We start from the raw sequence: 72,089 nt of genomic DNA on the forward strand, positions 1-72,089 counted from the left end.
TTTTCCAGGGATGGTAAACTAGCCCTTACTTTAAGTAATTCTGCTGAGGGGCTTTACCACAGAGATTCACTAAACATCTATCTGGTGCGTATACATGGACATTGTAGAGCAATGGCAAGTGGGGGACTTTCTATACATGGGTTATGCTGCATACCCCTTCAAGTAAAGAACAAACAGTGTCTATTCCTTATGTAAGACAATTTGCATTAAGTTCCTGTGAGTTATGTTGACACCATTACCAGAGAAATAATGGCAAATAAGGCCATCACAGTATTCCTTCTTGGTAAGATAATGGTCAAGCTAAATCCTAGATCATCAGGAAGCCTTTGGATTTTGAATAAGACTAGTTATTGGTCGTGGTCAAAGTTATGAAGATCCTTCCATATGCCAGAACTATTGCATGATATGTCCTTCAGTGGGTTCCTTATTCGCTGTGATGAATGGGATGCCTGTAGGACACATATCTGACAGCCTGTCTCAAAAAGCTGTACCCTTTATGAGAAAGAGCCTAGAGATTGCCAAGCCTCGTGTCATGGTAGGACGTTTCGAATAAGGTGGATTCTGTCCTCTCAGGGAGGTGTTTGTGACTTATGTATAGTAAGAAAAGGAACCCTAAAAGAAAAAGAATTTAGTTCCTTCTAAACCCTTTAGAAGCAGAGTCAATAGACATGGGGCCCACCATTTGTGAGGAAGTAGCTGAGAAAAAAGATGAGAAATTTTCCCGTAGGTGATAGACACTTGAGTTAAATGTGGCTCTTGTTCACTGTGGCTTTGAAGTGTGTCAAAGTCTGAGCTAGAACTGTTTCAACTCTTACTCACCCAGATTAGCAGAGAAAAAGCCTCTACATAAAGGTCCCTCCTGTGTTGCTTATCACCAACTTTTTACTGCTGAGAATGGCATTGATTACATGGATATAAAATATGACCTGTCTCCCAACCAGTTCCAACCTGTATTCACTGATTAAAGCAGGGAACCTGAGGGCAGAAATTTACTTTGCAAGGATGCAGAGTGACCACCACTGTTAACAGGTCCAGGTGGGGAGTTTTTGAGAATGTTATAGGTACAAACCATAGGAGAAATTGGCTACCCGGGAATATGGACACTGCTCAGCTCACTCGCATTTTATGAAGATACTTCAATATGAAGAAGACATTCTTAGACGTGTTTCCCTGAACCTAGATCTCTGGTGACTTGCTCATCCCAGAGCCTTCCATTCCAAGAGTATGTATACATTTACAAATCTTATTAAACAGCACTTCAGCCTGTGGTGTAAAATCTTTGCCGAGTCCATCCAGCACTTCCAGAACTCCAAGGGCAGCTATCTTTGGAGTTAGCAGATACTTGACAGGCTCACACTCTTCCTGCTCTGAAAGAGACAGCGTTAAGTTTCTTTTATCCACATCATTTGACTTCAACTGTGCCAGACATTCCTGAAGCATGGAGGAGTAAGACTTGGCTTTACTGTGTTCATATAAACCTGTCTTTAGAGAGTAGCTCTCTTTTCAACCACCTGAGAGTTTTCAATGTGATTCCAATATTTTCTCCTTTGAGGAGATGGCCTTACTTGCTACAGTTGATGGCTGGGTACCAGGTGTGGTATAGTTTTTCAACCTAACTATTGCTTAGTCAAAAGACAGTAATTAAAGGGATGGAAAAATTTTACATTGGGGTGATTAGCCCCATACTTCTTCCAGCTGTTTCTCCCCCTCTCTGTTTTTATTAAAGCCTTTTCTTACCCACACTTTTTATGTGCTTGCACATCTTTTTCAGAATGCCAGTTGGTGACTTGTCAAAGTTATTTTAAAGCACTGAGGGCTTTTCTAAGACTGTGGCCATTATATTTTCTAAGGAGGAGTAGAATGGAGTTATTCTCCACCAGGTGCAGAACTGGACAAGAAATTCTAAAAAAGCCACATTTCTCTTCACCCTCATGACATCTAGTCCTGTGGCAGTCTCAGCTTCAAGAAGAGGTTGCTGCCAGTCCATCTTGATTCATATCCAGTTGACTTTTTTCCCAAAGCTAAGCAACTGCCAACCTGCAGAAGAAAGCCCTGCTCTGAAACTAAAAGTCTTGGGGACAGAATCATTAACTCCACTGCCACATAACCCATTCTTTGTTGCATCCTGGGTAGAGTCTGAAAAGAAATCTGACAGGCCTGGTTTCATTTACCTCACCAAAGGCTGCAGTCTGCCATTGATCCTGGGTTGTTTCATAAAGAACTGTGCACTTTGTCTTTAGGTTTGTAGAAGGTCAGTTTTTCACTCAAGAGAAGATATTTTGGACTAAGTGCATGGCAGTCAGATTCCTGTGATGTATATATCTGCAGATGCACTTTCATTTTCACCACTTTCACAAACAGAGTCCATCAAATAATCTGCAGTAATTGTGCTTATTTTGTGGCAGGAAACAATCGATCATCATTTACGGCAATAGTCAAGCTTCCCACAAAATTAATGAGAGAATATTTGCAAAGCAATTCTTCAGACAAAGGTTACCAACTATTGTAACATCACACGATATTTTCAAGTAATGTTTAGCATTACACATCCCCTTTTTTATAAAGTAACTTTTACCATGGCTCCTGGGTGCTGTGAGAATGATAGGAAAAGGATACTTCCATTTTCCATCAGTGGAGGGGATAGATTTAACCCTTTTGGTGATACTGCTCTTGTCAAACCATTTTCTTAGTCTGCTTAAGGGCTTGTATTTCTCAGTTTAGTTACCCTCAGACTTGGGTTTCTCACAAAAAGCGTCAGTTACCTCTTTCTTTTTAGGATTCTTCTCCTGAGGAGCAAGCTGTACTCCAAAACAAACTCCTTTGAACTGCCCAAATCAAGGGATTTTCCTGAGTAGCAGAGTGTAAAGCAATCCCTATGGCACTTGTATAGGCCTTTCCTCAACAACTTGTGCCCATGCTTTTTCCATCTTGCCAACAAAAACTCTAAAGAATTGGTCTGTCAGGAGCTGATCTGTGAGTTCTCCTGAATTATCACTCAGGAAAGGTTTTGTTTTCTTTGACACTTCAGATATCATCAAATCTGTGTCAGGATTGAGATAAGAATTTTGCAACTGGTTTGACAAGTTCCATCATTCTAAATTAGCATAAGCAGCAATAAGCCAGGCTATGAAATACATTTTTATAAGTAATGTATGCAGCAGTGTATGTCTTTGGCATGTTGCTGGCATGTTTCGGAAAGACACCCCCTTCACCCCCTTTCAGTGTTATATAGCCACATGAAGAAACTATGTATTCTGGGGAAAACTAACATCAGAAGAATTCACTAGCATCTTTCACCATGCTGAATTTGGGGAGGATTTTATTGGCAAATTTACTGACAGAAAAATTTTAAGCAGTTTGGCTGTTTGTTGTTCAGTGGACTTCAGCAGTTTCCTGTGCTTACATTAAAGTACTCCTTCTCTCTGGTTGAACTTACTAACATACTCCCTTTCTTTTCCAAGGATTGTATACTGTGTGGGAAATCTTGAGGTCTCTTGTTTCTGCCTGAGATGGGTTTTTTTCATAATGAGAAAGAGGAAGTTACATTTCTCTTCAAAATGACAAATCTTGTAGATTTTTAGCTATCCTGAAACCTTTGCTCTGATTCCCCAGGAGGGCCATTTCCTCACTGTTTTCTGATGCCTTCTTTTGTATATGTGCTAGAGAGGGAATGTAAGTTTGTTACCTATTCTGACAAATGACATGAGGGAGAAAAGCCTTCTCAGAAGACATGTTTTAACTTTGGCAGCTCCAGATTAATTTGAGAGAGTGTCAGAATTATGATGATTGATTCGAAGATATCCAGGAAGGAGGGTATAGGTTGATAAAATCATAATAATGGATTTCTTTGTTGGGTTTGGGCTTGTAATAAAAGCACATGCATTGATTATTTTCCCGAAAAAGAATATCCTTAGAAGCCAGAGGCCACAGTAGTTGAGCTTTCTTTAAAAAAGCCACAGGCTCCCTGTCAAATTCTAGCATTCACAAACGGTCCACATAGTGTGCTTTAGAGATGCAGAGATACATAGAAATAATCTGTGCCTTGTTCTGGTAAGAATAAAATTGTATCTTGGTCTCATTAACAAGTATCACTCTGTTTTGCAGTAGCAGGTGACAAAATGTGGGGGGAAAAATCTGTTAAATTCAAACGCCATGAGTTTTCCAATAGCAACTGCGTCACCACCTAAAAGCAAAGGCCCTCCTTTAACTCTGTCCTTCAATGCATGACAATTCTCAGTGTCCTCTTTGTGTGAGATATACAACAGCCGCTGTATTGATAGGGTTGAATATGTTTGTTCATCTGTGGTAGCTGCCTGGGGGAAAGTGCAGTGTTTCAGGTCTTTAAAAATATCAATCTCTACCTAGCCATGCAGAGACATACCAAGGCTATGTACTGGTAAGGTTCTGAATACTGTTTCCCTGTCCTGAACTTTTTCTTCTCCCTTGTAACAAAGGATTTCTTCGTCACTGATGTGATGTTTTTCCTATTGAGGAGTCAGGCCCACCTGAAAATACAAACATACTGGTGGCAGCAATTAAGAACTGTGTTCTGCAGATCACAAGTTTTAACCCTGTTGTTCTCACACCATTCTAGAAATTCTGCTTCTTCCCAGGCATTGTGCTGTCAATGCCATAGTGTTCCTCCCTTGGTAAAGGACCAACATAATGACGTTTTTTTCTTAATGGCAAAAAAACTGTGGCAATGTGCTTTAGAGCCTTCAAATCCCATGTCCTAGGGGGGTTTGCCATTTTTCACAGGCAAAGAATTTGATCTATGAACCAAAGGCCCAGAGGCTTTACTTCTATGTATACCAGATCACCCTCCCTAGTGTAGACCGCTCAAGTCTACATTGTCTTTTCCCTCATGAAACTGAAATAACACCGGTAACCCCGGTAACTGTTAGAATGGGTCACTATGAAAATATAGCCCACAAACTTTGTGCCCATAAATCTTTTAGCAAAAGCTGGTAGACATTGTTCATCCTCAAATTAGTAATATTCTTCCCACTCTGGAATTATTGCAAAAAAAAGAATAGAATATGTACCTTCCTGTCTCCTCATGTACTCAGAATTTTAAATAATAAAATCTTGTGACTTTTCCAGGTCTTTTATGTAGAGCGTAAACCAGAAGTGATTGTTTATATGTCATCCAGAACAGACTGATTCTAGTAATGTATGTGTGCATATATGTGTACATACAATAATAATTATATACTGTATATATATAGTATTTATCTATATATAATATCAGATACTGCTTATAACGATTTCATTATCATCTGTAACTCTAGTACACGAGTGACATCTATACTGAAGTTTTCAACCATCATTCAACCCAATTCTCAGAAGCCAAAACCACATATGCGTCGAAGCAGCTTTTAGAACAACAATGCTGTCTACAACTAGGACATCTGAAAGGCCACTCTGTGCTGTCTGCATCCTTCTCACCCAGACAGAGACCAGGAGATACCAGCGATCATGGCTATGGTTGCATAGTATCTGGTGTTATTCACTAGCTCTGCTCTGAGTAACATACTAAAGATCCACATATACCAGGTTGAAAACACCCTTGAACGACATGGAAGTGCCACACATTGAAAAACAGTCAAACAGAACCTTTATTTCTTTGGGAGAAACTATCTCAATATTGACCTGCACAGGGTTTTGAAATTATTTGATGTTACTGTGCATTGACTTTTTTACCAGATTATCCCAACTCCTCATTTTTGATTATTCTTATAATTGTGTACCATCACACCTCCAGTCGGCATAAGAGGAAGAAGATGGTTGCAAGACACAGATTATTGACTGTGTTACCCTAAGTCCACTAGACACCTTCTCTTTTTAAGGATGAGAATATTACAGGGCATAGAGTTGGTAATGCCTCACCCCCAGTTCCCACTGCTCAGATTGTTTCCACAGGGATAGTTGGTCCTGAATGGGAGCATCTGCCCTGCCCTTCTTCCAGGAGGGCACCCCTGACCTGAGAGACTCCCTGCTTTCACTGACTGCGTCCATGGAGGTGGCCCACAGGTGGAAAGCCCATGCTGCAGGATGCAGGGAAATAGCTAAAGCAAAGTAACCCACCCACCCAAAGTAACCCATCTGTTAGCTATGATGGGGACCTTGCCATGACAGCAGTGTCTCCACTGCTACAATGATCAGACATATCTCAGGAGGCAGGGAACAAAGTTATCTTGTTCAGCTTTCAGCTCAGCTTGGCACTAGGATTAGGGGTGTCCATGGAGCATGGCAGTTCTAGGTGGACCTTGTTCGTCTGCTAGCTGTGGTGCGTTAGCCAGATTCAGGAGCTTAATTCCTGCTTTGCCTCCTGTTTGCTCCAGTTTTAGATGTCCACAGGCGTCCCTGAAGTCCATAATCATGCAGCCTGAATTCTTGCTAAGGAATTTCTTCCGATCAGCAGTGGTACTCTGAGTTGCCAGTATCAGAGGGGAAAGTACTGAGTTGTGAAACTGGAGAGAGGAATTTGCTGTGGGCTATTTGGGATCTTTTGAGTTCCCAAGGGAAGCTCACAGGCTCTTTGCTGATTGTGACAAGGAAGGGACTTCTGAGTTCTGCACAGTACCCATATTGTCTGCGCCTGAAGTAAGTGGACTCCAGTTGCCCTTGATACACCGATCACAGTTTGTACTTTGTGGTAAACAGGTTTTGCCACCCAGTTGTTTGTAGTCAAAAGGTGAAGGTTAAGGTCAAAGCTGGATGTCGGTGCCCTATCAGCTCACGTGTAATGAGGGCACACTCAGTGTGGCTTTGCAGTACACGCAGAGGCAGCAGCTGAGGTGACACCTCCATGGCTGCTGCCTCCCAGCCAAGTAGGCATTGCCCATTTACAGCTGGGTGAGCTCAGAGCAGGTGGAGTTCAGAAGGTGTGTAGAGATGGGGAGGGCTTTTACGATTTTATTCTATTTATACTGTGTGTATGAGAAGGCCTGAAAGGAGTGGTCAGAGCCTTACTGTACCTACACGGCATAAAGCTTACTCACTCAACTGAGGAACCTCCAAATTAAAGGCAGAAGACCAATATGAAGGAGCAGGAGGGGAAGAATGAAACAGAACAGTAGAGAGATCAAAATCATTTGTGAGAAATATCATTTAGCTTCTTCAGTTGTTCTTTAGGAAAAAAAGTGAGGATATATAAGTATTTATTTGGCAACATGACAGGCTTATAAAAAGTGTGCATCAATTCTATGCTCCTCAGAAACACTTCTGCATGTTTGATAGACTAAGTTATTTGATCATCAAAGTCTCAATGTGCTTAGATAAAATACAACTTTCAAAAAGAGATTTAGTGTGTCGGGTTTCAGTTCCTGGAAGCTGTGTGGTTAATCATTCATTTCAATATTACTGATTTTATCTTGGTAATATTGAAATTAATATTCTTAAAATACAGCCAGTCTTGATAAAAGATTCTGACCTTGTTGCTTCCCTGAAGATGAATGTTGTTCAAGTTGGTGATTTTGATCCCAGGCTGTCATGAGAGGCTGTCTGGGTTTGTTCAGAAGGCAGACTGTTAGTAGCAGCGTACGCTTGCTTTGCATACAGGCAGGGAGAGGGTACCATCTTCTAGCAGATCTGCTTACTCTGTGCATTTAGGGTTGTATATGTGTAGTTTCATTATGAGACTATTATTTCATTTATTTCTTGTTGCTGGTAGCCGTGCAGAGCAGTGGCACACTGAGGAATGCTTTTTTGGCCAGCCTCACCAGCTGAACTTCCAAACAAGGGCTTGATTCTCCACATGTGGACTCACATTGCTGTTATTTTTATTTACTGTTATTTATGAGCATCATATCTGTGACATGTATTGCAGCGCTGCGTAAAGATCCCAAGCATTGCTCTGTATATGTTCAGTGGACTCTCCTAGAGTTATCAACGGGTGCAGGTGCTGTAGGCCAAGATCCATATGTACAGAATCAGAGACCAGCTGCTTTTCATGCTTTTTGCATTGTTTTTCAACCCTTTTTGATGTAGCAGAGGAAAAGATGTGTTAGAAGCCTGCACTGGGAAAGGGGCTGGCATCAAAGACTGTTTTCTGCCACTTTCAAACCTCTGGGAATTCTTCAAAGTTCACAACAGTCAGTTTAGTCTCAGGCTATTTACTGTGCTGAAGTCTCTTGCTGGTAGCCTGAGAAATCTGTGGCCCTGACAAAACTTGAAGAGCCAGAGAAGGTTTGTGAAGAAAGCTAGTCCTGATTGTCTAGCCCTTACAGAGGACCCCAGAGAGCTGCCTCTCTGGGGACAGTAGGAGAGAGACTTCAGTGAAAGCTTTACTGTAGCAGTGCTGGAACTGGCCTGCAGAGTTGCTAGCAGTGACCACCTAGGAACCAGAAAAAAACAGCTTGACTCTGTTTTACTTGAGTTAATTTTACATAAATTGCTTCTGCAAATAAAGGGATTGAATTTGGCTCAAATCTTTAAGCAAACTTAGTGAAAACCACAGAGCTTCATCAAATGTTTGACTACAATGCAAGCACATCATGAAAAGACTGTGAAATTTGCATAATTTTGATGTCAAATCAAAAGCAGCCAGATGTGGCAAAAGTATTCACAGATTAACTGTATTTAAGCAAATGTGACCTGAATCTCAACCCTCGTTAAGAAAGTCCAGATCATTTGACTTTTGCATAGTTTGCAGTTTCATTAAAGTTTGTCCATACAGTTTACACTGTGAAATAAAGTGGCTTTGCAAAGCATTACTTGAATACAAGTTCTCCAAAGGAACAAGTTTGACCCTTCTTCATCCATTTACCCTCTTATCATTTCCTTTTCCCTTCCTCTCTCCAAGGGACCCAGTTCAGTTGACAGGCATTGAGCGAATCTTCCCTAAAGTGCAGACAAAGGACAGCCCTCATCTGGCTTGCAGAGCAGGTCTCATCTCTTCCACTCTGCTTCCTGTATGGGCAGAGCTACACGCAGAGCCCTTTTTCCTCTTCCTTCTCTCCAGAACTGCAGAAGGCACACCATGAGCAGAGGCTCCTGCAGGGGGGGAAATTAGGCAGCTGGATCACAGAGTCCTAGGTGGGAATTCTGTAACCCAAAGGAGTGAGGTAGAAGGGGGAGAAAGGGGAGAGAGTAAGACTCCCCTTCTTCCTCCTACACATGCATGAAACCTCAAAGCTCCTTCTGCTAGCCAGACCCCCCTAACTCCAGTGTCTCTTTCCTGTTTCCCTCATTGCACTAAAACTTCACTGCCAGCTTGAATTTTGCCTGTATGTTTGAGGGGCAGTAACTGAGGGTAGCTCTAAACACGCTTGATAGTTTCCTTAACAGCAGTATTAGTCTGTGGCACAGGAAACACTGGCGATGTGTGAGATACCAGACAGTGATGTATAAACTGATTGCAAAAAAGCCTCCCAAAATTCTGAACTCTCATAGGTATTCCCTTGCCCTGGGCAGATTTGGATCACCATCTGTCTGCAGGCAGCATCCAGCTGCAAAATGCCTAATTACAGTGATTTGTAATTGTGTCAGCGGCATGTGGCTTACCCAATGCAGAGTATTTTACTGAGCATCCTCCTGGCTATCAAACAGCCCCTCCCAGGTGGGGTGGTCTAAACATCCTGTAACAGGCTGAAGATTCACTGAGGGAGAGGGAGAGTGTGGGACAGAGAAATCTCTGTAGTCCACTAGTCACTGGCAGTCACCTGAGGAGGGACACGCCATAGTTCTGATTCAAAATCTATTTTGGTATTTTATCCCTGAATTTTTCACATGAAGTTCATTAGCAGTCCTTGGGATGGTACTGTGAGGGTGCAACCATTAGGCTGCAGGGACATGCTCCATCCCTTCTCCAGCTCTGTGACCTGCTGCAGTGAATCCTCTGGTGAAGTGCTGCCCCCAGGCCCTTGGGATATGACACCACAGTACTTCACTCAGCTGTGGCATCCACTGCCCAAGCCAAACAGCTATACATTGGGTTGGAGAAAGCTGAGTGTTTCAGTTCCTCAGTTCTTTGGTAGATCTCAGATCACTCAGGACACCAATATCTTACTGGAGAATGAGCCATGTTCCAGGTACATGTCCTAACCACTTAAAAAAAAATCCCTTTCTGACCTTACATCCATTCATCCCATGACAACACTTGTGAATTCAGCCGCTAGAGTGTGGCTTCAGGGAGCTACTGTATGCAGGCAAAGGAATTGCACTTTTCTGCTAACAGGCTCTTCAGGCAAGATGTCTGGACACCTCAAGGTGCCGCAGACCCAGGCAGGTCCTTTGTGGATTGCTTAGTACCACTTAAATGCCTAAAAATTATCCTTGTTGCTCTTGCTTTAGACTCACATTCTTTGTATTTGCCAGCACCACAGAAAGCAGAGAAAGTGTAGCTTAAAAATGACTCAGAAGTGATTCAATGGTCATGTGGTGTGATGCTCCGTTAGCCATCAAAGTGATCTGACTGAATGTCTACATTTGAAAAAATCCACTGCATGCATTTTATTCCACTAGCTTAGATGTAGCAATGTTTCTCTGCCTATTTTTCTTCACAGCTGTTGATTTTATTGGTGTCTACTAACCAAACACTGTTTTTTCATGCAAAGGGAAATGGGTCACCATTACTGGAACGCAGTTCAGGTCTCTGAAAGATGCTTCAGCTAGTGGTAATTACAGAAGGAGAGATGTGGTCTGTGTGCTGAAGGCGTTTGGGGTCACTTGGAGACAGACTTGTGTTTGAATTAACAACTGTGTTTAGTGACAGGAGTTTTTAAAAAACATATAGAGGCCTCTTCTCACCAAATAAAATGTGTGTTTTCACCATCTTGAGTGAAGAGGATATTTCTTTTACTCAAATTTTCAGTGGAAATTATGAATCATGAGAGACTATTCAACATGGGTGGCTATTTTCTTTAGTATGTCTATGTTTTCCAGTAAAGAGCACACTTTTTTTCTGTAATCTTTAAACAGAAAGATTACCAACACACTTAACAGGAAAGACAGGGCTGGTTTCATCTGGGTTGGATTCCTGATGGAGATGAAGTTTCCTTTAGCTTTTGAAGCTGATGAGACAGATGTGGTAGGAAATGCTTCATAACTCTGCATTGGCTGCGTGAAAAAGAAACAAGGAAATGCAGAAAAGGTGACTCTTCAGAAGAAGCGCTCACCCGCAGCTCTCGCACTCCCTCGATATGGCTCCTTGGCCAGGCCAAGCTGCTGCAGACTGCAGAGGGTGCCCCTGTCAGGGGCCGGTCAGCTCCCTCACAGAAGGAAAAGCCATGGATAACGGCTAGTGTTCGGGAGGGCAGTGTCTCCATCAGACCTTTTTAGGGGGATGAAGCCCCAGGCCAGAGAATGTTCTGTTGAATAAATATATTCTGCTTGAAAGAGATCCTTATTCACTGGCTGCATGTTTTAGTCAGTCTCTTGAGTAAAAAACATGGATTTTTGGATGCAAAGACACTTTTTGGTCTGGCAGTATGCCTTAAGAGTTGCTTATTTTAGTCTGTTGTAGTCCATAGAAGTTACTGCCTGGCTAAGGTTTTGTCAAACAACTTGGTAGATGCCAGGTATTTTTCTGGAAGCTACCTGTCCTCACAGGCCATGTTTGCAATCTTTTACTTTTATTGAAAATGGGGACTGTGTCATGGTCGTGAGGTATTGCAACTCCCCAAATCCTAAATCCTTTCATTTAGTTTATCTTCCTTATACTCCTGGAACCCACACATCCCTTTGACATGACCATAGCAACCTCTTTAATTTCTGTTTCATGACCACTGTATAACCAAGCAGGGGCTTCTGCCATGCATCTCTCCTGAACTTCCCCTTTCTGTGTAGATGAACTACTGTAAAGTCCTACTACCAACAGCCTGATGCCCCAGAGCGCTTCCCACGCTGCAGGAGAGACAGTCCTGGGGGGGCCTCTGAAGCACAAGCCTTAAGAGGAGCCAGGGCATGGGGTGAGGTAGATTTCCATGGATCTGTGGTTGTGCCTGAACAGCAGGGACATAGCCAGGAAAAGGGATGGAAATAGAAGCATTGGTCTGGCTTTCAAGGATTTAACAGCTAGTAACAGCTACTTGGCTATATCTCAGTTTGATGAGAGCAGCAGCACGTATCTCTGATTCCAGCTCTGACCCTCATGTTCCTTTGTCTCATGGTCACAGTCCTGCCCAGCTGTGTGGTTGCCCCATGCCATCCTGATCAACAGGAGGATCCACAGATAAGGAGGATCAACATAGACACTTCTGCTGACACTCAGCCAGGTGCTTACTACAATGTCCTGTTTCACTCAGGACCAAGAGAGCCTTAATGAGCAAATCCTGTCATTTTTTTGTCTTAGAAAGGGAAAATTATTTGATTGAATAGACAAACACAAGTACCTTAGATTTTGTGGAGGAAAGTAGCCAGCAAAAAGTCTGAGAATCCCAGTTTTGAGCTTCCTTCTCCAAAATTTGGCCTCAGTAGCCTGAAAAGCCTATGCAGAGTTCTCATACTCCATAGATAATATTCAGTTAATCTGCCACCTTTGGAAGGCAATATGCTCCCTCCTGCCCTCATCAGCTGGTGCTAACATAATTTCCACTTTTCTCAGTGTTTTAGACATTTTTTCAGAAGAAACCTAGGGCAGGAAATGAGCCTCCCTTCTCGGCAGGGGGAAAGGGAATATCCCCTTGCAAGTCTTTGCACAATCCAGACATTTAATCCTGGCCTCAGTTCTGAGAGATGGCAACAAACTGTATAAGCTGCAGTGAAACTTGCTCCTGCGATGCATTGGGACAGAGGATGAAATATTGGTGATGGATTTGCCAACAGTGTACTAAAAACTGGGAGGACTGATGCAGGATTTAATATGTGGAAAATGTTCAGTATTTCAAAGTTGTTAATGTTTGCAGTTTTTAAAAATGATTATGCTTGATGTGTGCAGCAGCTAAATCTTTCTTGTTGATAATCAGAGCTGATTTATCTGTTTTTAAAAATTGATCTCAAGCCATACAAGACCTTATGACTCCCAGGAGGAATTAAATAGCCCAGGCAAACCCATTTAGATGAAGTTCACCCCCTGACCTCTTCTTCATATCGCCAGTTCATACCTGTCCCGTTCATTTTGCCAGAAAAGCTGTTTAATCCTTCCTATTCCTCCCTCTTCTCCAACCAACCCCCCACACTGAATTGAACTCATAATCATAAAACGTGAATACAAACCTCAAAATTTCAGCTCTCAAGGAATGGGAAATTTTTATGACGATGGGTAGACTGCTATAGCAATGATGGACTGGACAGCTCAAGGGATTTGGGTATATGGAGTGTGTCATTGCAGATAAAGTCAAACCAAAGGCAAAGACTTAGATCTAGCTCCCCAGTAAAACTTGTGTGGGCAGAAGTCCCCACTAAACGATTGGATTTATTTTTAACTAAATAATTTCAATGACCTGTATTTTTTCTATTTTTGTTATTGCTGTGTTCTTCTGCATGGCAACTTATAGATTCACGTGCATAAGGGACTCTCCACATTGTAGAACACTTTATGAATGACTGTGTATGATATCTTCAGTACACATCCTCATTTTGTTTTGTTTGCTTTACTCTAGTTCAAGAGCCTCTTTTCCCCAGCCTTATATAAACTATGTAAAAGTCTGTAAGAAGTGATAGAATTTAAAACTACTTGAACTTTGAAGTTAACAAAATACCCGTACTAAGAGAAAATGGCCCACGACGTTTCGTACTGTCATTTCATTCCCAGTGCTATATATTAGGTATGAAATTGCAATCTTGAATCTAATTGTTAAACTCCAAGAGCATTCAGATTTGGGTTCATAATTCAGGCTGGGAAGACAAGCTTGCAAAATACATATCAAGGTTTGGATTTCAAACCATGTCAAGATATGCAGGTGTTCAAATTATTATATTCTTGTTATTTCTCCTTCCTTAAATTTTGGAGTAGCTGTGGTTGTCATCCTTAACATCTTTCACCTGTTCACATTAGATCATACTATCTGTTTAGCAAGATTAAGTTTGCTCAAGTTGTAAATTTTTATTTCAGGTCTTAACCTTTAAGGAGATTGTGAGTAGTTCTTTGCCATACATACTTATTTTGTTTACTGACTTCATACTGGCATGGACTGGGAAGATCTAAAGGGCATTACTGAGTGTGGGATGACTTACAGCAGTGATAAATCAGAAAGGAAGAAAGCATCTTACTGATACTCAAACTTATGTTACGTGTTGTATGACAGAAACTGGTTTTACACAAACAGTGTTGTTAGGGATTCAGCTCCTGGAAAAGCCCTAGCCAAAAGACTTTTTCAGTCATATTCCCCATAAAGCAATAGAAGATGAAGATGGAGAGGGACAGGTTGTAGAACCCTCCTCATGGTCTGTCGTATAATTGTAAAACTTCTGTTACAATCCTAAACCATTAGATAGCAAACAGAGAAAACATAAATTGAGATTGTGTCTTATTTTACCCTTAAACCTCTGATTTCCTGGACATTATTTGGATGTTACTCATGCTTCTGCTTGTCTTGAAAGTGGATTTTGTAGAAGAGTTGGCTGAAATATTCTTATTTAATTTTTTTTCCTGTTAAAATGGTCTTTTCCCAAAACTGGGACTTTCCAAAGGGAGTTTTTACTTTTTGAAATGACCTGTTAGAGTATCAGGCTTATTGTTTATTCTTATTCACTCCTTTTTTGTTTTCTTTTGTTTTAAACCTTTCTTGTCAGACAGTCCATAGACTCAGCTCATGTTACTTTTTTCATAGTCTTTTTTTTTCTCGTTCTGCCATCCTTTATCTTCTTCCAGCTCCTTCTGATTTGGAGGCATTGAAGAATGGCAGAAAGAAACTGAAAAATGTCCCAAAATAGTCCTGAATGTTATCTGTATACTGCAAAAGGGATTAAAAGAAAGGAAGAAGAGATGTGACAATACGAACAAGGACTTTCTCATGACAATAAAAGGAAATAAACAGATCCAGTGTCATTACCTCACTGCACAGAAACAGATCCAAATTTTTGGTTTTCACTTTTTAAATAACTTTTTTTCCTTAGTCCTTTTCCTGTTTCCCACTAAGATGCTACAGAGGGATAAATTGCCCCCTGCTCTCTCCCCATGGCAGTGTGGATTTTATAGAGCTTATTTCTTTCACACAACGTGCATGCATGAACTTTCTTATGGACACATGTGGCATAATAAGAAAATTTTTTATTAAGAATAAAAATCTCTTCCCAAAGAGAAAGCCGTGATGGAACCTGAGACTTCCAAAAGCTTTGTTACAATGAGGATAAATAATTTCTCTCTCTAGAGTGGAATATATTTATTTTGAACTACCTTGTTCAGACTTCCATCATTTGTCCTTTATCCAGCAGCATCTCAAGGCAAACCTCAAGTTTTTCCTTCTTTCAGAAACTCTTTATTCCTTGAATTTCCTTCTCAGTCTGGTGAAAGGTTCCAAGGGGTTGGAACTTTACACTGTTACATAGGATCTTGCATCCAGCATTTCTCATAGGCAGTAGAGGTTAGCTATTTTCACCAATAATTTTCAGAGGCAATAATTTCATCAATATTTTTTTAAATGGTGAAATCAGTGTATTTGTGGGTGTACAGAGGAGTTTTGCGTGCTGGGGAGGTCAAGTAATTTGGCAAAGGTTATGTGGCAGAACGACAGGAGAGAATGTAATGTTACCCAACATGCCAGGGTGCCCCCCTACATCTCTGCCTAGGAGCTGGTTATCTGAGCATGGCACCCGCTGTGAAATTGGCAGTCCCCACTTCATTTGATGCTTTACTCATTTTCCCTTTGCTTAACGTCACAGGTAACAATTTGCACCTTCTCTCTGCAGTGCTTCTATGTATTTAGGTGTTTGAGGAAAACCCTGTTCTCGACATACCAGCTTAGGTCCTCTTCATGCCTGACAGTCCCTGTTTGCCCTATCAAATTTGAAACCAGCCTTCTGTTTGCCAGACAAGCAGGCTATTTATCTTTCACAATAGTGTCCTCTGACCGATATTTGTTTTTTCTATGAATTAGAGAGAGACTCAGAACCAATGCACTGCTCTGCTTCCAGCAGCCAAACGGTGTCTGGCAACATATCCAGGCTGGATTCCCAGTTGGTCATTTATGGTCAGAGTTTTGATGGATTTCACAAGGAGCATGAAGGACTGATCATTTCATTCACACTGAAGGCTCTGAGCAATTTGAGGCAGGTCAAGTAACCCCTGAACCCACTGGGGAAGTGGTAAAGGTTTCATGTCAAACCACAAGAGGAGGATAATTGCAATGCAGAGTCCATAAATACACTGGCCTTATGGACTGTGTTGTATTTGTGCTGCAAGACACATGAATAGGAGAGATCGTGCCTCCTAGTTTAGGGACTGATCTTGCAGGTTTGAACTGATTTAAAGAGCAATTGCAGTCTTGAAAGTAATACATTCCTCTGTTAGTAAAAGAATTCAGAATTTAATTAAATAAGAGGAGCCCCAAGGTGTGAATGGCAAAAGTGTATTTATAGCACAAATACGAAAAATGCAGATGTGCATAGCTGAGGTACTGTATCACAGTGAAGTCTCTGCTGTGCTCTCTCAGGTTTTGTTCCCCTGCTGTCCCACAGCTTGGTGCAGGAGAGCATGTCTGCGTACCACACTCTCCTAGTGTGGTGCTAAGAAGTTTGACAGTGGATCTGAGGACAAATTGGTAACATCAGGCTAAACTAGCCCTAACAAAAGGGCATGTGCAATACATCGACAGTGCTTCATGGCTATGCCACAAGAATTGGCATTGGAGGTAGTCTTTTTTTTTTGTCCTCAGTGGAAAATTTATCTTAAAGGAGACTGTAGAAAATAAAAGCTCCCTCTGTAGCAGCACTACAGGAATCTACTCTCAAGCAAACTCACTACATTGTCTTCAACTAAAAGCCGATATCTTTAACATGTTGTTAGCACTTCACGTACAAGTCAGTGGATCAGGCAGTGTGCTGGTTAACACACAAGGCTAGAGCAAAACACAGCTCAGAACAGTACTAGGGTGAGTGTCTCATGACTGAGCACAGGACCATCATGAGAGCTGAAGGAGGGTGGGAAAGGTGAGGAAATGCTGATTTCCCATTTTTCAGGTTCAGGAAGCCTCTGCTGCCAGAACTGCCATGCCACAAGCAACTTATACCTGGAATAGGAGTGGAGAATTAGTTACAGGCAACCCCCATACATCTGAATCAGTCCAAATTCTGCTTCTGTTCTGTATCCAAAAATGCTTCTGGCTACTATGCAAGGGCTTAAGTAGTTAGGAAGTTCCTCATTCTCTACAGATGATTTGCCCTAAGCCAGTAACACTGAGTAAATCTAGCAAATCACTTCCCCAGACAGATTTTGAGTACCACGCATCATCTGAAGAATCTGAATGGAAGAGTTTCACATCTCTTCCTCACACATAAGACCATTACTTTGCACTGATGTGAAGCAGTTGCCTTTCTAGGAACCAGCCCACCATTCCGATTCAAAAGGTTTCCAGAGATTTTGCTTTTCATTTCCTTTTCGTGCTACATGGCAGCATGAACTCCATTAATAAGCTATTGTAACAATCCCACCCACCCACCTAGAATCAATGGGAGACACAGCAAGCAGCCCTTTCCCTCCCAGAGAAAGCCTTGCAACAGATGCAAGCAGAGGTACAAGTACAACTAGGCTTAATACAACCTCAGATTCTTGGTTTTTTAGCTGCATTCACTGCTGCCATGGGCATGTATTCACTGTTGTACTCATGGGAGTTGGATTCACACTGCTGATTCTGCAGAGAGAAAATGCCATTAATTTAATTTGTGGTCGCTAACCTCCGCCACTCCTGCCTTTGTTATTTAAGTAGTGCAGTTACTCCGACTGTTTTCAGTGGGAATATTAAAGACAGAATAGACAGGCACTCACGTAGAAAACTTGGAATAAAACAAACTGAAAATGAAAACCACACATTGTCCAAAAGAATAACTAATGAGCATGGTCTCCTTTCTTTCCTGAGCCAACTGGTTCTTTAAGTGGTTTTGCTCCAGAACAGAGCTGGAATTTCTCCACTGATGATTTGTTTCCTCTTCTTGAAGAAAACAATCAGGTGAATTGCTTACCAAAGTAATTTTGCTGACCTGTGCAGCACTTTTCCTCTTTCCTTTGATTCCCAGCCTTTAAATCAATAAACAATTCTGTCTTAGAAAAATTAAATCTGAGCTGCTGTCATCAATGACTGAGTTCCAGTGGTAAATTAACAACTCAGTCTCTTTGTCAAAAAACACATCACGTGCTGAGTAAGTATGTGCCTATCCTGCCCTTTGAATCTCATTAAATCAAGTTCCCCATCCATGACCCTTGGAAGAAGGGTTCTGCAGAATCTCATAGACTTGCTTACCTTGTTCCTTAAGCAACAGGCTACAACACAGCAGACACAGGAAATCATGGCAAACATGATCAGGCCAACAATTATCCATGACATGAGTCCCAGTGAAATGCAATCTTCCTTATCTGGAGATGGGGAGATAAAAAAGAGTCATTACTGATAATTTGCACTTTTCCCCCTCTAGAGATGACTTTTCAAATTCTTTCCCCTCTTCATATTAATGAAATAGCAAAAGTGAGCTCTGGAGAAGGATCTTCCTGAGGTGAAAAGTCACCTTGGAAAAGTGTATTCAGGAGGAAGCAGAACATTGCAGTTTTCTAGAAGGAGAGGTGAAACCATTGGTACAGAGGGCTGAAAGCGGAGACTGAAAAGAAACCAACCCAGACTTGAGAGTGTGATGGTATTTCAGATCTAGCAAGGCTTATATTCAGTCAGTACCACAGGTGATTTAAAGGGCAGCCTGGTCAAAAGAAGCGTGGACTCTGGCAGTCATGTTTGGATAGGAAGGCAAGCTCAGGAACACAAGATTACCCTTGCCCAGATCTGGGAGAAAATATGATAGGGCATGAAACATCTGGCAATAGCTATGAGCATCTGGCTACCCATACAAATGGAAATTAACAGCTTTGGGAAACACTACAGACAAAAAAGCTTGATTCTGGGAAGCTGTTTTAAGTTCAGAGAGGCCTGAGAGATAATTTGACACAACCACATAATTGTAGCCTTAGCACTTCAGCTTCTATCATCTTTGTTTAGTCCTGCTGTTGAGATACAGGAAAAGACAGCAAGGGAAGGACAACAGGCAGTACCATGTTGCAACTGAACTATATGGAGAACCAAGAGGGGGTGTGAGCAAAACCACTATTAACTCTTTCAGCTTGATACACCAAAGAGCCACTGAGGGAAATGCAATTCAAATTAAAGCCTGTGCAGCGAGTCTTCTGAAGTTAGTCCAAGCCGTTCTCAATAAAAGGCCAAAAATTCTCAGCTGTTGTGGATCTCTTCTGCTCTAAGAAGTCTCTAAAGCTGAAGGTCTGCTTCAGAGAGGTGAACACCATCTTCTTCACATCAGTGTGGCATCAGATAGTTCCATGTACCACTACTAGCACAGATATTTGACAGCTGATTTTTTTTTTGTCCCAGGCACGTTAAGATAGCTCTCAGGATGGATTTTTTCCCCCAGCTAGAAATAATCAAGTATTTACATTCAGCAGCTTGGAAAATGGACAATGGGAAATTTCTGCTGCAGGCAAAGGTGGGACTGCAGTGCTCCAGAAGATGTAGTCTTACTAGCTTGGGTGCCACGAACAATATGCAGAGCTCAGCATGGCCTGCAAAACCTGCCCCCGAAGATGAATAAATATGGAGAGGCCCTGCTGAGCAGTCTGCCAACACAGCTCCACTGTCACCAGCCCCCTGCTAAGTAGTTTTAAGCTGTCTTGGAAATATCTGTGCAAATTCTAGTAACATTTTTCACTGCAGCATAGCTATGCCCAATGTTTACTTAACAGTAAACTGAAGTGAGGGAAGAGAAGTAAACTTACCTTGGATGTACAAATAGGTTTCTTTCAGCCGGCAATCTCTGTAAGGAGGGGGTAAGAACATCTCCAGGCAGTAGGTGTAAATGTCAATATGCTTTCTTTCCAGATTTTTAAGAATGAAAGTGGTGCTGCTATTTGAATGCTCTGTCTGACAGTACGTGACATTACTCTTGGGAATAACTTTCTCCTCGCTCAGATGGAGTGCACAGATCTCCTTCTTTTCCTGCCCTTTGAAGAGGGTCATGCTGAACTCACTCACATTTTTGGGGTTGGGAAATGTGAACTTGAAGTTTCCATTTTCAAATTCCACCATCATCTGGGGGTCAGAAACATGAGGCTGATCTGAAGACATGAAAACAATAAGTACAGTCACTCACATAGCAAAGGAAGGAATCCCTAAAATGTTAAGAAACTCATTTAAACAAAGCAAGTGAACCAGGTGATTGAAACTTAAGGCATGTAGGTACTCAGAATATTCTGGCTGTGGAAAGCAGCCTGTACAATGCGATACCAGTGCATCATTCTGGTCATGTCAGACATCATTACTGAGAAAATAAATGAGATAAGACCTGGCCTGTTATCTGCTATAAGGCTGGAGAGGTCACTGTTAGCATTGGATCAGTGAGTAACTTGATAATATTTAAAGGCCCCCTTGGACCAAACTATATGCACATATAATCCGTGTCTCAGACTGACTGTCCTATTCATAGATAAAACAAGGTGGGACAAAGATGATAATAATTATCTCTGTTTTATGGTTCATAATCTGCACCCTAATGATGTAGCTGAAAACTTAAAATGGGATGTGAATCCAAAACTCCTGCATAAGTGCCTTAACCACAAGACCTGTCTTTCCTTTCTAGAGTAGGTAGTGGTTTGAGGCATGACATAAAGTTTAAACCTAATTACTTAGATGGCTATAGCACCTTTATCACTAACATAATGGGAGGAGTAGAGGACAAATGTCACTGTGTGCATGCACCCACATGCAATCCAAAAATCACATTTGACCTTCCCCAAAACTGTCTGAAAAACTCTCAGATGTTGTGCAGCTCTCATTTTGCAAATTTCTTGGAGAAGAAAAAGAAAGTAAACTGACCAAGGACCTTCTGCTACCTCACAGTTTGACTTCACAAGGTCAGCAACCAATAGCATGGGAAACGCCCTCAGACAAAAACATGTTAGAGTGTGCTGTAAAAAAATTACAATTTGTTTCTTCAAGGGCAGTATTTTCTGGTCTAGAAGGGCACTTAAAACCATAATCCAAATTATGCAAAAGTGTCTTACCTATATTTTTGCATGGTCTTGACGAGCAGCTATCAACTCCTGAAAAATACAAAATTGTCTGCTGTTTAAAATTCAAGAAGAGATATGCAGGAACAGGGGCTGAGCCATGCAATGTTAAGATGCTGCAGTTATTTTCTGATTTGTGTCATTAGCCTATATGATCCTGCTGTGCTACACTATAAAATCATATGATATGATAAAAGCACAAAAATCAAAATAGAAAGAAAATGCACTGAGCAAGAATTAATATTGATCATACATATAGCATTTACAAATTCTTAGAACATCTCTGCAAAGTAATAGATGTGCTTCATAAATAGAAGCTGAGATGAAAGTAAAATTTACCCCAAAATACTGAGGAAATCTGCGCACAAATAAAAGAGCATATTTTTGATTTCTCACTAATCCAGAGTCTGCAATGAGCCAGCATTATACTTTATTTCCAGACCAAAATGCTCATTTTGGTCTATGTTCATTCTGTTTCCCCCACTGCTCAACGCTGCATCAAAACATCTTCTTATGGCACATCCAGAATGACTATCTGGAAGATGCTCCAATACATACAGCAAGAAAATATCCAAGCAATGCATGTGGTTTTGTTCCTTTTTCAACAGCAACTTTTTCTCTTCATGATTATTGAACTGTATTCAGTCCATTGTGCATAGGCAGCCTCCATTACAGGAGACAGGCACATTTTTAATAATTGTTCTGGATTTGTTTTTGAAGCCGCTGCCTCCACCACCACCCACTATGGCAATACTGAGAGTGGAATTTCCTGGCTGGGTTGGTGGCGTGTACTGCTTTGAAATGGTTTGTATGTCAGTACTGGCAGCATAGCACAGCCTGATAGCGTTTCATTTGGAATTTTTCTTTTTGCAGTGCCATAAAATTAAAGGTAGAGACAGGTACGCAGACAAGTAGAAAAAACTGTATCTGCTTTTTCTGTTTTCTGGTAGCCTGAGTAAGTTCTTCAGAGGCTGCTTAGACTGAAATATACTCTACAACACATTTTTATGATGCTAAGGAAATATGGGGCAAATATTTAAAGACTTTGATGCACCATCCTATTCTTGTTGTTACTGCTACATGGTAGTCTAGATCCACACAGAGTAGGTCCCCAGCTGTGCCAGCTGTTGCACTGATTACACAGTATAAATAATCTTTTTCCCAAGGCACCTGTTATCTTTGACATCCAGCCTACATATGCACAGGAACAGAAGGTTATTCTCATTTGAGTACCTTTGTATGCTCTCAACTCTTTCTGAACGGACGCAATCTTTTAGTGTCCATGCTTTTTCCTTCTTTGAATTCTTGCTCCCCAATAACTACCATTGGCAAGGGCATTGCAATGAATGATACTCGTTTAAAGTATTTTTAGTGTGACACATAAGCTAATGGACTTCTGGAAGACACTTTGTGATGCTCAGTTGGAAGGCAATAGAAACTGTTATCCCTTTTTGATTGATTTACCCTCTTCCTAGTTATCACACTCTACCTGGTTTACTGTGCACAGTCAGAACCCTTATCTAATTCAGCGACAGTTCTAATATCTGGACTTCTCTCAGGCCTATTACTTAAGTGTGTAATAACAGACAAGGTATTTGGCATCTTGTACCACTGGTGTGATGATAAGACAGACAAAATACAGCTCGCCAACCCACAGTGAAATAGAGCTCTAGATATGGTGAAGGCACAGATGCAGAAAGTGCAACCGCTCATAATGGTATATAGTCTGAAAAGCTGAAAGCAAAGGTCAAACAAAGAAACAGTTCTTGATGACTTGCATGTTGCATGGTGAAAGAAAACAGCTGCTATGAGAACAGCATTTGAAATAAATGTCTTTTAAAATGCTCTGTAGTTTGATAGCCTATAGTTTGGTAACATATACTTTTAAAATTAGGCCCAACAGCAGCCAAATTATTTAGGGAAGGGAACAAAAACCCGAGTGTATTGCTATAGCAGAAGCTAGGGAGCATGATGAATATGTAAACTCACCTGATTCTTTTGAGAAGCATCCACCTGTAGCTGAGACCTCTACATTTGTCACTGGTCGTCTGAGAGGATAGGCAAATGCTGACTCTGTCGGGGCAGCTACAGAGCCTAGCGGTGCCATGTTCTCCCAACGCCCCTGAGGAGCACGTGGCTGCCCTACTCCTGAGTGCTAAAGCAACAGCTTTGAATTTCATTTTTGTTTGTCTCTGAGAATACTTCAATTTTGCTGTTAGCTAATGAAATCACCCTTCCATACCGGGTGGTTTAAAATGTTTGTCAGAGATCATGGTTTTAATCCTTGTTTTTAATGGAGAAGAGCAGAGAGGGGTCATTAAGCATGTAGTTCATGTGACCTTGTGGCAAGCTGAAAGATCATTTTGTACCCTCTCAGGCCCAGAAGCCTTAACTGCCTATTGCCAAGAAAGACTCAGTAATGTATTTCTCTGAATGAGCATTTTGGTAAATGTGATGCAATTAGTATTCCTCTGAAACAAGTGACCATATAGAAGAGTGTGCTTAGCATAGTATAAAGGGAGCACATTTTAAAATGAGATTAACAGTGCCTGAGATTAAAACACAGAATTGTCTACATGGATGACCACAATGGGTGAGATCTGATATGAATTTCCAACTCATTAGCTATTCTGCATCAGCTCCTAATGTGAATGCTCTCACTGCATACTAAAAGGTGGCTTATTCCCCCCTCCCTGTGCCTGATTGCTGTTCTCCTGTGCCCATTTGTACTGGTTCATTTCTAAGGTAATCCTATGGACCTGTAACACTCTGTGGTTAATGGCCAGACATATTTGAGGTGTCATTCGCCAAGTTACAGTCAGAATAAATGTATATTTAGTGGGATGGGAGATGATAGGAAACTGGGCTTTAAACATCCAGTAGTATTGAGAGATTCACTCACTCAACCTCCCTGATACTACCACAAAAAAACATGTGAATAAAAGACTACATCACAGTATTGTTGAAAATGAACAGAAGAATCTCAGTGGTTCAGTAGTAAAAATGCTTAGATTTGGCCATAAGGTTCTTTTTTGGTGTTATTCATGAAAGAGCTAATTCAATTACATATGAAGGTTTTGAGACAAGAGGAAACAAATCTTTCATTTGTTTCATAGCAGTGTCACACTGTGGAGTTGGGTAGAGTTGTTCCTGGCTCACCTCATGTGAAGCAGAGTGTCAAGACAAATATTGTGGTTCAGATGTGAATCCAAGAGATGAACATGTGTATGAAAGCAACATCTTGCTATGTTAAACTACGAAAGAGTGTGTGTGTGTACATTCTATGTGTATGTGTATTTACAGTCATGGACATTTCCATCTCGATTTCCTCTTTACTGCAGTGGGAAAGCACTTTGGCAGAGTTTTGGGAATATCTGTGGTAGTGTGCTTGGACACTGAGGCCAATGGAAGGTGGGTTATTTTTGTTTTAATGGGATCGCAATTTTGAGCTCTCTGGTTGCTATTTGGCAGACCCAATGCTATTTGCAAACATCACCTCCATTACGCATTTTGGTCCTAACTGAAGTTTAAAATCCACTTTTGATTAATTTTGAGACTTGGGGTTTAGGTTAGGAGAATAGAATACCCTTGCCTGGTTTTCTTGCTCTTTGTTTTATCTGCCCAGCTCTCAGAAAGCTAATTAGCTGATAAAAAGAACAAGCATAATTTCACTTGGGTGTTTTTGCCTCTGAAGATGAGCAAGGAGAGTGAAGACCCTGCCTTTAAAACAAACACATTTGTTTTGTTAATACTAAATGCGTAATGAAACCACACACAGTTTTTTAAGTTGCTATAGCTTTGACCTTTCAGGGCACCCTGAAAGATGACACTGACAATTCAGTGTGATTAGTCTTATGCCTACAACTAACATGTTCCTATCTTTCAAAAATCAAGGTTTAAGAGAGGAAAGCAGTGCTTCTGAGCAAAGCAAGTAATGGCCAGAATTGCTCTAGGAAGCCATCTATAATCTGAATTATTTCTATGGTATAACATATGTTGTGAAATATGGAAACTCTCATAAAATATCCCACTAACACAGCAGCCATTGCTGATAGTATTTCAGACACCCTTCTAAGAACTGACCATGATTTCCTCCTGTATTGACAACAGGAGATCTATGGGTGATCAGTGATAATGCTTTGCAAATGTTTGCATGCAAAAGCTCATGTGCAATGTTTTGTAGCAAGGGCCTGAAGTGCTATGGAATCCTACAGCTCTGTACCTCAATATCCCATTGCCTGTCTTCCTCTACAGGCACCAGAGAGGCTCCGTGCTCTTACAAACAATTTCTGTATCACAATGCGGTTGTCAAATCATAATACACATATACACACATCTATCACCTTCTGTGACCTATTTACATTGAAAAAAGCTATCCATAGTTCACACGTAGGGCTTGCTAACCGCTATGTCAAAAAAAAACCCAAAATCTCAGAAGTTACTCCGCTTTTACTCCCGAAAATTTGCCACAGTGCTTGGCAGCACTCTCTGGAGTGCCAGCTTGTTCTCTAAATGAGAGTATCACATTAATGTGTCTTACATCAAGATGATCTTATTCTCTTTTTAGCAAGAATGATAATAATTAGTACTTTTTATGCTGAAAGCACTGTAAGGTAAAAAACCTGAGAGATATTATTTCTTGCTACAGGCAGTCTCTTTCTCCTGCCATCTCCTCTCCCCAGCCCCCTGCCCAAATCCTATCCTCCATCTTTGAAGGAAGGGAGAAAGAAGGGAGAAATGCTGGTATCAGAACAATTATTTGCACCCTTAAAATTGCAGCCTATTTCTTCCCACAAGGAATGGCCTTTTAGATAGCTCTGGCCACATGTAAAAGCATGCTGGTCAAGTATACCTGCTAAATTGACTAGCTGACAAATATTTAACAAAATTGATAGGATTTTTTGTTAGCAGATTTAAGAACAACTTTTCAAGGTGAAAAAGAGCAGCTCATGTCCCTTTAGAGATATTGATCACGATCCTCCTTCCCTGTGATTTCACCCATCTTTTCAATCTATCTGAAAACTCAGTATACTATCGCTGTATTAGTTAACCTTCAGAAGGGTATCTGCATTGCCTAAAGAGCTGGAAACTCATTTTTATTTAAATGAAAGCTTAAATTCTGTATGAAACCTCAGGAGTACTTAAATTCTACAGAGGGACTTGAAACCTATCCTGTATCAGTAGAATTTCAGAAGCAAATGTATTCAATAGCCCTTGGCATGACCTTCAAAGGAACATGTTTAGATGGTGCTTAGTAACTGTATGCACTATATCTCAGGTCTTGCTATATGACACATCATACCATATCCTTGGACAGTACACATATGCAAAAAAAAAGACTCTTCTTAATCAGATATTATCTGTATTTCCATCCTGGCCCAGTAGTATGTGGGTTTCAGAGAGGCTACAGATAAATGTGAGCTCTGGTATTTTACTTTGCATAGCTGTGATAAAACACTGAATCTTGTAAAACGCTACATACATGTTTATGGCTAGACTGAGATCAGTGCTGTCACCGTGTGCCTTCTCAAACACAGCATTAGGAATGCTACGCTTCCTTTTAAGTCAGTCTGTGTTTCAAGCCTGCACCAAAATGATCTCATCCACTCTTCCATGCCATAAATATTTTTCACAGTATAAAATTCCCCTGCCCAAACAAGAGCAGGTTTAATATCAATAGCTTAGCTTCTCTTTATTAAGCCATTCACCGTCATGCTGCTGTAAGACCTTATGCCGAGCAAGGGAAGCTGGCTGGAGCACTACACTCTGAACAGCTAGAGGGTAACACTGAGCAGATGAGCTAAAGGATATAAACAATATAAACTTGTACTTTTTAGCTTCAGAGCAAATGCCCTGTGCTGGCAGGAATTCTCTTCCCACCAGCTCTAGTGATATTAAAGTCGAGAGCTGTCTTTTTGCAGCTGTTTCCCTTAATTACCTCTGTTTCTCCAACCCCTTGCTATCATGCCTCATTTACTGTCTCCTGGCATTGGGTGAGCTATATTCCATAGAGACATCTACTTCAAGGAGAATAATCCAAAATGCTACTCACCGTACAGGGCTTCAAACTGAAAACAGAGGACACAGAAAGTTACAGCAACCAACTTCATGCTTGCCTGACACAGAGGCACCAGCCTTCTGTCTACTGTGAAGATGGGGAGGAATTCATGGGTAGAAAAGGAAGTGGTTTGTGGGCAATGGGGGAAATTATATGACAATCAGAAGGACTTTTTAATTTAACCCCTGGCTACGTTATAGCTATGTCAGCATTAGCTGTCGCCCACACCTGTGGAGTTTGCTGCTTTTTTTTTTTCCCTACCTCACGGCTTGCTGTCACAGACAGGAAGATGAAAGGTTTTCTGACATTACACTTGATGTTCACTTCTGCAAAGACTGTTTCTGGTTAAATCTATCGTGACAGAGGCTACAGGCATCTGCAGTACACTTCCCGCACATGGCCTGTCACAGTTTAAAGCTGGGCCAGCTATTAAACTGGTGGCAGATGCTCTCTATTAACTCCTTCCCCCCTCTCAGAAGGGGAAGGAAAAGAGAAAAGGGAGAGAGATTTACAGGTTGGAAAGTTAAAACTGTTTTAATAAACTATAACAATTAAAAAGTATAATAATAATAATAATGGAAATAATTAAATATATACAAACCCAAGATCGAGCTCCCCCGATGATGGTCACATCACCACTGGCACTGCAGAGCAGGCTTCGGGAAGGCCCAGGCTGGGCTCAGCAACAGACGGGAACTGGATTAAAGGAACACATGGATCCGTATTGAGGGCAGGAGAAAAATGGACAGTGTCCTCTTCGAATGCCAGCCATAGAAGAAGAGAGCAAGACCTTCGTGATCCCCCCACTTTATACTGAGAATGACGTGTATGAGATGGAATACTTTGCTGGTCAGTTTTGGGTCACCTGTCCTGTCCATTCCTCCCTGGAGAAGCGACCCTTCTGCGGCTCTTCACTTGTAATCAGTGAGGAGTTTAGCAGTGACCTTGGTTTCTCTAGGAATAAGTACAGCAAGAGCCTTTCTGCATAACATCCCTACCGGTGCCTCAGTGATAACTACAAACTTCGAGCGTTATCAGTCCTGGAAGCAGACACTGTCTGCAAAACATGCAGTTACTTTCAGAAAGTGCAGTTACTTAGAAGAGACTTAGCTGAAAGTAAAAATCACTGAAAGGAAAATTGGATCTGTTTTAGGTCAAACCAGGACATGGCCCATGGTCAGCAACTTGTTCCTTAAATCAACTTACAATACATGCATATTTGCAACTGGCAACCTGTTTTTTCCCCACCAGTTTCAGCTGGTCTTATGTAACTAATGATCTTGCTCTATGTGGAAACCGTTCGTTAGTAGGGTAGGAGTCTCTTGTGTGTCCTGGTCCGGGAATGCATTGGAAGAACATGTCCAAATTGCAGAAGGATCCCCTCAGCCCTGAGTTCCTGAAGGCTCACTCCAATGTAAGACTTCCACCCTGGAGGTCAGGCTTGCTCTGCGAGGACATGAGAAACTTCATGCGGCTCTGTGAGAGGAGGAGATCTGACCCAGTGCCCTAGGGCCTTAGGTCAAAAGCTTCTCTCCTTCCCTCTCCCTGCTTTTGTGCAGCACGCTCTATTCTGGCCTGCTATCCATCTGTATTCTGGGAATGTTTTAGGACCCTTTGGGATAACATGTTCTACAATCATTTAGAACTGGCTATTTATTTATGCCTCAAATACTAATTTTAGTGCAGATAACATGGTGGAAAAGCAGCTTCTAAATCATATTTGATGTATGAGATGCAGTTAGCATTTCTGATTACACAAAGAGAAGACACACAGGACTAATACTGGTGCCTGACAGATACTCCTGGGGTTAAGTCCTTGTAATGGTCATGTAGCGGTACCAAATAATTTGTGAATAACAGGACTGGGTTACAGATCCACTCCTACTTTGTACTCTGTGAATAAATCTTCATGTGTTGGTTTACTCTTCCTCAAAAAAATTATTTTATTTCTTTCACTACTACTGCTAAAGATCTGTTCACATGGACACTGGCAGACAGTTTTACTCTCTTCAAATCTTTGCAAAGCCCTGCAAATCTTTGCCTTTTTTTAAATTAAAATCCGAGCTAAGCCTGAGTCAAGTCAGGATTTGATGTAAATTTTCAGCTCAGGTCTCTGGAGCCAAACTTAAGCAACTTTAACTAGAGAAAGTTCCTGCAGTATACTTTTAATTTTGAAGCTCAAGAGTAATATATGGAGGTTCAAGCAATGATAAAGCGGAAAAAGACGCTGACTCCTGAGCTTTGCCTATGAAGTTATGACCCATGTTGGGATCTACTGAGGTTCCAGGCAGGACCATCTTTCCCATCCCCCATAACAACTTATGGGAAGTGCTGAAACAACAGAGTAGCCCTCTCCTGCCACAGGACCTTTATTGCCACCCAGGTAAGCGTAAGACAACCAGCCAGAAAGGCTTATAGTAAAAAGAGCTGCTGCTGCTGCAAAATTAAGGGAGGAAGAGAATCATGTGTAAAGTACCCCCACCCACACCTTTGGGAGAGCGTGCTGACAGCACACTAAGGACCGAGTCCCTACAAAGCCTACCACTGGCTGGGAAGGCCAATAAAGGTGTAGGGGAATGTACTCCTTTGAGCAAAGCTCTAGCTATTTTTTTGTGAGAACAAGCTTTAAAACAAATCAGTATTGTTAGGGTTCAAAAATGTGTTGTCTTTCTTAAAAATTTAAACATTTTGCCAGGCAAGTAATTTTGATAGAGATTTTTTTTTTAACTAACATAGTTATTTTGGAGCAACTTACTCCTTCCCTCCCTTCTCTGTGACCTTACCAGTTATTCCATCTATTTCCCTCCTGGGGTAAGAATAGCTACCAGCGTAGCTTGGTTGGCATAGATCTCGCTACAACAGTCGGAGCAAGTCCCACTGTCCAGTAAACAGTTTGTATTTGTCCTCTCTTTCTGCTGTCATTGTAGCCTCAAGTCTGGAATTACCCCTTCTCCTTTTCTTCTTCCTGGTGCACTGCTCCCTTTGTTTCAAAGGGGTTCAGCCCAGGGTGCTCTTTGGGGTACGTTTGGCAGAACTCTGAAGTTCAGTCTAGACAGTGATTTCTTTTGGTGGTCGAGTGTATTTGATGATGAGCCAGCAGAGCCTGGGGCACTCACAGTGTATGTTCACAAGCGAAGCGACACAAAATCTAGCCCGGGGCTGAGCGTGAGGGATGCTCACCTTCTAGTCCCACACCAAGAGAGACTTCTCCGTTGCCTTTCAATCTTTATGTCTTTGCCTCCCTCCTCTGTCAGTGCTTATCTACTTCACAAAGACATCGTGACTGCAATTTGGAAATGTTTCTTGCAAATGCTACGGTTGGTTACAGTTAACCACCTGGGACAAGCAGTCTGTTTCCACAACACGCTTCCTATAACTGCAACTATTTTTGCTCACAAACACGTGTTTCCTTTTTCCATCCTCACTCATTTCTCTTCTCTTTGTTTTGATTTTCACTCTCTCATCCACATACGCCTCTCAGAGCAAACTTCTTTCCTCCTCTAACCTGACTGTCCCCCAGTCCGTGTTTAGCCTATTTCTCCTCAAGCAGAGGCTGCCCTTCAGCATGTGCTGTAACTCATTTCTGGAATGTGGCTTCTCCTTCCCCCAAGTCCCATTCTTTCTTCATATCCTACTCCCAACACTACCCTACAGTGATAAACTCCTTTTTCTCCTATTATTTCTCTTCCGACTTGCCATCACTGACTATTAACAACCTGGAAAATCCTTATGGGCATTTTTATGCCTTTAAAAATGCATCCAGTGACACACCCAGATCCAAAGAGAAATGGGCTTGCTCATCCCTTGGTCCATACAGCAGTGTTCTCTACCACACGATCTTCAATCCTCCCTTTTAACTCCAAGCGACTCAGAAAACAACACTGCTGCAAAGATTTTCCCTGTGATGCACAATGTATATTTTTCTTTGCTCTGTTTAATCAGATAACTCTTATTATACTTACTATTATCACCCTAAACAATGTCCATGTTAGCAAAATGCTGCTGCATTGTTTGCCATGAAACAAAGGTGGTGTTTACATTGAAGTAGCTTGTTCTGTCTCACCAGCAGTTCTCCACTTTTGCTTCTGAATGATGAGCAGTTGCCCACAGCAATATAAAATATTCTCTCAATAAAATGGTTTGTGATTCTTTCTGCAGAGGCTGCTACAGTCTATCCACACAAATCATATTCTGTTGTCTCCTGCTGCTTCTCATTCTTTGCTTCAATATCTGGCCTATATTCTCATGACTCTGGGTCATTCCCTCAGGACTGGAGCAGAAAGCCTCCACACTCAAGCGTTTTGTTTCCTGTCCTCCTAATTGAGAAGGGGAACAATGACTTTCACTGTGCTATTTTTAAGGTTCTGTGATGGCTTTAAATCCCACGTCCCATCTGCATCACTCCCCATTAGGTGTGTAAGCAAGCTGCAGTCATTCAGGATGTAGAGATTTCAGCCTGAAATGCAGCTCATGTGCTCCCTCATTTGTTCTGATGCCTCCTTTGCCAACATATTGGTCTGACCTCTCCCACAGGCCCATGGGGCACGCTGTAATACTCTCTCCATCAATGTGGCAGCAGAGGCTAGCAACCAGGGCTCAGCTCAGCAGCAGGGCAAATACCTCCCTGCAGAGCAGATCTAATGAGACGGTCCCATTTTGGGTGTGTGTGTGGCTTTGCCTCTTGGTACAAGCTCAGGTACCCCATGAATCACTTTTTTTTTTTTTTTCAGATGATGCCTGAGAATATTTCATTGCCATTGACTTTCCTAAAAGAAGAAAAAAAACATGTATGTTAAGGAGTTAAGCCCAGATCTAAGACATGCAAGGGCATTGACCTATAAATTCAGTCAATAGGTGCTAAGTGGCAAATTCAGTCTAAGCAGATTGCCCAGAGAGGCCCATCCCTGGAAACATTCAGGGTCAAGCTGGACAGGGCTCTGAGCAACCTGATCTAGTTGAAGGTGTCCCTGCTTATTGCAGGGGGGTTGGACTAGATGACCTTTAAAGGTCCCTTCCAACCCAAACCATTCTACGATTCTAAATGCCACTTCAGATCCTGTGACTAGTGTTTTGGACTGGCTGGCTCAAGGCACTGAGAGCCATCCAGGTAAAAGACTGTCTCCATCTGGTCTCAGGAGTTGCTATGCCTCTGCGCATCCAGCCCTGTGCCTGCTGCAATACAGTTACCTAAAAAGGTACCTAAGCACTTCTCCAGGACACAGAGTATAGACAGGAATAGACCAATGAGGGTCATGTGCATATGCTGGTGATGTGGTCTGCAGACCTATGGGATGGCTGTGGAAGATTTATTATCTTGAATAACACCAACAGACAACAACCATGTTCCTGCCCTTCAAGGTGTACTGGGAAGAGGACTGTGAGCAGTAGGTATCTTTCAGTGGCGTATGCCTGAGTGTGCAGGAGGTATTTAGGAGAACACCAGGGTTTTAAGTGACCTGGGTTCATGGGCAGTGCTTCGAAGGGAGGAGGATACCTTCTGAAGCCATTGTAGTTCCCCTATGGCCAGCATGCTGCTGAGTGAGACTTTGTCACCAGCGCCACTTATATCTAGGGTCAGAAGGGAGGTCTGCCAGAATGGATAGTAAATATGCAAAACCTGAATGAAGTGTAAACCTGGGGACCCAGACTGTTACTCTCTTGCCACTTGTAGTGCAGTGCGTGACAGATACATGCTGACGAGCTGGGTGACCGTGAAATTTAATTCTGCTTTTGGATTTGAATTTAATTGCCTTTTGGGTGTGACAGTGATGAATTTTACACAGTCTGTAAAATTTTCACACCCCAACTGTTTCAAAGCTCGTAGTAGGGCGGAGACTCCTGTTATGTGGTTATCTGGTCAGCTGCCTTGGAGGAGTTAGGACTGCAAGAGCCACACGCTGTGGTGGTACTTGGGGTTTGTGGTGTGATTTTTATCTCGGCATTGTTGTGATTACTTTTTAAAGGTAAACTTTTTCTACCACTGCGTTGACAGTATAACAAAGGGGAACTTTCTCTAACAGAAACAGCCCCCAAAGTTGTGATGCAGTCTTGCAGATAAGAGATAAATCAAATGTCATGCTGAAAATTGCAAGGACAGCACAACCCTGACTTGGACTTCCAGGAACACTGAAGTGGCTGAGGACACACATGCCGCTGTCTGTTCCCAGCTGACTTTAAGTGCTTTTGGAAACCCTGTCTTTCAAGTGCTTTCAGACCAGGCTTTGCTGTTGCTATTAGTAGTTAACTGGAGCTAGGCTTAGACAGCTCAGGCCTTAGCAGATTTGGAGGAGTACAAACAATGAAATCACAGCGCTCTCAAACATGTAACTCAAGTCTCCTCTATTTTGTGTCTGTCGTTCAGAACCTCACAGGTTACTGCCTCGGGAGCACACTGCTTTGTACATGCAGGCCAAAGCTACAGAAGGCAGTACTCCCCCCTCGCTCCGGCGTGCTCAGGGCTTGGTCCAGCGGCACTCCTCTTATGGGTGCCAGAACAAAGACAACCGAGGCTGGGCACACTGCAGCGCTGCGTCACCCCTTGGGGTCCTGTGGCGAGGGACTGGTGGAGGCTTTGTATCCCCTCTGGCAGGAGACGCCTCCAAGAGCTGCCTTTCAGGCTGAGCTCGCCTGGGTGCCGTGAAGTGGGGGGAGCGGCGGGGGGGCCGGGGGAGCAGTGGTTCCCGGGCATGAGCCCCCTGCCTTCAGAGCCAGGCCCGTGGCTGAAAGCCCTCTGCGTCCCACAGGTGACCCACCACACCTGCTCTGCGGGCACCTCCGCCAGCGGGGCCCGCTGGAATGAAGTGAACCCCCCCATCTCAGGGGGCGTTGGGCAGGGCCGCGCCGAGGGAGAAGCACCGACACCGCCCTCCTGCTGGGGCCGGGCGGGGCCCGGGCGCACACAGCCCCGCAGCGGGGCCCGGGCCCCGCGGGCCGCCACGCGCGTGCTCCGTTAAGCCGCGCGCGCCCCCGGCCGCTGCTCGCGCTTGAGGCGGGAACCTGCGGGCGGGTCCCCCGGGCGGCACGAGCGGGGCCGGGCCGGGCCGCCCCTCGCGCCGCCGCGGGCAGGCCGCACGGGGGCGCTGCCGGCCCGCGCTGCGCCGCCCGGCCCCGGCCCCGGCCCCGGCCCCGGCCCCGGCCCCGGCCCCGGCCCCGGCCCCGGCCCCGGCCCCGGCCCCGGCCCCGGCCGGGTGCCGCCCCTGGCGCAGGCCCAACGCCGCCGGGGAGGCCGAGCCGTGGCGGGGCTGCGGGTCTCGGCGCGGCGGAGGAAAGGCGAGTGGAGTAAACCCCGGTGTGCTGTGGGCGCCGGCCGAGCTCCTCCCCGGCCTGGCTGCGCTGCTGTGTTTTTCGGGAGCTGTGTTTAGGTGCCAGGCTGTGGTCTCCGTCACCCTGACTTCAGCACGGCCTAGCTGGTGGCCTGCAGTGCAGCCCTTCCAGTGTCGCACCGAGGCGGCCAGTGTCGGTCCCTGGCTACTGACCCTTACGAAGGTCTGGCTGCTCTCTGTGGTTTCCTAGAATCCCACTCGAGTCTCCCCACTAACACCTGCCTTTGTGTTTAAAAGGTTTTTTTTTTTAATCAGCAAGAAATTCTGAAACCTGCACAGCAGAGACCAGGGCAATGTTTCCATCTCCAGTGCCTGCCCTTGGAGGGACTGGACAGATTTCTTAGGGCTCAGGAGGTCTTGAAAGTGTCATAGCTGAGAATGGGAGGTTGGTCTTCTGTGTAGGCATTTGAACATTGTTTGTCTGTGCTTGCTAATTTGATGAGAAACAACAAGCTGTAAAATCAATCCTTCCAGCAGGCCAGGGAAGACTAAGAAGCAAAGGAGTTTGAATAGAAGTCCTTTCTTTGTGTCACTGTGTTTCGTTCCGATTGTTAGCAGCCCCTCGTCAGGGGAGTGGGTGAGGGTTGCTGGTTCCAGCCAAAGCCTGGGTCGGCTTGTTAGTAAACTTGTGATTATCCGCATCCAGAGCAAAGAGGCTTCAGTTTGGAAGGTCCCCCCTTACTATACGATCAGTAACAATTTACGGAGTCTAGTTGTATTGATGAACCTGTTGAAATAAGAGCAGTTAATTGATAAGATAAAACATACACTTACTCATGATCAGCACAGCTTGCGTGGCCATACAGGGTCTGGAAACATCTATCACGCAAAACATGTTAAAGGAATTAAGTGGTACTGGCATGCATGTGTTAAATTGGAAAAGAGGACAAAATTCTCACATGAAGGCACACATCTTGTCACATCCTCAAGGGAATGAGGAAGAGGATCATGCTAATACCTTGTCCTGGCATTGCTACAAAGTCCAGGATACAAAAGAAATTCAGAGCAAAATGAGTTCTGTTACAGCAACCCTGAGCTCTGGATCCTGGCCAGAAACAGTTCCCTGCAGCCACACAGAAGCTCCAGTGATCAAAGGCATCGTCATCTTCTCCAGTTTGCTCAGCAGACCCAGAGTCAGGGCAGTTCTGGGCAGGAGCCTGCCCTGCCTATGCGGAGGGAAGACTCAGCCCCTGCGTAAGCCGTTGGCGTGGATGGTGCCTCTGATCAGCTGTTGGACTGCCATCCTTCAGGAGGAGTGGCTTGGCTGGAAACCCCTTCAGGGTGCAAAGGTTGTTTCATCCCTGTGCGAGCAGCTGAATGTGCTGCGGCTCAGGGACAGTCAAAGAGACTGATGGATGCGAAAGATCAAGGAAACACAGCAAAGAACTGCAAGTGTGTGGCTCATGCAGACTTGGAGACACTATAGTGAAGAGCAAAGGAGGACAGCCATACCTCCAGGGAGGCTGAAGGAACTCCCCAGAGGCCAGACAGAACTTGGCAGAGTTTGCTGCCACTCAGTCACCAAGTTAACCAACGTTAAGCCTGGGAGCAAACACCTGCTGCAAGAATGCACGAGATAGGACGGGAGTTGTCTATAAACCCTTCTGGTGTTTGCTCTTTGTCCCAGACTACTTTTAATCCAGTGAAGCATAGCTTAAAACCCTTTGGTGTTCTTCAGGAGCTCACTGTGAGGGAGGGGTCTAGGCACCGCTCTCACAGCCAGCTTGGATGCTGTCACCACACGAATAAGAATTCGCAGTAAAAATTAGAATGACAGTGAGCAAAAAATAGAAATCAGATATCTGTGTGCTCTAGAGAACATAAGTGATCGAAATGACTACTCTAAAACATCACTTTAACCACATTGATCATGTTACAGATCACCATCGGATATTCTGGTGAATTGACCTTCGTCATATAAGGACTCCAGATCTCCTCACTGAAATTCCCAGCCTCCATGCACCTCCGTGCTCCTGGGAAACAGGCATAGCTACTTCTTAGGAATAAGTTGCACCGCTTCTTAACTGCTGAACCTGGACCTTCAAGATACGACATTCTTCCTCATTTCAAGGGCCCTCCACAGCCACACGTTACCATGTCAAATCAGCTTGCCTATCAGGGACTTCACCCTGAGAGTGCAACCAGAAGAAACTGCAGTGCATGCAAGTTATAAAAGGTAATAGGGCCAAGACACTGCACTTGCAGCAAAAGCAACTAGCTCTGCAGCTGCCCAGGTCCCATCACGATTAGCTGGCCTTCTGTGTCTCTAGTGCACACTCTATACAGTTCAGGGTAAATGTATTCAAACTAGCTCTTAACTGGATCACAGGGTAAGCCTGAATGCAGGAAGTATCTAGTTGCATTCAGGCAAGCTCTGCAGTAGCTAACATACCCTTGTTCTCAGAATAAAACCTCAGTAAGTTCAGCTCAGTCTAAGCTGTTCCCAGCTACTATTAAGCTGGCGCAAGCAGATGTATACACATTGTATAGGAATGTGCAGCTCCTTGCTTGCCCATGACTGACTGCTGGCAAACTTTAAAGAACAGGCTTTTCACGCTTAGTCTCTTTGATGTCAGCTCTGTGGTTGCTGGTCATTAAAAGTGAATGTTTGCTCAGGGGCTTTTTGTTGTCCTAGACAAAGTGCTGCTTCAGTTTTGGGTCTGTAGCTTCATGCAATTCTGACTGAGCCACAGCAGAGCACACCCATATCCAGAGAAGTCAAGCAGCCTGCTAGAGCCTGCTGCAGCGTAGTGAAGCTGGGGAAATAGAGGTGTCCATATTGTTTGTATAGATACTACAGTATCCTGGATTTTCTGTGTCCTCATCTTAGTCAGCTGAGTTACAAAGACATCAACCCAAGAAAAGTCCTCAACCTGCACATTTTTGTAGGTTATGAGAGTCTCTCAGGATAGCATTACCATATGCCTTTCCTGTTGTTACATTCCTCACTAAGCACCCACTGTTGAACACTTATCTGGGAGGCAAGATACTTGACCTATTTTTGTTCTCATCTGGTACAGCCAGCCTTTACGTTTGTGTTCTCATTAATTGTTTAGATGACTATCAGAAAAGTGAAAGTTGGTGTTTTTCTGTTTTCACTGTGTTGATACTGCTGCTAAACATTAATGTTACATTAGTATCAGGGGCTAATCATAGCACTGTTCCCAAACCTAACTTCAGAATTTCTCAGGAATCCTCTTCTGGCTGGGAGCTGCCTTGGTTTGCTGCCAGGCCAGGAATGGAGCTATGTCTTATCAGATAGCCCTGGAAAATACAGTGTGATAAATCTCAGTTTTCTCTCTGTAGCTGATCTGTTTATAGATCAGCTGCTCTCCATTGTTCCAGGTGACCACTGAAAAGTCACACGCATATGTTCTCTCTCTCTTTAATTCAAAATCAACTCTTCTTGCTGCTTGCCCTGTTTGCTTCCTAGAATTCCTTACGCCTCGTCTGTCTGCTATACGGCGTCAGCAGCAGAGGTGAGGTGTGGCCATTGGGAAGCCGTTAGCAATGAACTTGTGGTCAGTACATACCATAGCGATCAGCCTCACAGCTGGTGTTTGTTTTTGTTAGCTGAACTATTCTCCCTTTGACAAAAGTGACCCTTCAGGTGCTGCTGTGTACCTCTTCAAAGGTGCTGTTGGATGTGATTGTATTCCTATTGGTTACCCCAGATCTTTTTAAAGACTTATCTCTGCCTGATGTTAGGGAGTGTCTGTTGTGGCCCAGGAATTTTTAAGCACTGTTTGTTTTGTTGGTGTTCACAGTATGATGGGGAGCGTGCAAATGTATTACTTCTTATGCTAGGGGTCTTACTGCACATGGAATCAACTATGTAGGGTTCTTTAGTTACCAAGTCATTGATTCATGTTATATTGATTTAGGTGCTTAGCTCTGCAGGCCGTTGGTTTCTTTCCTTCTGTGCTAGGTAAGAAAAAAGCTGTAGCAAAAAAAAAGCGAGCCAGTCACGCCACTTTACTTCTCATTGCGTTGCTGTGGTTACACTATGTTTTCTAGTGACATCAGTGAGGGCTCTCTAATGCTTGCGTGATGGACTGTTTTGGTGCCTCTTTTGCTTGAAGAAAAAAAAAATAGTTGAAGGGGAAAAAATTAATTTGGCTATTTGCATCTTTCCTTCTGGTTAGTTTTTGCAACTAGGTGATTAGTGTTAGTGGTTTACAGATGAGCAAGTGGTGATTTTTTTATTAGCTTTATACAATACAACTACAAACTATTCTAGTTGATATGGAAACATAACTATTTTTCCACTAAGAAAAGAACCATTTCATTGTTTCCAGGCTTTGAAAACTACCTCAGATATCACTTTTTGTCTTCTAGGATTTTCTGCTGTTTTCAAGGCTATTTGAGTTTTTTCAAGTTCTTCCATTTCTTCTGTAATCCAGAACAGCTGATCATCCTTGTTTACCTGGACTCAAAGTCCACAGGGTTTGAAAAAGTGACAGGGTAAATCCATGCAAGAGGAATCCCTCAGGGCTGTTAAATACAAAGACACCACCCTTTGAAGTTCCTGAGCTGCTGGTGAGGGAAGGCTGGGACAGTATTTCAGGAAGGTTTCATAGCATACTTTCCTTGATTTTATACTCTTCCCCAACATCTGCTCTTGGTCACTGTTGGAAAGTGGACAGTGGGTGGAGTGCATCATTTGTCTGACCTGCCACGGGCTCTGTTATGTTCTCAGGTTCTCATTGCTGACTATGATAGCAAATTGCAGTTTGGTTTGATAAAAACATCAAAGCTTAAGAAGTGGAATATCCTGCATATTGTTTGAAGCTCATATGATTTTATTGCCTTTTGGGTGGGCTTGTTGCTTCATAGGAAAAAGGTGCTACTTTGGGGTGATTATGTAGGTCAACAGCTGCAAGTTCTCTGACTGACCTGCTATTTCCATTGCAGGCCAGGCAGTTGACCCATGTAACAGAGTCTCCTACAACACCATCGGTGGTGGGAGCCGTCAGATGTTCTCAGCATAGACAAAGGAAGCAAGCAGCCTTGAAAAAAATCATCATAGAACTCTGCGAGCAGCCTGCAGACTGTGTGCTTAAAGTGAGTAATGTCTTGTCTCCTAACAGGTTAACTGGTTAGTTACACATACAAGTCAAGCAAGGGCCATACCTGATTTCACAGAGGCTGGGACTGTTTAGCCTCAAGAAGGGACTGCTCAGGGGGCATCTTATTAGTGTGTATAAATAGCTGATGGGGGTTGTAAAGAGGACAGAGCCAGACTTTTCTTAGTGGTGCCCAGTGACAGGAGAAGCAGCAATGTAAGAAATTTCATTTAAATATAAGAAAACTTTTTTTATTGAGGGTAGTCAAACCCTGGCACAGCAGCTGGCCCTGCTTTGAGCCATGGGGTTGGACTAGACAATCTCTTGAAGTGCCTTTCCACCTCAACTGTCCTGTGATTCTCCATGCCTTTGTTCCAGGCATTCTGAATTGTGGCATTCTCACATTCTCTGTGATGGTCTATGTAAGTTTTAGGTCTCATCCTGACTCACCCTTTCCAAGAGAACACCAAAGGGGAAGGGCTTTCTGCTTCACCACCTAGGAATTCAGAGGTGGAAATCACCATCTGTATAGCTGCTGCAGTGTCTTTTAACATCATTCCTACTTTTTTTTCTGCCTGCTGTGTCTGGTCTTGAATCGTGCCTGCAGACACTGTAAAGCAGGTACTGTTTTATTAGTACTGATTTATATTGTACTCTTCATGATTATTGCAAATAATAATATTAGCACATGTAAAATAGATTAAAGAGTCAAGAGGGCACAGCCTCAAGCTTCGCCAGGGGAGGTTCAGGTTGGACATCAGGAAGAATTTCTTTACAGAAGCGGTTATTAGACATTGGAATGGGCTGCCCAGGGAGGTGGTGGAGTCACCATCTCTGGATGTGTTTAAGAAAAGATTGGACATGGCACTTAGTGCCATGGTCTAGTTGACAGGGTGGTGTAGGGGCAGCGGCTGGACTCGATGATCCCTGCGGTCTCTTCCAACCTGGTTGATTCTGTGTGATTCTGTGAGTTACTGCTGCTGTGTTGTCCTACCATAGAACTGTCTTTTGGTATTCCCACAGCCAGTGAGTTAACAGTGAGTGTCTTATTTTGTGTCTGTGGAAGGAAGAAATAGAAACTCACCATGAAAAAAAATGCTAGAGATTAGTATTGCAACAGCAGCTGTCTGTGAATTCACTCAGAAGTGTGACCATACAGTAGCCTGTAAAGCCCAGACCACTCACAAAGGCATAAACTTCCAGATTTAAAAACAATTATGAGGAAACGGAAGGAACCTACAGGGGCACGCTTAAGACCCACTAAACAAGCCTGAATTGCCTGAATTTAAAAAGTGTAGAAGACAATCTTTTTTATATTAAAAGTATCTGTACAATACGTGCCTAGTGCAGGCTGCTTTGGTGGCAATGAATACATACGTACAGCCTGTCTTGCTGTTGGAAATCTCTGTCCCAGAGTGAGTTAGCTGCAGCAGGCCTCAGAGCCAAGGGCACAGTCTGCTACATAGTTTGCCAGTTTCAAAAAGATGAGCTATGGTATCTCATGCTTAAATACCTACAAACAGTACAAATAAGATGCATGACTGCAGTATGCATGTGACTTGGAAAGGAAAAAGAAAAATTAAACACAGTATTACCAGCATAGATAAAACTCCAACTGGAAGTGGGTTCAAAAGACTAATCCTTGGTAGGTAGCATCACCCAAATGGGTGATATGAGTTACGTATGAGTTTTTCAGACCAGAGATCTTTCTTGCATAAGAAAGAATGACGCTTATTGGTTTTGAACCTTATACAGTTTCTTCTGTCATAAAAATCTACTGAGTAAAGGATGTTTAAGTGTCTCAAAATTGCTGAAAACAATGATTCCTAGTTCTGTTTCAAGACATAGATTCACAGTACTCATCACTAAATCGGCTGCTGATCCATGCTGTGACAGGACAGTGTTGTTAATAGCATACCCTCTTTAGCAATCTCAAAGAGCTTTAATACAACAGAGAAAAAAAAAAAACAAATAAATTGTTATTAGACTTGTAAATTTTCAAGATAAGAATTTCCTAATCTGTATCAGTGCAAAATTGCAATCTTTCTCAGGTTTTCAGTAAAGATAAGGAAGGCCTGCCAGCCTTGAAAGTTTTCCACTGAAAGTGCGGAGTGAGTGCTCTCCCAGGACAGTCAGTGGTCTAGGCATGTTCCTGCCTTTGATGTGGGGTCAGGCAGCAGCAATCTGGGTGTCTCACTTCCCAGCTGAGTACCCCAGCCTTCAGGCAAGTGGCTCTTCTTGTTCCTGTCTCTGGCACTTAACAAAAAGTCTAACTTTGACCCAAGGAGAGTTTGGTCAAAAATGATTTAATTGCTGCATGCATGCCTGCACACACGCCACACGCACAGAGATTTTTAAACAGATGAGCCTTCTCTGTATGAACTTCCTGGCAAATTCTAATTATGTGAAGGTGACTAATAGGACCAACTCAACCACCACTGGAAAGTGGCAGCCATGTACTCATGCATACCCAAGTGAACAAATTAGGGCAGGAACTAGAGAGAACTCTGCATGACTTGTAAAATGTCTTGATTTGAGATTTTGCTGGGGTATTCTTTTTAAACACTTTATGATTATGAAAATGCCATGGTATCTCTAGTGATCACATATCAGAGCATCAGTTTCATGTTGAAAGAACTGAAAACAGCATTTCAGCAAAACATGGAAATATTTTCTAGCAACTAGACAGAAACTGGCAACACTTCATTTTTCAGATAATTTATGGGTTTTATTTCAGAACATAGTCAAGACAATGTATTTCTGAATAAGTGACAGGTTTTTTTAAGTTTTTGTTATAATGAAGTGTGGGTTTAGGTAACATGGGAAGCCTTCAGGCATGCTCAATATAGAGCTATGCATATTTCATATGCATAATTCTGTATTACTGTATTTCATTGTGTATGTTTAATATATTTAAATCTTAATTTTACTTTCCCATGCTATCTGCTTCGCATACAACAAGCTATTTCCAGCTTCTGCTCTTCCAGTTCTGTTGCAGGGACAGCTTTCTGCAACACTTAAACATTTCACTAAACTTTACCCTATTGTTACTATTATATTATGACTAAGATTTTGTGATTGATTTATGAGCTTAAAGCCACATGAACGAGATTTTAGTGTGAGTCTGAGTAGTTAGCTACAAGTGTCAATGATTTTAATCCATATACTGGCCTCCAGGACAATTAAATTCATAGAGTATAGAAAGGATTAAGTTAAAAGGAAGTTGGAAAGATCCAGTTAGGTCCAACTGGCAGTCTCTAAAGTTCTATTCATCATAATAATTAGTTGAACTTGGAATCACATAATGGTAACTACCTATAGCATAAAATAATTATAATAAGAAAAAAATGTTCGTCTAGTTATTGAAAAATAATTGTGCCTTCATTATCCACTGAAATGTCATAATTAACACAAAATGCTTCTAGTTTTATTGTAAGGCGAGAAAGGAAGATCAATGCAATAGTTTCTGCTACATTTGGCCTCATCTGGATTTTGTGGTATTAAAGCTTCATTATTTTCTTTCTTTACAGATTTGACACTCACATACATAATTTCTGTTATTTTCCAAAGACTAGACTTACGAGAATAACTAGTTCTAAATTCACTGTCCAATCTGAAAAGAATCTGAAATTTTGACAAACTGGGAAGTTCGGAAAAAAATAATTGTATGTTTGGCAGACAGGTTTTTTGTTATAAATTCAATAGTTAAAGTAAATTTTAAAGTGAAACACTATTTTAAAGAAGTCACAGAATCACAGAATCAACCAGGTTGGAAGAGACCTCTGGGATCATCAAGTCCAACCATTGCCCTGACACCACCATGTCAACTAGACCATGGCACTAAGTACCATGTCCAGTCTTTTCTTAAACACATCCAGAGATGGTGACGAAAAGTGGTCAAAGTATTTCATTTTAAAGTGGTCAAGGTATTTCATTTTGAAATACCAATGTATTTCCTTTTTTTCAGAATTTTTCTATACACAAAAACTTGCCAAAATAGATATAGACAAAATGTTTAATGTGAGTTTATCAGTGAAAGAGAGTATTCAATTCAAATACTTCATCTGTCTAGAGCAGACCTCGGTGCTGAGTGTTTCCTGTTATACACATTGGAAAGTAACACCAAAAGCATCCATGTTGCCACATCTAAACTGACTTTTTTGGGGAGAATCATTTAAAAAGGCACCACATTTAGAGATGACATTCATGCTCAGCAGACAGGCTGACTTCCTCTCACTTCCTCCAGACTCTTCCTTTTGCAGCCTGACTTTCATTCAGGTGCCGTGCAGGTTGTTACCCTCCTCTGCATGTCATCCGCCTGCTGAATAAGACATAGCCTGTGTCCCTTCCTAACTATTTCACATATTCGTTGGGTGAGACACTAGCAATCTGGTCCTATGGAGGATCCAGTGTTGAAAAGCAAAAGAGGAGAAAGGAAACACATGTCCACACTTAGCAGCATGACTACCCTACTTCCAGGAACCACAAAGCAAATGCTTAAGGTGTATTTCCAACTGAGTCATCTGACACCTGAGAGTGAAGTGACTTTGTCCATTCCCATCAAAGAATCACAACTTCCTTGTGACCAGTGGTAGTAGAGCAATTGCTGTATTTAATAAAAGTATACAGAAGCCTGGTCTTTCTTAATCACAAAATGCAAAGTAAAAACATGAGAAACAATAATGGAAGTTAATCTGAAAATTGTGGTATAAATGATGACGTTAATGTGAAGAATTTTTACAGCAGACACGTGCCTGTGGCTTACATATGGGAGGGGGAGTAACATGAGTTTGGAACCTATTGGTAAAATTATTATAATGACGTTATATTATTGCAGAGAGATGAAGAGAGAAAAGAGCTTAAAAGATGTTCCGTCTCAATGAGAGAGTACTATAAAAAGAAGACTAGACAAGTAGTCATAAAATAAAATATGATATAATGAATTAGTTTGGCATTATAAGAGAAAGGAAAATATTATTAATTTATGAAGCAGACAGTCATCTTTGCTACAGAATTAAAAGTGAGAGAGCTCTTATAAATGCTACCCACACGATGTAACACCTCACCAAAGCTCAACTGTGAAACCAACCTATTCTGCTGATTACTGCTGTTCTAGCCATCTTTCCTGCATGTAAAACATTAAGTCAGCCAGTTCTGAAGCTATCGAATGTTTCCAGAGTGTCACTTACCAGAAGGATTTGATAACTTACAGAGAAATGTACTGTTTTGCTTTCTGATCTTGATTAAGTGCTGCTAACATACCACGTTTTGTGACAGTTTCAAATGCAGATTATTTTTGCTTCTTGTTTCCCCCCCAAGTATTTCTACAATTTTTGTCGAGCTCATTGCATCTACATTTTTAATCTGTATGATGCAAATCAATCAGAGCAGATTTTGCGTTTCCATAGTACTGCCTAGCACTGTTTCTAGCGCAGGTGAAGAGAAGGCCTATTTTTAATCACCTGTTTGTTGTATTTGTTTGAGCTCAAATGAAGCAAAAAAATGACAATAGCAGGAACTAGAGACTGTGTCTAGCAGGTAAGAAGGCCGACTCTGAAAGCATACAAGAAGAAAAGAAGTCTTATCAGAGTTTCTACAGAATTTCAAACACCTCAGCTTTCCCCACACACTAGCATGTGAAGAGAGGTCTCTGCAGTGCTACTGAAGTCCAACAGTGACCAACTTTCAATGAGAATTTTCACAGGAAGGAGGTTAAGATATTTCTTATAGTTTACGATGACACAAGTGCCCAGCACTAAGTACTGCGGAAGTTAGTATATACCGATCCCCTCACACTCCGGAGGGAGACTTTCTAGTTTGCACAGAAGTAATCAGTACTTCTGCCGGCCCTATTCATCGCTAGTTCAAGGAAGCTACAAATCCCCAAGCAGAAGCTCTAAAAGCAGGACTAAGGTGTAGTAAGTTAACGATAACCCACTTTCATGTACAGCAGGATTTATTTATTGCCTGTGTGTACTGTGTATTCCTGACCCCAGGAATCTTTGGGGTCTGGCTACTCAGTTTCTAGTTTGAAAGAAATATGGAATATTTGCTCAGCGTAGATATTCTGATTTATATAAAAACAGCAATCCTATATTTTTCATGTCAATGGCGATCCTTTCTTTCAGAGCTGTCGGCCCAAACATTAATGTTCCTTTCCCATAGAAAACTCGCATCCCAGGCACTGATCCTGGCTGGGAAGAACAAAGCATTCTGCTGCTTGTGCCAGCTTCCAACACAAGCTGCTGCATCACAGGGCAAAGCATGAATGTCGATAAACCCCACCCACGTCACAGCATAGTCCAACCCCATGTTACCCAGTGTTTCACGCTCTCCCAGTTGTATCATATATCCTGTTACAGGAGGTGGTCGTCGTAAAGTCCCACCTATTGGAGTCATGTAATTATGTGAGAAATTCCATTTTCCTTAAAAGCAAGGTCTGACTTTTTGTTGGAAAAACCCCAGGTAATCTAGAAGCAGTGGAACAGCAAAAGAAACATCTCAAAACAGATTTTTTCAGTCAAGGTCATAGCTGTCAGGTTGTCTGATACATGGTTTCTCAGGGTTGTGACATGATTTTCCTGCACACTGGCAGGAAAACTCTGAGCAACTGCAGCTGCACAGTTACTGTCAACGATACAAAAGATGACTCTAATTGTTGCCCTATGGTGTAAAGAGTTTGTAATGAAAACAAAGAGCCATGAATACATTATTTTTCATTTTAAAAACAGTCAATATTTCATTAATTCCTGAACTGGCTGTATTATAGCTAATAAGTAAGATTTGCTTTCTTATTATCAATTCTACTGGTGAATAAAGAAGTACTACAGAGCATGTTTTCAAGAAAATTGCATGCCTATAAATACTGTGCTATAAAAGAATTCATCCAGATTCTTTAAACCTAATTTTGACTGCATATTTTTATTTTCAATTTGTAATGTATTGAAAAATGTCTCTGTCTTACCGCTTCTGCTGCAGGAAGCTTGCATGTTGCTGCTCCTGGGAACAAAAGTAACTTGAAAAGATTAGGACCTCATTTGTATCATGTGGATGTTTGAACAGAACAGAAGTGGTGTTGTGTAGAAACAACCCACCCAGAGCAGCAAATGAAGCAGATCAAACTGCACATTTTAAAGTACTACTTTTTCAAAACAACAGCCAGAAGAGAATGAAGAAGAAAAACCGTCAGTGAAGAAACTGAGAACTTTTTGTTCAACTGTAATTTCATAACCACTAAAAAACGTTCATTAAGGTATAAAACCATTACTGTGGTTAAGACAGCTGACTATGGAAATAGAAAGAAATCTCCATTTTAAAAGTTAGAAAAGAGAGAATAGTGAAATTTTGAGTGGTTAATAATCTCCTACTTCATGGAAAAACATCTGCCATGTCATCATGTCAGCAGGAATTATTAATGATTCCCAATGAAGTTTTGTCCCTTACCTGGACTTCTCCTTGCTCTGTCCCTCTAGTAAACAACAAAAATTTTTAAACTTACTTCAGGGACAATTTTTACAAACCCACTTCCCATAGTTACTAAGATGTTTTACCAGTAACTGTTATTTGCTCAAACATACCACAGTTCCTCACCATTCCTCTTTGATACACAATATAAAAGTACTCTTAAAAAAAAAATGTTCTTTTATCAGTCACAAAAAAACATTCACAGAAAATGATAACAGAGTCATGTAAGTGCTGAATGTCTGTGTGTAGAAGTACAGGAATAATTATGCCTAAGTGATGCTCAGGAATCTGCAGGATCAGAAGAGTATGGTGCTGTGTGTTTGTAATTCTTTCCTCATTCTCTGCAGCCCAAAAATTTTCTAAATTTCACCTCTTCCCCACACCTCCCTCCCAGCCATAAGCCTGCATTCAAAATTCACATTACCCTCCCAGGGACTGTAGAGGCCCCACAGCCTAGCTGTGGTAGAAGCTGGCTCAAAATACCATTTATGTGTCCAAGCAAGCACGCAGTTTACAAATGTCAAGAATAAATTGGTTTTAGTAATGCATAAAACCATCTGCTATACACCAGCCTTCTTTGGTTTGAAATTCATGATATAACTCTTGGCTACATCATCTGATTCCTATTTATGCCTCTCCTAGAGGCAGAGCTCTTTAGTCACAGTTCACACTGTTCCCATCACAGGGAAAACTGATACATTTTCTAGTTTATTTTTCAGGGCTCACTCCCCAGCAACAGCTTTTGTCTAGTGAAAGGAAGAAGCCAGTCATATCTTACCTTCCAACGTACTTTGCCTCCAAATCTCACCTCAGCCCCTCACACACATGCTTGTACTCTTTGGAGCTGCAAAGCTTGAAGTCAGTACTCAGGCAGGAATTGTATCAAACCAGTTAGGCATTACCTGGCCAACGCAAATGTTGTTTATTGAAAAACACGTAATTAGGCCCAGGGGAATCTTAAGCAAAGGTCAGGAGGTTAGGAAGGATAGGAATACGTCAATAAAAGTCTGCTCTTGCGTAGCATAGTGGTCCTTGATTTTTTTTTTTAATTTGGTAAAGATCTGTGGAAAACAGGATGAATGGATTTTGCCTACAGACCTCAAGGCCTGACTGTGTAGTGAGTTCGTATTCACATATTCCTCCAAAGAGTGGGGAATCTGAATATTTCACATTATAATTTTAGCATTATCTCTAATGCTAAAACGATGGACTACTCATGGCCTACTCATAGAGTAGCCAGATGGGAGACTTTTGTCACATGTTTTTCTGTATCAGCTAGAACTCTGATAATTGATAATGGCAAGAAGAAAAAATAGTTCAGATAAAAAAGTGGATGAAAATGAAACTAGAATATTGGGGGATGGAGGGTGGTGTATGCATATGCCGTTGTCTTTAATGCAGACAAGTATACCTGTGAATGCCCACTCAGATGCAGCCAGAAACTCACCATCTCTGTTTCTCAAACAGACTGACATATCTCCTGGCTGGGCGAAGGGCACATCAAAAGAGACTCTTCCTGAACCTCACCAAGCAGTATGGTCTCATTATTTGGCTGTCCTGGTAAGATACTCAGTTATGTTTTTAAACTCCCTGTTCTAATGAGCAGAATTCTGAGACCAAATCCTTTCACCTTTGCTTGTCACTTTCTTCCTTCCCAGAAGGAGTCAGGATTTCCTCTTTATTGTATTTTCTGGGATGTACACTGACCTAGAGTTTGCACCTTTCATATTGGTACTGTTGTGATCTGACAGAAAACTATATCTGACTTGCATATGTCAATTTTTTTTTGAGTGTTGATTGTGGCAAGATGCTCTACAAGTATCAGGGAAAAGCACAGAGCTGAAGGTCCTGGAGGGCGGCACAGGGCGTCAGGGGAATGGAAATTCCCTGAGGTCTGGGCTCTGCACTCTTCAGAGCTAGCTGCTATATGGACTGTATGGAGATAGGTATAAATATCATCTCTGCGGGCACTTAGGCTCCACTCATCTCTGTAGTGCCAGATATAAATTACGAGAGTATCATTGTCAATAAAATCTGAACTGAAATCCCTCTTCAGTCTTCACTGCTACATCTGCTGATTTGAGTGCACCTATTACCCTGCCAGAAAATTCAAAAGGGGAACCTGGCTTAGAACAAAAATGATAATGCGTACTTATTTAGTACTGGAGAAGGCTGCTACAATGGTAAGGAAAGCCAGAGAAAATTAAGCACTGCAGAAATAAGAGAAGGTTAGAAAAAGTAGCTACTGAGGATGAAGAGAAGTTCAGAACAGCCAGAGAATTTGGGCAAAGTAATTTCCGATAGGATAATTAATAAACATCGTACCAGGAATTGTTTAAGTGCAGGAACAAACACAAAATATTGCTGTTGCCATATGTGAGAGGATCATTTCTACTCTGCTCTCCCATAACCTTCACTATTTAGGTAATTTAGCAACCTGCAGCTGATTTAGGGCAGAATTCTTCACTGGTCATTACAGGCTGAATGTCTCAAGGAAGTGCTAGTGTACATCCAGGTGGATGCAGAAGGCCTATACCATGGTCAACTTAGCTGCCAGAAATGAAGGTGAACTGGAATATACACAGGTTCTATGGGGACACAGATTCACAGCCAGCTGTGAATGGTGACAGAGGTCGTGAGGTTGTTGATACAGGTCCAAAGCATCTCTTCACTCAGGAGGGGTAAACTTAGAAAATAATTTACTTGAACTGCTTTTAGATTGCTTAAGAAAACTAAGTTCTTGGTCCCAGTGTATAGGAATTGTCAAGGAAAAGAAAAAGAAGAAACAGTTGATTCATGATTAGGAGTCAGACACATGATTCAGGGGATATCTGAGCTACTACTTGCTGTGGCGGAAAAAAATTGCCCTGAATAATTATTCTTGCTTTGCCCAGGTAAATTTATTGGAAGACTTTACAGCTTGTAGAAGTGGATGTGTGGTTCAAATCTATTTTTACCAATCATGGAACACATTTCTCTGAGCAGGCTGCACTTGAACAGGCAGAAATTCAGTCATTTTGCAGTGACATCAGGTGTGTGATCTTGACCATTTTTTATCCCCAAAACAACAAGTCAGTGGAAAATTAAGGGAAAAAATCCCAGACTGATGTCAGAATACTAAAATGCCTTCAGAAAAAGGATATGTCATCAGATGCTACTTTTACTTAATGCACTACAATTGTAGGTCAACACTGAGAGAGCAGTTAGCACCTGCAAAAATTGGCAAATTGAGAATGTGAATGTTTATTTGTACAGTTGGAGGTGGTGCCAGAGGAAGGGGCAAGCGGGGAAAAGTGAACCAAAAGAGCAAGGAGATCTGGTGTTCTGGGAGCTGCTGCCACTGCAGGAACGTGGCATAGAGGGCTGTGGGGATTTGGGTTCACCGTTATGGAGCCAAGAAGATGGATTCACAGCTGTGAAACAGAGACACATGCTGCCAAGTTTTTGGGTTGCAAGGTGAAATTTTGATAGCAAAGAGTCAAAGTAGTAGGTAGTAGCTGAGAAAGAATGATGAAATGCTTTAAGCTCCAGCAGCTTTGTGTCTCAGCTAGCATTTAGTGAGTGAGAGTGTCAAAGAGGTGCAAAGAAAACAGGATTTGAAACTAGGACTAGCTTTTTGTATAAACACGTACAGAAGATACCGTCAAAGTCATTACAGCTACCTCCTGCAAGTAAGTATCTTTGCTGGTAGCGTCTCTGAACCACATCACAGCAGCTCTAGCTAGACAAGTAGAAGACTTGACATTTTAATGGTGGCCCCCCGAGGAGGAGAGCTGAGAAACTAAGTGTTGGCATGAGTGCACAGGCTCCCTCAGAAGGGCAAAACACAGGGTCAGAGGGGAAAGGTTCATCTTGTCATTGCTGCTTTCTAACATGTAGCCACTTCCTGTTTCTTCTGAGAATGGTGAATAAGAAATGAACTTGAATTTGGGCAAAGCTTCAAGGTTTTTATTGAATGGTACATAACTAATAAACAAGATTATACACTGTCGGTATTTTCATGGAAAATAGACTCAGTTAAACACAGCAACATACTTCTGCCTTTTGGATAGATGCTAATTTAGCATTTGTAAAACGCAAGGGCCCAGCAGAGCTGAAACATCCTCCCAGCAACAGCCTAAGAGGGCTCCTGCTGGGCAGCCTTTCTCTCCAACCGAGCTGTCAGCACTGGCTCAGATACCATCAAGTTAACTCCAGCGCTGCACTGCTGGGACACAATGCCAGTGAAAGGAGCTGAGCTCAGGTTTTTAGAGCAGCAGTGTCATCAGTGCCAGCCTATGGTGATGCCTCTGTGGAAGCGCAGAGCACTAGTGCCAGGAATGGGACCAATAAATAGCAATGCAGGAAGCAAGTCAACATTCCTTCGTACATTAGTGTGCTCCTCTGCCCCCTCCGCCCCCATAGCATTAGCCTTGCAATGACACACAAGCCTCTGTCGCAATAGTGTTTGGATTTCAGTTGATCAGTAGACATGGTGAAATTTAACAGTAAGATGCTCAGCTGCAACAGCAATAGCTCTTAATGCTATACATATATATATGTATATATATATAGACTACATATTGGTACAATACAACTCAAAGAATCAATGGCCTAATGTAGCCATTCTTATGTGACAGGGTTAACCTTGAAATATTAATGCATAAACTATTTATTCTCCTCCAAACCATAGAAGTTTCAAAGAATATTCTCTCTCCTTCCCATACACCTTTGTGATAAGACAGTTAATTTTATTTCTTTAACTTAAGTGAATTAGCAGACTCTCCATCCCAGCTAGAAAATGATCTCTCTCCTTGTTTCAGTCAACAGTGATGTGGAATGGAATCACTTTTTTCTCTAGCTTTTCAGAAGGCATTTTCACATAGACCCCAGTAGTGAGACATCGTCTTCTCTTTATCTATAAAATAGGGGAAGACAGTGAAATAAACAAGTGATCATAGCATAATCATTGACCAGCACATTTTAGAGAAAAATGATGGGTGTTCTGCCTTTACCGAGTAGGAGGTATTCTAGACACCTTTCCCTGTCACCCCTCTTTGTAAAATATCCATTGTGACCATTTGAGGGAGAATCAGGAATTACAGGGGCCATTTATGTAAAAACAGAGTTCTGCCGTTCATTTAGCCCTTTGAAGGACCTCCTGCTGCAGAGCTCAGTGTTGATTCAAAATTAGGAGTGTTCACACGGAACAGTTTCATTTAGCTCCTAGGGACAAGGGCAGATTGAAAAATATGGGACAGGCATACTGTTTGGTTTTAAGCTTTGGCATCAGGTTTATTTCTAACAGATTGTGAGTACTCCAGACCCCCATGGAAAGAGGCAACCCAGGCTTATAGTTTGCATGCCTTTGTCTTTGTGCGGACATTTCTAGCTGTGAAGTTAAAAATGCTGTAAGTTACAACTCCCCCCATCACAAAGGGAAGCCTCTTCACAGAGGTGAACAGTGAGAACAGGAAAATGAAATCCTGGGATTTTGAATGAATCAGTTGTGAAATCAGAGCACACATGAAGACTATTGCATTCGATCCCAGAAGCATCCAGGACTCCAACCTGTTCTAAGCATCCAAACCTAAGCCAAGGGTCAGTCTGGCTGATGTAAGCTGACTGCTTTCTGGTACTCTGGCAACACAAATAAGCCATAAACAAGTATAAATGGCAGCTCCAGCAAATTCTCTTATTCTGCATTATTGTTACAGCATTGCACCAGTAAAAAGGAGCATCCCAGCGTGTTTGTTCCCAGTGTTCTTCCCTGTTCTCATTTCTTTCTCCTTGTCCTTGGCACACAAAGGGGTTTTATTAGCAGGAGGGGGCTGAGTTGATGGGACTTACCGCTTTGCCCACAAGAATGGCTGAGATGATGATACTGTAAAGAAAAAATCCTGAGGCAGTTGCTCCTAACAGCCAGAGATATATGGCAGTGTCTGGACAAGGTTCTGGATCTAAAACATGATATCACACAAGTCATGTCACACATGAGCCTCATAAGGAAGCCCCTAGAGTCATTAAGTTAGCCTCCACACTGCTTTTCTCTAGCATGTGCTATCCCAGGATACTACCAGGTCTAAGCTCTGAGTTCCTGCCCAGTCAACCTCCAATGAAAATAGGCTTTATCTGTAGAAGAACATACACCTTACTCTCAGCTGTTTCTGCACTTACATATCTAACTGCCTAGACATATGTGTACACTCTGGGGTATTGCTTATGCTGTCAAACATCCATACATTGCTAAATACATTGCATGCCTATGAATATACCTGCTTTAAGGTTGTGAAGGGACTTCGGAAAGGAATAAGACCTAATCATGATTTTCAGTGCTTGAATCAGTGTTCAGCCTCACTTCTTACAAACACAACTTTGAAGACCTTTGAGACATAATAGCAACTCCCCTAACCTGGAAATACCACAGTACTGTAAAGCTGCTTGGCTTACCAATGACATAGAGGTGCGTCCCATTTCCCTTGTTCATAAAATAGGGTGGAGGGTACATCCGCTCCATCTTGCAGACATAAAGACCAGTATCATTAGCTTGCAGGCCAGTGAGGGTGAGGGTCACATTGTTTCTGCTAGGGCTAACATGGCACTGAATGACCTCTTCCACACTGAACATTTTAAACTCCGTTGTGTAGGTTGAAGCACAAATCTCAGTGAAACGGTCACCCGTCTGTTTAAGCAGAGTCACTCGAATTTCCTTTGCATTCCCAATGTGCTTGTATTTACACACCAAGCTGGCAACTCCTTGCCTGTTGGCCAGCACGATTGCTGGCTGAGTCACTTCCATTACTGTAAGGAAGTAAAGAGCATGATGGTAAGTGAACTGTCAAGAAATGATCTGCAGTCATTTACTTGAAACCTGCACAATAGGAGCGGAGTCCTACGACCTCCTATTATCCATGGGTAATTCCTAGAAATGCTGCTAAACCCTTCCAAAAAAAGGACTCCAAGACACATAGGCACTGCATTAATACAATTTAAAAAGCTCAGTCACTTGCACTCCTGCCATGCACTCAAGAAGTGCTTTGATTACTGTAAATTATATTATAAATCTCAGCAATTACTTGTTGCTTAAATAGTAGGTAATTTGTCCCACTTACTGGAGTAATGACCTTCATGCTTCAGTTTCCCTCAACACAAACTGTTTAATATATGTAAGAAAGCAAAAAAACAGACTTCAGATGGTAAAGCTGAAATTTGAAATTTGAAATTTAAAATTAGGTAAACCACAATTTCTGCCTGGTAGAAATAAGCATGTTGACATTTAGAAACAAACAGGTTGACATCCTGTATGGAACATGGAACATGGAACAGAACCATTAGGGTAACAGTAAAACTGAATGGAAAACCTGTTTGCATATTTTTGTTTCTGATCTTTTTGCGCCTCATTTTTAACCAGCTATTCCCAAGCCACATTACAGCAATAGTGTATACCCCAAGCCACAGTATAGCAACACACAGCAAAGCCTGATAAACATACTGCAAAAAATCGTTACAAATCTTAAAGGGAAACTGGTGTACCATCTACATCCCCACTGGCTGCTTTTTGCAACTTCTGTACTCTATCCTGCTACCCAATGGGAAGGTTTTGACTTTTGCTTTAATAAGCTGTGAAGACTCAGTATTATTTGTTCAATTTCGTTTTATATCAGTCCATTTTGGGGCAGGGCTTATCTTCTTCAGTTCTGCAGTGCAAGAATTTGGGATGAAGAAGAGTAGAATTCTCCATCCATTCCAACCTTTATATCCATGTTATCAGCTGCCAACAACTTCACTCACAGGGCCTGGTTTGTCAAAATCTTTCTGCCTTCTTGAGCTACTCAGAATCCTGCCCAATCTCTCTACAGATGCTACTGCTCTAAAGTCTGTGTCTGGTTTTCCAGATACCTCACGGTGCCCCAAGACCTCGTTCCCAGACTGTCCTATGGAGGGGTCCCATGTCATCCCCCTCTCCCTGTTGTACTCAGTCCATCTCCTGCGAAGATGTGAAACTGAGAAAATGTAGACACCCCCAGCTACCTTGCCTTCTTCGTCTACCCACCTTCGGCAATGGCAGTGGCTGTGCAGAGAAAGCCCACGGTGACCAATATTGAGAGCATTCCTGTGCTGGGACAGATGCTGAAGGGGCTGAAGGTGGCTGATGCCTTCAGACTGTAAGACAAACTGGAACTCTCAGGACTGGAAAAAAGGCGACACCTTTCAGGATACTGAATCTTCGAAATGTTTGAACCCACACAGAGTCAGTGTGTATATATATAGCTTTGATCCCAGATGCTGTACCTGAAAGTAATATGAAGCTTTGTTTTGGTTTTACGAGAAAGGAAGTAGTGGGTTTGATTAGTACGTGCACAGTTAACCTCAAACAGCATGAACAAAAACAACTATTCAGCAGATGGAAAATATGTATTCAATCTGAAACTGCCATCCATTCTGCTTTAAGAATTGGGGGAGGAAAGGTAATCATCCAATAGAGCAGTCCAGGCCCTTTGGTGCTGCCAGCTTGCACAATCATAGCACTTAATATTTTTGCAATCATCAGGTATTTCCTACTAGGACAACACACAGAGGACTATACTTCTGCCTAATGTGGCACAGGGGATTGGTGCAAGCTAGCTTTTTTATGGAGGACTTCCCTCCGCCCCCAATTTCTTTGCTTGCTTTAATGTTAGTGCTTTTGATGTTTAAAAACTGCTGCCCCCTTCAAAATATTGATGACGCTTGCAATGACTTCATCTTTTCATATCAGCAATGTGACTTGAATCATAACCCAGCTTCTTTAGGCTTTCCTGTTTCCAAGAAAAAAGTATCTATCTAGGTTTGCAGCTAATGACTTCCACATCTATACAGTACTTTCCTTACCTATGGACTTTACTGTCTAAGTACCTTGAGATCACCAGATGAAAAACACTGCAGGAGCTTTGATTATTGCTATCTCTGCTTAGAGCACCTGCATCATTTCCCATCCCAGTGAAACGGTTTTCATCCGTCGGTCTTTTAAAAGTCATGTAAGGTCTGAAAATCATTTTGCTTTTTTATGTGATAGACTGTCATATCCGTGAATCATTGCCTAAAGAATTTCATAAAAATGAAGTTACACTGAAGGTCATAATTCTTTTTTTCCCCCCCACTTTAAGAAGTTCTTTTAGAAGGTGCTAATGATATAAATTTTCTGCTTCCATACTTAGGTGATGCAACAATTTTTTGTAATGACAGGTTCATAGTCAGTTTGATCCTAACCAGCATTCAAAACACAACTGATGCTAAATAAAAATATGCCTATGGGAAAATGAAAAACTGCACCCTAATAATGAGTCAGGCCCATATTGTATTACTGGTTAGACAAGCTTAAATCAATTTTAATATTAAATTTAATATTAAAGAAATACTATTGCAACATCATGTACCAGAATATCAGCGAGATTTATGGCATGAAATTAACAGTTATGCCTGACATTTTCATATCCAGAGTAGCAGCCAAATTACCTGTCCTATGTATATTTTTGGCTTGGGTTTTGAATGCAGTTAAACAAATGACACATTTGAGCCTCATCAACCATAATGTCACCTCCTGATAATTGATTGAGACTGCAAATTGATGGTGCAATTAACCACTAAACACTTGCAAAGGATTGCCATGTAAAACTCAGTGCTCACTGCCCCATATGTCCACAGTGTCTTATACAGTTCGAGTGAGAGGTAGTGCCCTGGCACTCCTCTCTCTGGCAATTGAGACTGCTCTGACAAACATTGTGTTTCCAGTGGTAACTCATCTTGTTTGCTGGCTGTTTTGTTCTCAGGGTACCTTTTCAGAATGACCATTTTTTACTTTTTATGTTTCTTCCTCCTTAAAAGCCTCATGTTGTGATGACTGCTCTTCTAAGTAAGGCATAATATGTCTCCCCGTGGAGTCTCTTGAAGTCGACTCTGTCTTCACAGCCAGAGCAGCCTGAGATGAGCCCAGAGTATCCTCCTTCCAATGGACAGAGATCACCTTGCTATGCTGCCCTCTATCCTTGCTAATCAGACTCCGTGTCTTGAGTTAACATATGCAGATAGCACATGGATGATGCAGTAAAATAGAGAACTTGTTCTAAATAAAATCTCCCCTTCACTGCTCCCATCCTTCCCAGCTCAATTATGGCATGGAACAAGGTTTTGGCAACTGAATGAGTTACCCCCTAAAATAAGAGCCACAAGAATCACTGGGGAAGTGTTTTCTTTCTGCTGTGCCCCTCTTCTAACTACTCTTCAGCTGGTGAAGAGTCTCTGGAATTCTGCTTAGTCCACCTTCCCTATGTATCACAGCCATGCTTTGTGGGCTATAGCCATAGGACCTATCTTACCTACTAACTCTGCCTTCCAGTCTGTGTAGTCTGGTATCTTCCTGCCCCGACTTCCTCATCTTGAGAACTTTTTTTCTTCCACCCTTTCTCCATAACTGGAACCTGACACATGGCCTAGGGCCAGGACAAGGGAATGGGTAAAAGAAGAGCCCTCCCTTTGACTTTGAGATTCAGAAGGTCTTTCAGGAAGGATATTCCTCAGGCTGTCTCCAACAGCCTGTGCTTTGCACTTGCCACGTCCAAAAGCTCAGTGTAAGAGAAATCTTTCCTTTAATGCACGTACTTAGATTAGAGTAGTCTTTGTTCATAGGGGTGATATTAATCTCCAGGTCACAGGAAACCTTTATACGCTACATATGCTACCATAGCAAAGTGTCAGAGCAGGGGAGGGGGCTGAGGGCCTTGCAGAGCTAAGCTGCAGAGCCTTAAACTGAGGAACCAGCTTAGGAGTGGTTTGAGTCTCACGGCCTCTTTGAACTTTGCTCATAGAGGGACACACAATTTACACTGAACACTGGACTACACTACTGTGATTAGTCAGATTACTAGTAAGTTAAATAACTAGGTTTTTCATGTAAGTTTCTTTCTTATTTTGGGTTAGTCGCTCACATTTTAGTGATTTGAATTGCCTTTCTTCATTGAACACGTGTCAGGGCAAACCTTCCTGCTGACACCCTGTCAGAATTCCCATTGTAAAATGTTATTATTCACAAAATTATTTTCACACTTTAAAGCCTGTCTCATGCTGCCCATGTTTTTTTTTATTCTGTGACAGGAACTTGCTTGGTGATTTGCTTGAGATGTAATGGGGAGAAGAGAAGCTTATCATTTGCATAAGTATCTGGTTTCAGGATATTTTGTTAAACTCAGAATGTGAGATCATGTCTTATTATGTTAAACAGTTCATGTTTTTACCATGTTAGTTTGCCACAAACCTATTGGGGTTTTGAAATGCACTGTCATTTGAAAAAAAAATCCAGACCTCTAAGTGGTATGGCTGAAGAAAAAATCTTTTCTACAAAACAATAGGTAAAGAGAAAAGGAAATAACACAGTGACTGGAAAAATATTGTTTCATTACCATTAAAGGACTAAAACCTGATTAGTGTAAGTAAAGGCCTAGATATGACCAAGTTTGGTGGATTAGTCTTGGTTCCTGAAGGAACCACAATTCACATCACAAAACCACTGGTTTTTAAGCCTCTCAGAGATGTGGCCTTTCTGTCAGCTTCTAACCTGGATTTACAGATGCTGCTCTCTAGTCCTAAGCCTGTGCCCTCAGTCCAGCCTCAGCAGAGGCGAGGACAGTACTAGCTGAGGAATCTTCCATCTAGTACTTCTCAGGGCGCACAGGGTTGGTCTTCTTGTGCACTTCTGCTGACGAGCAGATTGTCCAGAAGGATTTGAGGTGCGGGTGGATGTGTGAGCATCCTTTTTCTTTATGCTACAATTGTTGGTATTTCCTTTTTAGACTCTAGGCTTTGTTTCCTCTACTGTAAAGTTAATTATATCCAACAGACTTTCCTGAAATTCAGGGCATCTATAGTTATCTAACACAGAGGGAAAATTGCCTCCCAACTTCTCATGCTAACAGTTCTTAGTTAGCCTTGAAGGTCTGCATTGTACCCCTTACCTGGCTGGGTTTGCTACATGTTGTTTGTAATAGTCCATACATGCCCCAGTAGCAACCAGGACCCCTGCCTGTGTGAATGTATTGCCCCCTCCCCATGCCCCATGCAGCTTACAGTCAAAATGTAAGATCTGAAACTGTATGGGAAGAGATACAGACAGAAGTAAGGAAATAAAGAGACAGGACTGAGACGCAACACAGGCAAAAGGTCTTTACACACCAGTATCCTTACTCTTCTCCAGTTTCCTGTAAAGGGTTGTGGCAAGGGAGAGATTTTAGGAGGAATTTGAACACAGACCCTGAATTATCTTGGCAGATGTTTAAGGACTTACCTTTAAGGAAGGAGCTTTCCAAAGCAGAGCACCACAAATCTCTTGTTAAAAAGTCAGTCACTTGGGAGTGAACACAGAATAAAGCAGACACCTTCATCACAGAGTGAACACTGAAAGCTAGTCTGATTTCAGGAATAAGCAAAAAAGAACCAAAGGAACTCCCCAAGTCTAAAAATAAGCAGTTAAGTATATTCTGTGATGAGCTGCAGCTGTGGAGACATGCAGACATACTGGAGAAAGGTTTTACTTCTGCTTCCCTTTATTTCTTAAAGCATTGCAAAAAGGAAAACCAGCATTTCTGGTAGTCTCTGGCTCTGACAGTACAGCAGTTTGCATTTAACAAGGGACACAAGGATAAATCATTATAAAGCTTTGCTGAAGACATGTGAGGAGTGCTGTTCTCCTCAAAAATGAGATGCCTAAGAAATATTTTTAAAGGGTACAGACGAGGAGCATAATTCACATGTGGTATATAGCTTAAGAGCCTACCTCCAGTTTTCACAGGGCTAATGAAGTCCCTGTTAAAAAAAAAAAATATGGCATTTCAAACTGCAAGATGAAAGCAGGACTCCTGGAAAATCTGGAATTAAATCTTTATATTTAGCATTTATGAAGCAAAGAACTGAAAGCAGTTTACATAAAGGAGATAGTGGTCCAGCTCAGTGGACATACAGAGAACCCAAATATTTGAAAGACGGGAGACCTGACAAGGAAAGGCATTTTCCTAAGCTCACAGTGGAAGTTCTGTTCAAATCCAAAGGATGACACAGAGCACATTCTAAAGCACCTCTTTGAATTCATGACAAAAAGTGGGTAATGAAGATCAGTTTTGTTCGGCAGTCAAAGTCCATAGGCCATTTGTGAAGAGTGAATGAGAGCTGATTGATAGTTAGAATGGGATGGGCTGGAAAATGAAATGAAATGAGATTAAGTTAAATTAAGTGAAGGAAGGAAATTTAGTAATATAGCAGAAGGGGGAAGCCAGCAGACAGACACGAAGAGAATGACAAGGTGTCAATGACAACCTGTTCAAATTGACAGAGTCACAGTAACATTTTGAATACATAGCAGTGAGACAAAGTTTGCCAAGGCTGGAGGAGAGAATGTTTCAGCAATATGAGTGGCTGGATCAGTGAAGGGTATATGTAGCTTTTCCATGCTTTCAGATGTGACTGTTAGGCTGTGAATGAAGCATATTCCCAAACCTGCCCAGAAGCCACATTACGAATGAAAACACATTTTAGTAAAGACCAGATAGTGCACCACCTGCATCCCCGTCAATAATGCTCTTTAAAATTCGCGTGACAGAGTAAGGTGGTATGGAAACACAGCACTGAGGGATGGGAATCCCTCCTTACCGTAACTTCGCCTCACTTTTCTGCTTCCCACGCCTTCTCCTTGCCTCTTTCCTTGCAGTTTTATTTACAAAAAGCATGGAATGAATAGTGGCCTTATTATAGATTGTTTATTCAGAGCTTGTCAGAGAATCTGTTCCTGGGAATTATGTCTATGTTCTGTAGGCTTGATGCCCTGATGTATGGAAGTGATATGCTCGATCAGTTTGTCTTTGGTCCATGGGCCACCATGTTACTGAAAGTTTACAGTGATATGTGCAAGGCTTGTGAGTTTGCATTAGAATATGTGTTAAATCATAAGCTGGAGGCTCTGGAAAACCAAGATAAGGAATTTCTGTTGGACGGCTGTAGAATAAATCCCAGACTTTGCAAGAATCTTCCTGGTTTTGAAGTGTAGCTGTTGCAAAAAAAATTGTTACCCCATAGCCCAGACCTATCTGCAAATGGGATGCTGTAGCCAAGCGCTGGGTTTGTGGCTGGCATCATGTGAGTCAGCAAACTAAAAGCAGGTCCTATACCTTCCAAAAATGTATCAGCTGCAGGATTTGTTGTTCAACCCACTCTTCACCGCAGAATCTGATCTCATGTACAAAGCCTTACCCTTGCATTACTGATAACTCAAACTCCCTTTGTCTTCCCTAGTTTACAAAGTACTTGAAACCACATTTCTAGGACTTAGCAATTCCCCTTTCCCGGAGTCCCTACCAGGGCTAATTACGAAAACAAAACCCTGAAATGTCAGAGAGGCCAAATGTGCAGGGGGAGGCTGAGCCTTTCATTAGCCAAAGTGATAGTTTGAAAAAGCTGACAAGCCTCTACCTTCTGTTCAGAAGCTCTTTCTTGCTATACCTGTTTACTGACAGATATTACAACTCCCTGCAAGCTTTATCGTTCTCATATTCACATACAATCATATCTATGGCAACTCTAAGAATATTAACTTGAATATGTCAGTGTGGCCAGCTTGCTCTCCTGGTTGAGTTGAGCACTGATTAACGCCTGCTATAAAGCCTTTGATTGCAGTGAGTATCCAACTAATGTGCTTCTTCTCAGCTCCCGCTGCCTCCTCCCACTATCAATCATCACCTGAAAACCCAGCTAGGAAATCCTACATTTTAAAATTCAGATCCAGCATCCAAAAGAGTTCCCAGTGTTTTGGCCACAGGGATAACAGATACCAGAAAGTATGACAGTGGGCAGTTTGGTTGGCATGTGTGCTAGAGATGAAGGGGAGAATCAAGAAGGTTTGCAAATGTGGTTCTAGGGGAGAAAGAGATTATAAAACAGGGCTGCAGAATCAGTAAAAGGGGATAAAAAGGAGGATGGGCTTGTGGATAACACACCACTTGGGGAATTTTTCTTTTAGATAGCAGTGAGATTGTATCTGGTGCATACAAAGAACACAAATGTGTTGGATGGGGTCCAATGAAAATCAAGCCCTATGCAAAATGTGAGGAAATGTTTTGAATTTTATAATTTTGATGAAATGTTGAAGGAAAAGGGGAAATTTTTGAGACAATGCATGTACATCTTTTCCTAAAGCTTTTTTCAAGCCCCCACCAATGACATTTTTCATTTTTAAATCATCAGGTCTTTTGCAAAGAAAACAAAGGTGTCTTACACACTGGCAAAATGTAATTTTGTCTTTTTTTTCTGCCTAGAACCAGTACTGGGTGAAATTAGAAAAATGTGAAGGGAACCCTTTGCAACAAGAACAACTGCAGTTAAGCAGAGCTCTCTTGAGAAAGTTTCACTTCCTAAGGTTTTTTGCTATGTTTGCTCATTTAAATGGCCATTGTATTAACCCAGTTTTTATGATTTTCAAACGTCAGCAACCAGCTTAGGTCTTGTAAAAGAAAAAGTGTAAAGCAGATGTGTTGGGTTATTGCCAGTGGTCAAGATTCAATGAAAATACATGGTATCTCTGTAGCAAGGTCTTTGGGCTAGAGGCGTTAGGCAGGACTGGGTCTCCCTTCAGTCCCATTCCCCCATTCCTTCAATAGCTACGAAACTACAACATCGCCCATTCCTGACTTGAAGGGGTTTAACTACGAAAGCTGTTAGAGTGCCTTTGTTGTTGCTTTTTTAATACTGCATCCTGAAAAAGAATACTTATTTCATTTGCAAGCTATTTAGTAGTAGATTGTGTATTAGGTCATAACACACTGAGCTGGTGAATGCTGGCTCTGGAGAGAAAGCACCTATAATTTCTGTCTGTGACTCTGCAGTGACGGATTAATGTTTTGTTGAGTTTCTGGGCCACTGAGGAGCTGGAGACACGTGGAGCTGCAGGCTCTGGAGTCTTGAGAAGTTTGGATTTACATGATAAACTATTGAGCCTGGGAATGGGGCTTTTGTTTTTGAAAAGAACTTCTGCAGCCAAAAGTTCAGGATAGGAGATAGTAATATATTTCAGGAGCTTGGCCAGTACAATCATATTCTTTAATATCAAGAAAAAAACTCTTCAGAATTTCTATTGAGAAATAGTTCCAAAAATTAAATTATTGGATTTTTCTTATTCAAAGCAACATTTCATTTCAAAAATCTGTTATTCTTAAATATTCAAACCATATTTAAATAACAAACATGAAAATGAAGCATTAGAATTTTTTAGGAACAAATGTCTTATTTGAAGCCTCCAAATCATTAATTGTTTTACTTCTCAATTCACAAAAAGATCAATTTGTTTTTCCTTTCAGTCTGATTGAAATGAGGCCTCTTGACTTTCCAAATTTGCCAATGAAACAAAAAAAAATTTAATTATTCATCGAGTTCCAATGAACACCCTTCATAAAACTTCTGAATTATGCAAACTAATCACCTTCTGGGAAATAAGGTATAGATCGTTTTATGGTACAAGCTTGCAATGTGACTCAATGCCTCTTCACTTGCACACTATAACCCTCCTCACTCATCTGATTATTCAGACTTTTGCCTTCTCTATGGTTTCCAGCTCATTTCCCCCCCAGCACCACCATTGATCTTCTCTAGTTTTCCTTTGCTTAGGACAAAATATTCTTTATATTTCGAGATATCAAATGCTGCTGTCCTGTGAGGCAAATGCAGCTGGGAGGACAGAAATGGTTAAATGACTTGGCTCTTGAAGTTACTCATAAAACTTGTCACTGCCCTGACAATGTCAGCAGAAAGGGTGAGGAGCAGCCACCTGCCCCTGTCGCACCCGTGGCATCCCCAGCTGGCAGGAGTCCAGGGATGGTGGGGATGGCAGGGATGGAAGGGATGGCAGGGATGGCCTGCCAGTCGCTGCTGCTCAGGATCTCTAGCAGAGCAGGTGTTCTTGTTTGGCACAGGGAGGAAGGGATTCTCCTCCCAGAGGTCTGGCGTTGCAGGTGGATCTCTAGGGAAAACAAACACTGAGAAACACAACAGAAATAAGACACAGAAGCTCAAATTGAGGGGCCAGAAGCAGAGGTGGGGAAGGAAGAAGCTTTAATCTCCCTCTTCTCTTGCAGCCACCCTGTTCTCTTCATTTCCCCCTTCTCTGTGACCTGTGGCTGCAGATGCTGCACGAGTGAGCGTGGTGGGAAGCAAGGGCTGCCAGCCTCCTCCTCACAGCCAGCCAACGCTCTCCTGAAGTGAATCACAGTCTCTCCCTCCCCGGCAGCCTCTCTGAAGCAGGACCCCTTCCTCATTCACCCACATACTACCAGGCCCTTCAGCTGACCTTAAAGAGGAACACACCTACCTCTTGCTTTTAGTATTGCTGCTTGCAATTTGTACAAGTGTTGTGTCCTCTTCCCTGTGCTTCTTGCTCATGCTCAGGGCCAGTGGGACCCCGGGGTGGTGACCTGGGTGCCTCAGCTGCACACACATCCTTCTCTTCGCCCTAAAATGGACAGCAGCCACGTGCACACCGTGCACATGGTAATCCATGTGCTCTGTACTTTCCAGGATTAACTACATTTTTAGCTAACCTGCACGTGGTGTTCTTGGGATCCACTTTGTTACCTTGATTAAGTGCCCACAGTTTCTTCAAGGCTTTTGCCCAATAACCTAGTTTAATAGCAAATGTCATAAAGGCCACAGCTGGAGTTTGTACACTCCAAACTGTGTACATGCGACCATAGTTGTTTGCATAATTGTTGGCCATTTTTCCCCCTTGATAGCTGAAAATTTTCTACAAGAGTGGCTGCCTACAGCAACCATCATCCATTTAGCAGGAAAGGGAGGGCAGGTACCAAGGTATCTTTTTATCAAGGAGAGATCAGTTCTTTAATCCCAATACCACCAAGAGCTCCAGTCCTTGCAGAGCAGGCAAGAGAAGGGCTTAGCTAATGGCAGCTTATCTTCTGAGCTGCTTGTGCTCATTTCAGGGACATTGTGAAGCCCAGACAATCAACATGTCTTCGTGGGAAATAACATTTCATGTGGCTTGACTTCTGGTGAAGACATGACAAAAAGTTTGTCCTTGTGCTCTTTAGCTGCAGGCAGCTCTAATTTCCATTGGCAATCATCAGCCTCCAAGAGGAAATTCTCCTCAGGGAGCAGCACTGTTTACCAACAACAGGGCCACCTCTGCTGTTACACTGTGGGCACAGGTTCGGTGTAAGCACTGCTGTGCTGCTTTTGAGCTGCTGAAAGATTCCTGTTGTGACAGCAACCTCACACAAGGCAGTACCAAGTCTTCCTCACCAAGGGAGGACTGGCCTGCAGCAAATTCAATGGTTAGGTGTGTGCCACTGCCAGGGCTCGGTTCTTACCTCCTAAGCTGAAGTGGCTGTTGCCCTTGCACCTCAGCATTTCCCTCAGGCAGGCCAAAACTGCCATCTTTTAATGTATTAAACTTGTGGGATTTTACTGTATTTATTGCTGTGATCTGTGTGAGAAGGCACTGCATGATGCCTGAATTATCTCATCACACAGAGAAGAAGAAAGGGCCCCTGTCCTGCAGGTGTGATTTCACCAACAGCCTGACCCCATGGAAGAGCAACTGCTACCAAAATGGGTAGGATCATTCCCTGCCCCCCAAAATCCCTAACCCCATCACTCTCCCTCTCTGGAAGCAGCACTATCCCTTGTGCAGCTGTGCAGGCTAAGTCCTTTCCCTGCTCCAGTTCATCCCACAGACAGATTAATCCCAGTGCCAGCACAGGGGGGTGGAGTGGTGCAGCTGGAGGCCAGAGGGGCAATCTGGATGGTGCTGCCTTTTCTTGGCGATGCTGACTGAGATCAGGTAAAGCGGATCGTCAAAACATGTCCTAAAGTACTACCTGACACAAAACTCTCCTGTCGAGACAGGACTGGAGAATTCCTCAAGGCTTTCTCTTCAACCATGTACATTTTTTTTGTGTTTACACCTTTCTGAGTCTTGATTCTTCAGCACACCATATATAGTGTATTTAATGTATAGTGAAGATAATTAAATCCTAAACATGTGATCTGTGATACGGCTGAGCTATGTGAGCAGTGACAGCTCAGGGAATAAATCAATGGAATGAATCTTTGCAATTGAAATTTATTTCTGCACAGTTGCCTGGCAAGGCGCTTGAGGTTTACTCAGCTTTGACCTCAAAGGCCCCAAGCAATGACTGCAGTAGTAAAGTCTATGAAAATGCCACATTTGCTCTCATAGAAAGGGCCGAAGGAGGGGCTGATTGAAAGGTTGCTGTGAGAAATATCAGCAATATTGAATTTGGGCAGGGGAGTGTCTTCCAGAGGAAGATACATGCAGTTCACTCCAGAGACAGACAGGCATGGCAAGTGAATGTGATGGGGTTAAAATGGGGCTGAGGTCTCCAAAGGACAAGGCAAATCTGGGCATGTTGGGGACCTCGAGAGAGGGAGCTCAGGGAAAAGGAGCCCTGGGTGCCCAGAGTTTCACTGCAGCTCTCTGTGTTTGTAAGGTAAATCCTTCTGGATCAGTGACAGCTATAGGAATGAGGGAGATGTGAGGAACCCTGCTGCATGCCTGTGTGAGCAGCAGACACTGCTTCGGGTGTTTGTCATAAGGTACTTTCTTCTGGAATGAATGGCTCTGGGCTTCAGGAATACCCTGGCTGCACCTGCAGTTCACCAGTGTTCACCAGCAGCTGTGCTTGAGTATCCTGAGGTATTTAAATTCAAAGATCAAGTATTAGTGACCAGCTGGCGGTGCTGGCAGGAGGGGAGCCAGCCTTTACCCCAGAGCAGGGGTGAGCAGGCAGGTGCCCTCACCGAAGGGCCCCACACATATGGAGTGAGGATGTTCCAGTCCCAGCTCTGGTTAAGCAGTTTGGGTGCAGCCGCCCAGCTTTGGACGCTGAGAGGTTTTTCCCAGGAGTGTTCCTGGACCCGTTTGTTTTACTAACAGACACAAGTCATCCAGTCCAAAGCAAGATTTAGCCCCAGGAAAATGGTGCAAAGGGAACTTTTTTTACAAGCTTTCTGAGCAGATGTTCCTGTAACTCTGGGGTTTGGTACCCTGAGGCTTTATAAATAACTCACAAGGTTCCCCTCTTCTAGGAAGAACATACCTTTTACATTAAAGAATGGGCCTCAAATCTTAAAAGCATTGCTAGCTTTCCCCCTCCCCTCCCCTTAAATATACCCACATATTCATGCTTCACATTTATGGTGTGGTCATCCTCACCGTTGCCTTTGGGCCAGGTTTTGTAAACTTACAAGGACTATCTAGTCCTTGTAAACGGGGCTGTGATTGCTGACCGCTGTAATTTGCGAGCCCAAAAGAAAAGGGAAAATAAAAGGGAGGGGTGTATGAATCTCAGTTTAATTTCTCTAAATTCAGTGTTCCCCCAAAATATGTAAGTATAGCCAATTAGGTAAAGACTGCCATAAATGGATGACGAAAAATTAACTTAAAAACAAGTAAAAAATGAGCTGAGTACACAATTAGATTCTCATCAGGCCTCCTCGATAGATGGGTAGAGCAATATATACCCTTTTGCCTTTCCCCTTTGGCAAGAGCGTTGTGTGTTATCATGCGGTGTATTCTTAGAAAAGTATCTGTAATGCCTTCCTGAAGAATTCATTTCTCGCAAGCCCTCCCCCTTTTCAGTTTGAGAGCTGTGGGTTTGTATGAAGCGTCATTGTAAAACAGGTCTACCACAGCCAAATGTCACTTGGCATACTATATTCTCAGAACCAGCAACACCGCGCCCTAGGCAGGAATGATGAAATACCGAGGGCAGCTATGAAACACGTGTGAGCCAAGTCTTTCCTTTCGTACCCTCCTCAGCCCTGCTGGTCTTCGCTTTAATGCTGAATGGGTGTCTAGCGCAGCTGGGTCCCCCTATCAGATGTCCTCAAGAAGGGATCGTGCTCCCTGCTTTTTCTACTCTGTATTGCTGGCAGTCGTGCTGGGCAGACCACAGCTGAAAGCTTGGTGCCCTCCTGCAGGTGACAGACCCATTTGCACTGAGGTGTGGTTGCAGAGATTCACATGGTCCCACACAAGGCACATTATGTCAGGTGCTACATGAGATAAGGAAAAGTCGCTGTCAATATCAGGGGGGTCCAGCGCAGAGCTTGGACAAACCCAGTCCTTCAAGTATGTTCCTCACTGCACAGTCACTACAGCACCATTCCCCAGTCAGCAGGTGAAGCATTGCAGGTGTAGCACCCTGGCAGCTGTTCTGGTGGGAGCACCACACAGAAAAAAAACAGTGGAAGTCCGTGAATGTGTTTGTGCAGAGCCTAATCCTTCTGCCAGGGAACACTTCATCTTCACCACACGTTGCTGGGTGCTGCTGTCGTCATAACTCTTATAGGGCTGAAGGAGGATCACTGTATGTGGGTGTGAGGGGAGAAGGCCAAAGTTTAGCATTAGTTTGGGAGCTTATGGGGAATGCAGGGACTATTTCTTTCTCTCCTGGGATGGAGTCACACTTTGTCTTGCACAGGTTTAAACCGGGAAGCACAAGGTTAAACCAGGAATAGTTGACTAGATCAAGCAAAGCTTGTTCCTGCATTTTGTACCATCAGGCTTTGTTACCGACTGAGGCAAGTGAGCACTACGGAGTGAATGGAGTTATAAGAACTGTGGTGAACCTCCTGGAGCCTCCAGTTCCCTCATTTTGCGTTCATAGAGAGAAAGAATCAGCAAACAGGCCCCCAACCTGTCTCTCCCCTCCCCACGTCCTCTCATGTGGGAACTGTTCAAGCCAGGCCTGGCAGACCCCTGGTGCTCAGCCTGGAAAGCCACTGCTAGCAAGAACATTTGTTACTTTCGGAAATGCGTCAAATTCCTCAGGACCCAGGGGAGAGTCTGAATGAGATCTCAGCACAAGAGGCACCTCCAAACTCTTTTTCCCACATGCAGTTTTCCTAGGCCCAGTTGAACAGAGGACTGCAGCCCCCTGTGCACAGCAGCACCTGGAGCAGGTGGTTCATCAGAAGGGATGCACGGCTTTCCCTCCAGCTGCGTTAACTTGCTCATCTTCTTGCAGCAGGGCAGGTAGATGCGTGGCCCAGAACTGAGGCGAAGCACATCCCAAACCCTGTGGGATGCTGCTAGTTACCTCCCTGTGGGCCTTTAAAGGCAGAAGGAGAGTTTTGATCTGGATGGATCAGCAGGCGGAGAAACACCGCTCACTGAGGTACTGCGCTGTCCTGTCTCCCAGCTGCTCACCGCAGAAGGGCTGTGGATCAGCGTGCGTGTGAGGGGAGTCAGGACGTGGCCTCGGCTACGCGTGGCCCTTCGGGGAAGGGGTGCGCAGGGGGAAGGTGCGGGCTGGGGCGCTGCAAAAGGGCATTGCATTGCCTTCCCCAGCCGGCCTGGCGGGGGAGAGGCGAGAGGGCCCTGCCCAGCGCCGCCGCAGCCTGCAGCAGCCCCGCGGGCCCCGCGCCTGCCGGGCAGAGGCGAGCGGGAACACCCGGCCCGGCCCCGCCGCTCTCCGGGCTGCCCCGCACCCCCGCGGCTCGGTGCCGCAGCAGCGCGGCGTAGAGGCGGGCGGTGGCCGCGGGGGGGCGCGCTGGCCGGCGGGCCCGGGGGCGGCGGGACGCGCCGCCGTGGTGCTGCCGTGCGTGGCCGTTTGCCTCGCCAGAAACCACCCTCCGGCTCTGCGGGAGGACGCCCCAGCCCATCCCCCGCACGCCTTCCTACCCGCTATTGCCCTTCTTGTGTGCCGCAGGTGTCCCCACCCTTTAGCCCGGGACAGGCATCACCGCACGGACTGCGGTGCCCACGCGGAGACCAGGAGGGGACGAGTGCAGGGGCGGGTGCCTGGGTGCTGGGAGAGGAGTGCGGGGACTCTGTGCGAGCGAGCTTCGGGGCAGTGCATGCTTCAGCCTGCTTCCGCAGTGTGGTTAGCAGGAGACGGCAGAGCGAGTGCGGCTTTTGGTAACTTTTGGATGCTGCTGAAGCGCAGTGCTTTTCCATCAGGAGACCTACAGCAAATAGGAGTGTACTGAATCCACTCGGTGGAGAGCTGGGAGAAGAAAAACATGATCTCTTCAACCACGTATGAGCCTTTCTAGTTTGATATCCATGACTCAAAAGCTCCTGTGCAAGAATGAATCCTTTTTTTTTTTGGTACAGGGACAGCACTGAAGTGCTGTACAAACTGTGCGAGTTAAAAGCCAGGGAAATTGCAGAATTTTTTAATGTCATTTCAGTAACTTAAAATCACCCTGCCTTGCACGCTTGTGTCACAGTTAGTAAAGCAATTGAATTTTTAAGTGTTGGGCACACATAGCGATCTATTTAAAATGACGATGGTTGCCATTTTATTCTGAAAGCAAGAAAGGCATAGGTGGGCATTAAATTTCAGGATCATATTCTGTATTTCCTAACTTCCTCTTGTATTATCAGATGCTCCTTTCAATTCTCGATTCATCTCTCTCCTGTTTTATTTATTCATCTCCTTCTAGCTCAAAGGCAGCCCATGTACAGAAGCTTAGTTTGTTTTATTATTGTGAGGGTTTGGGCTGAGGTTATATGTTTATATATTTTTAACCTAAAATATACCAACCCTGTATCAGTTTCTAGCTTTCTGTTGTTTATCAAGTTGCTCAGCCTTTGCATGCAAACGCTCACTGGTGTACTGCAAAACTCCACTGTGTCATGAATTTTTAGCACACATTCTCTCCACCATAATTAGCAACCCTCACTCTGCACACTCCTGAGTCATCATCCAAATATTCCCGTTTTCATCTATTTTTTCATCATGGTCAAGTCAGACCATGAATCCAAGGGACCCCTGAATACTGTGTGGATAACATTTTTACCTGAAATGATTAAAGCTTTGAGGATTAGAATCCCTCTGTGTTCAAGAAGAAAAGCTGAATTTTTGTGCAACCAAGTGAAAATTTAAAAAGTTGATAGAGCTGTTGCTCGTGCCTTCTCCACTGTGAGACATGATTACTTAGGCAACACCTCAGGCTCATGTGATAGCTGTAGATCCTGGAGGACGGCTGGTCTTAGATGAGCAGTGTTCTCCCATCCCCCAAATTACCATATATGAGTTATTGTACCACTGACATGGTTAGCTGAGCAGTCATGATACAGAGACAGGGAGTTTTGTGAGGCCATTTGAGCTAAGTAGCTCTTTGGCAGTTGTCTGCTTCCATGAAGCTCTAGACACTATAAAGCCTTTAAATTCTTTTTCTCTTAGCAAGCAATCCAGCCCACAGAATTTTTCTGCTCTGAGGGCTTGCATGTAGCCTATGTCACTTAAGTCCATCTGTGAAGTCTTTGAAAGTCTTGAGTCCAACTACACCAGCCTGTGTGAAGAGCTGGGTCAGGATTTTCTTGCTGTGGGTCTGTGGCATAGCTTTGCTCAAGCCAGAAGCAGATGACATTCAAGAAGCAGAAGCAACCTGTTCTCCCAGACTTGTCTTCTAGCTGACCAGAGGAAACACTTGGACTTAGCTAGGCAGGAGTTAAGAGCGGTGGATGAGGTTGTGCCGTTATTATTTGGACAGAGCCAGGGAGCAGAGCCCCATTGCTGGCAGTGGTGCACATCAGGACACAGTGCCCAATGTTAGTCGAATGTGTCAAAATATCACTGAAGGCACAGCAAGTTCTGGCTGCAGCTCTTGTTTAGTTGTCAATGAATGATTAGGGCAGAATCAGTCCCTCTAGAAGGATCATTTAAATGTCTCAAAATTTTAAAATAATTGCCTGTTTTGTGTTTTGTAAATGCTCTGAGAACTGGCTGTTGGATCTAGCAAGAAGCTGTGTTAAACAAATACACACCTATTGTAACAGAGAATGTGCTGCTGTAGTTACAAGATGGAGTATCCAGTAGGAACTCTCAGTTGAGGTACGGACTAGCCTATCCTGTTTTAAAGCACATTTGGGTTAATCTCTTCTTTCGGTACTACAGTGATGTGTTTAGTCTTTTTCTCTCTTGTTAGTCTGGCACATAGACAAACCAGTGTCAGAATAATTTAAAAGTCAAGTCATAAAA

General features: G+C 42.8%; 2 protein-coding genes across 2 annotated transcripts; both read right to left on the minus strand.

The window, feature by feature from the left end:
* Positions 1-17,642: 17,642 nt before the first annotated feature.
* ICOS (inducible T cell costimulator) lies at positions 17,643-27,329 on the minus strand. Its single transcript, XM_068408223.1, is given in 6 exon segments — positions 17,643-17,732; positions 18,339-18,451; positions 19,871-20,209; positions 21,155-21,193; positions 27,213-27,285; positions 27,288-27,329. Coding segments are annotated over 6 exon segments (696 nt in total).
* Positions 27,330-51,868: 24,539 nt separating this feature from the next.
* CTLA4 (cytotoxic T-lymphocyte associated protein 4) lies at positions 51,869-55,160 on the minus strand. Its single transcript, XM_068408176.1, has 4 exons — positions 55,103-55,160; positions 53,500-53,850; positions 52,900-53,009; positions 51,869-51,967 (listed from the first exon to the last, which is right to left on the minus strand). Exons 1-4 carry the CDS (start codon positions 55,158-55,160, stop codon positions 51,869-51,871), a joined length of 618 nt encoding a protein of 205 aa, XP_068264277.1.
* Positions 55,161-72,089: the final 16,929 nt, after the last annotated feature.

The sequence above is a fragment of the Nyctibius grandis genome, chromosome 9 (assembly GCF_013368605.1).
Source record: "Nyctibius grandis isolate bNycGra1 chromosome 9, bNycGra1.pri, whole genome shotgun sequence".
Lineage (NCBI taxonomy): Eukaryota > Metazoa > Chordata > Aves > Nyctibiiformes > Nyctibiidae > Nyctibius > Nyctibius grandis.

Bases quoted from the DNA above. Each gene is read 5' to 3' on its own strand.
- CTLA4 (XM_068408176.1), bottom strand. From the start codon at position 55,160: ATGCTCTCAATATTGGTCACCGTGGGCTTTCTCTGCACAGCCACTGCC. The intron at 53,851-55,102 runs GTGGGTAGACGA...ACTTCCTTACAG, and splicing joins AGCCACTGCCATTGCCGAAG to TAATGGAAGTGACTCAGCCA. The intron at 53,010-53,499 runs GTAAGCCAAGCA...ATCATGTTTTAG, and splicing joins GACGCACCTCTATGTCATTG to ATCCAGAACCTTGTCCAGAC.